The 72089-nt window shown below is 39.4% G+C and overlaps 1 protein-coding gene across 2 annotated transcripts; it reads right to left on the bottom strand.

Annotated features, from left to right (window-relative positions):
- Positions 1-27633: 27633 nt before the first annotated feature.
- LOC126597197 (uncharacterized) lies at positions 27634-33835 on the bottom strand. 2 transcript variants are annotated; one of them, XM_050263965.1, is made up of 6 exons: positions 33680-33835; positions 33179-33313; positions 32882-33075; positions 32290-32374; positions 28208-28273; positions 27634-28120 (listed from the first exon to the last, which is right to left on the bottom strand). In XM_050263965.1, the coding sequence occupies exons 2-6, from the start codon at positions 33260-33262 to the stop codon at positions 28028-28030; spliced, it is 522 nt and encodes a 173-aa protein (XP_050119922.1). In that variant the 5' UTR covers positions 33263-33313; positions 33680-33835; the 3' UTR covers positions 27634-28027. The 2 variants fall into 2 exon arrangements, with proteins under 2 accessions (XP_050119922.1, XP_050119923.1); XM_050263966.1 differs by lacking the exon at positions 33680-33835 and adding an exon at positions 33492-33510.
- Between the last annotated feature and the right edge of the window lie 38254 nt (positions 33836-72089).

The following is a 72089-nucleotide window of genomic DNA, read 5'->3' as shown; positions in this document are numbered from 1 at the left end:
CCCTTTCTCTTTTCGTTGTTGCTTTTTATCCATGTTATGCTTCCTTGCTTTTATCCATGTGATGCTTCCTTCCATCCTTTTTATTTCTTGGACAAAAGACATAGAGGTAGTAATTCAGAGGTTTTTGTCTTGTTTCTTTGTAGGGCTAATAGCCTCATTATTTTAAGTATGCTTTTGCTGGGACTTTTCTAATTGTAGGAAGACATCATTTTCTTTTTTGATTTCACCACCGATGCCAGCTGCAACACCCACGTGATGAACAATACGTTTTCTTATTTTCCCTCTCTATTTTCCATTTTATACTGTAGCTTTTTTTGTTCTTTTGTTATCCCAATTTTAATGGGATCTTTACAAAAGTCATACAACAACCCTTCAGATATGGTCCTTGAAATCACAGTGGAGATTGCTTTGTTCATCTTCATTACTTTTCACTTCCCATATTTGCAAGAGAAGAAAATGAAAGACGATGGGTAAGGGGTCACCATCCTCTCATTTGCTGCAGCCATCAGAGTCGGTAGTTTCTTTCCCCTCTTTGATGACTTAAATTTTCCAAGTCTTGAATAGTACTGCACGACCGTCGGGTATGGCTACAGGAACTTCATAGAGAGCTTTTGAGCTTTTGCAATCTGTTTTACAGTGCAACTTTAGAGCCACTTCTGCTGCATCCTTGGACCTGGGGACTTTTTCTTTCCTCAAATTCTTAGCTTTCTTGCCTTCAGATGTGTTCCACATTTTCTGAAGGCTTTGGGTTATTGACACACCTCGACCTGGGTAGGTCGAAGCATGCTGGCCCTCACCGTGAGGTGACGTAACCATAAGGGTAAGTGATGTAAAAAGTGAATAAATTTAAAAACTAATTAGAACTAATTATACTAAATAGTGAAAGAGTGCGCAATCGTGGGAAGAACCCACTACAATTATTCAGAGCGTAATAGACAGTGAGACTACAGAAGAGTAGTCAAAGCAACTAAGTACACTTATTACATAATAGTGATAAGTTCGTACGTCTAACAGAAGAGAATGTCAAAACTATCCTGATTCCTCAAGTGCCACAAAGAGTACAACTATCTAGGTCCTGGAGGGGCAAAAAAAAAAGTTGAGTGGGTCAGCAAAACAATGCTTATATAAAATCCTTTATTTTTGAATATACTAACCCCTTGCCGTAAAACAAGTATAGTTTTCTTAAAACATACTACGTGATAGGAGCATATTTAAGCGACTTAGTTAGCTTGTTCCTGTGCATTTATGTTGTTATTTCTTAGTTAAATTAGTATTTCAAGTCATTTTTGTGTGTTTGTAGGACCAAAAGGCTAAAGTATCAAGAAAGTGCATTGTGGAGCTGTTTGGAGCAATTTTGGGCATGGAATGAATATCATATGCTTGGAGCAAGGGAGTTGGACGAAATTGAAGACCTAAAGATGCTAGGATTCCTAATTGAAGAAGGATTCCTAATTAAAGAAGGATTCCTACAAGAAGAAGGAATGTTAAGCCAAGGTTTCCTACTTTGGTTTTAACCTTTCCTAATCCTAAAAATTCCCAAAGTTCCAACAACAAAGAAGGCTCCAAGTTACATTAGGATGCTCAACAAAGACTCCTAGACACCCTTGAGTCCTTGCCGCACAAAGCATCACCTTTCTTTCATATTTTCTACTCCAAAACAACATTCCTCTTTTGTTACAACTTTTGCCGCATAATGGGACTATCCCCTTTCCTATTTTATGTCTTAAAAGCACATTTCCTTTCTTTCCTAAACCCAGCCGCACCTCCCTTACCTTTTCCTTAGGATTTTGACTTTAATTCCTATTTCCTTTTTTGTTTTGATTTAAATTTCTATTACCTAAATTATTTTCCTAGCCTTAAATCCCCAAAAGTCTTTAAATAAACATCCCTAGCCGCACACAAAAGAAGGTCATTCACCATTCATCATCAACCATCTCCATACACCCTAGTCACACCCATACACCATCAAAACCCATACATAACATCCTTGCCGCAGCCTTCCATACATCCACTCACCACCATACATATTTTCAGCCATTCTTCCATACAAACCACCACTCAAACCATCAGCCACACCTTGTGCCGCAGCAAAGAAGGAGAAGAAGAGCCCTTGGACGTGCTTGTCATTCAAGTTGGATTGCTGGAACGTTTTTAGGTGTTTTCATTCTTTGTTTTCAATGTCTAAATTTATGTATCTTTGTTTTGTGAACATGAGGAGTTAAACCCCTTTTAGCCAGGGGGAATTTTGAAACCATGACTATATTTGCAATATGAATTGATTACTTCCAGTTGTGATTTTATGAATCGTGAATGCAATTTACTTAACTGTTTGATTGATAACTTATTCTTGTTTGTTGATTAAGGGTGCACACTTAGTTTGCATGCAAGGATTTGATGCTAGAATATAAGGGAGTTTCACATAATCGTTATGAACTTATATTCATAAGTAGTGAAGGTTGCTAGTCACAATCACGTTAAGTAGATTCCTAGCAGAAGTATCATGTTCATCATAGTTACGAATGCTTTGTCAATACTTATGATTTTCACAGAACTTAATGATCTTTGATTGTATCTCTATTATGCAGGGAACTTTTAAAGAATGCTTTGGGTTGTCGAATGATGTCATCCAATCCAATAACTAAAGGAAAATCTAAGGGTTAATTTAAGCATACCTAATTAATCTGGGGTGTTGAGATTTATGGTTTGTTGAAAAGAAACTGGAAATCGTTTTATATGCAAGGGTGTCATGTGTGAAGAATGACCCTCTAGCTAGCCCATCATTCATAGTTTTTTTCCCAAATTCATGCAAATCTGTCTAGTTCTAGTTTCTGTTTTGCTTTTACTTATTTTCCTCCAAAACCCAATCCCCCTTTACTTTAGAGTGTCTAATTAGTTAGAATCTGTCCTAGTTGTGTTTTTAAGTGTTTGGAGTTAAGTTAAAACCAATTTTCGTCCAAAATTGTGTTGAGTGTCAGAAACTGCCTAGTTTGTGTCTTTAGGCAGTTTTGAGTGTTTTTAGCTTATTTTGAGTCTTGTGAACTTGTTTTGAGTCTTTTGAGTCTATCCAAATGTTTTTAGTTTGTTTTTGTGTCTTTGAGTCAGTTTAGAGTGTTTTAGCAATCCCTCATAATCCCTGGTTTAAGAATGATCCATACTTACATATATACTCCAATTGTCAAAAGAGGGTTTAATTTGTGTGTTAAGTTAATTTTTGCATCACAACGTAAGTATGTAAACAATAAATCAATAGCATTATAGTAGTATAAAAATCAGAAATATGCCAAGTCTTGATGTATCAAATGCCACAATAATATAATCAAGTGATAATCAAGTATAGTTAAGTACTCATCTATCTAAGCTGACACACGAGTTCGAAGAGATAATTTCTGACACGCACGACTGGGTGTAATCAATATGCTCCAGTGCAACGATCATGTGAAGGCAGGTGCAGCAGCACGTCACATATAAGTCGGATTGCCTAATGCAATCTACCCGATAAGACCCAACTTGGATCCAAGACGAGCGAACGGTGCGATGTGAACATACATGTGAAGGACTGGCCCTTGCCCATGGGGTTAGTACTAACACTGATGCAGCAAGATGAGCATGTACAGATATGTATGAATGTCATGACAGTAATATCTCAACCATATAGCAGCATTTATCACAATTATATCGCAGTTATCAATTATTTGGCAATATATAAGTAAAGTGATGTATTTAAGCAATTCTAGAAACTATAAATACATATAGATATAAAAATAAACTGCTCACTCACAAGTATGTCGCTAGGTCGTAGCCCCCAAGCCTAGCTTGGCCTCGAACATCCTCGGGATACGTTTCCCCTATCAAATGCCACAATAATATAATCAAGTGATAATCAAGTATAGTTAAGTGCTCATCTATCTAAGCTGACACACGAGTTCGAACAGATAATTTCTGACACGCACGACTGGGTGTAATCAATATGCTCCAGTACAACGATCATGTGAAGGCAGGTGCAGCAGCACGTCACATATAAGTCGGATTGCCTAATGCAATCTACCCGATAAGACCCAACTTGGATCCAAGACGAGCGAACGGTGCGATGTGAACATACATGTGAAGGACTGGCCCTTGCCCATGGGGTTAGTACTAACACCGATGCAGCAAGATGAGCATGTACAGATATGTATGAATGTCATGACAGTAATATCTCAACCATATAGCAGCATTTATCACAATTATATCGCAGTTATCAATTATTTGGCAATATATAAGTAAAGTGATGTATTTAAGCAATTCTAGAAACTATAAATACATATAGATATAAAAATAAACTGCTCACTCACAAGTATGTCGCTAGGTAGTAGCCCCCATGCCTAGCTTGGCCTCGAACATCCTCGGGATACGTTTCCCCTATATGTGAAATAACTAAAATAGAATTAATTAAAGCACATATACGGAAACCTAAATAAAACCCCCATAGTTTGCTCAAACATGGGGTTTAAATATACCATCGTGACCTACTCGACGTCACGAACATCCCCAAATTTTTAAAATAATTTTTGGACGTCTCACATGCCCCTACGCGCCGGCAATGGCACAGCCAGACGTTCCCCCATGTGTAGGCCAGTGCCGTTAGTTAAAAGCTAACAGAAGCTAACGGAAGCTAACAAAAGCTAACAGAAGCTAACGGCGTTACCTGACGCTAAAAGCTAACAGAAGCTAACGGCGTTACCTGACGCAGTCAAGAATATTCCGTCAACTCTGACGAAATATTTTGTCTCCTTCTTCGATTCTCCTATCACCGCTGTCGCCATCTGCAACTCGATTTTTCGTCGGATTTCTGGAAAATATTCAAACTCACTATTCTCATTCATTTCTTAACCATTTTTTACTTACTTTATATGGATTTGAAGCTCGTGAAGAGTAGAATCGCGTTATACCTGTTTGGAGTCCAAAAAGTGGATAGAGGCTGCCAGAAAATGCCTCGAAAGTTCCTGCCAAAAATGAACTCTTCGAAACTCAATCGTTTAACTTCCAAATTTCTCCCAAATTGTTATAGGAGCCTCGAGGAGTTGCGTAGAAGCTTCCCCAAGCTTCAAAACTTTCTAACTCGCTCGAAAACACGTCGAACTCAGTTTGTCCGAGTTCGGACCTCACGAGTTCGACATTGAAAACTCATCCATTCCAGGTTTCAAGAACATGGTTATGTTTGTGAAGATGAGATGTACATGAAAATGAGATTCTTGGGTTCGATCCGTGAGCTTTGAAGCTCATTTGAGGGTTTGCAAAGAAGAAGACGGTATACAGGAGAGAGAGAAGGAAGAGAGAGAGAGAGAGAGAGAGTTCCCTTTCTCTTTTTCTTATTGGGGGATAGAAATGAGGGAATGGATGGGATTGGTGAGAAAGTGAAACAATGGAGGAGGGTGCACGAGATGGGCTAAATAAAAGCTAGGGATAGGGTTTTGGATTTTGTACAAAAAAGAGTATCGAAAATCTATCCAGAATAGTGTTTTCACACTGATAAAGTTTACGTACACTCACAACAACGTGTACAATTTAAATGCGATAGCGAGAAATAAAATAAAAGCGATATGAATACGTCCACGTCACTTGCCAATAAGGGCATAACCGTCAATACGCATACTAGAGGAGAATTTACATAGAAAAATTAGGGATGGGTCATCACAATCTACCCTACTTATAAAAAATTTCATCCCCGAAATTTCAATATTGACTACAAATCAAAGCCATAAAACATACGTGGGTACATATCTCGCATACGCTATTCGGTCTCCCAAGTAGCTTCCTTGATCGAGTGGTTCCTCCACAAAACTTTCACCATCCGCACGGTCTTGTTCCTAAGAACTTTATCCTTCCAATCAAGGATAGTCACTGGAACCTCATCATAGGTCAAATCTAGATTGATCTCTAATGGCTGAGGAGGGACTACGTGTGACGGATCAGAAACGTACCTCTGTAGCATTGATACATGAAACACATTGTGCACTCTCACCAACTCTGGTGGCAAAGCAAGTCAATAAGCAACTTGACCAACTCATTCAACTATTTGGTACGGTCTGATGTACCTAGGGCTGAGCTTCCCTTTCTTTCTGAATAGCACAACACCTTTCTACGGCGATAACTTCAAGAATACCCAATCACCAACCTTATAAACTCTATTGGTATAATGTTTGTCTGCAATACTCTTCTGCCGATCCTGGGCCACTTTCAGGTTAGCCTTTATCACCTGAATGTTCTATGTCATCTCATCCACGATCTTCGGGCCCACCAAAACTTATTCACCGACCTCGGACCAACAAAGTGGAGTACGACACGGTTTCCCGTATAACGCTTCAAATAGTGCCATGCCAATACTAAAATGGAAGCTGTTGTTGTACGCGAACTCTATCAATGGTAAGCGCTTGTGCCAAGCGTTGCCAAACTGTAGAACTGACGATCTCAACATATCTTCCAATGTTTGGATAGTTCTCTCTGACTGTCCATCACTTTGAGGATGATAGGTGGTGCTGAAGAGTAATCTCGATCCCAAAGCTTCCTGAAACGCTACCCAAAACTTCGAAGTAAATCAGGGATCCTTGTCAGAAATAATACTAACTGGAACACCATGGTACCTAACCACTTCAGAGATGAACCGTTCGGCTAATTGACTTAACGAGTAATTTTCACGAACAGGGATGAAATGCGCTGACTTGGTAAGCCGATCGACTATCACCCAGATACCATTGTAACCATTCCATGTACGAGGTAATTTGTACACGAAATCCATTGTAATATCTTCCTATTTCCACTGAGGTATCGGGAGTGGTTGTAGCAATCTAAATGCCTTTTTCCTTTCTGCCTTAACCTGCTAGCAAATTGCACAATGACTAACATACTTTGTAATTTCTCTTTTCATACCTGGCCAATAATAGAAGTGCCAGATGGTATGATACATCTTGGTACTCTCTGGATGCATCGCATAAGCAGAAATATGCGCTTCATCCAATGTTTCTCTTCAATTCCGCAACATTAGGTACATACATCTGATCACCTTGCATAAGAATGCCGTCAGGATCCCTAATCCAGAGGTCTTTCTTTTTCCTGTCTGACACTGCTTGTATTAATTCTTGAGATTCTACATCATTCCTCTGGGCTTCGAGAACATGATCAAACAGAATTGATCTGACTTGAAAACTGGCAATTAGGGCCCCCCGTCGATCCTCTTTCAATGCTACTTCAATGGATCTTAGATCTATCAAAAGAGGAATGTGACTAGCATAGAGAGCATTAAGTTGGCCATGAGACTTCCTACTAAGAGCATCAGCTACCGAATTAGCATGACCTGGGTGATACTCAATGGTGTAGTCATAATCACTGAGCAACTTTACCCATCTTCGTTGCCGAAGATTGAGATCTGGCTGAGTGAAGATATACTTGAGGCTCTTAAGATTAGTGAAGATCTTACACTTTTCCCCATAAAGATAGTGCCTCCAAATTTTCAAAGCAAAGATGTTCGTTGGCAACTTGAGATCATGAGTAGGATAGTTCCTCTCATGGGGCTTTAACTGCCACGATGCATAAGCAATCACCTTATCATGTTGCATTAACACACATCCAAGACCATTCAGAGATGCATCACTATAGATCTTGAAGTTTCCACCATCATCGAGAAGTGCTAAGACAGGTGCATGAGTGAGAAGGTACTTCAACTGCTGGAAACTCTGCTCACACTCATTACTCCACACAAAAGGAACATCTTTTCTAGTCAATTTTGTCAAAGGTAGTGCTATGGTTGAAAAGTCTTTCACGAAGCGTATATAATAACCAGCAAGACCAAGAAAGCTTCGAACTTCCGTAATAGTCTGAGGTTGTTCCCAATTCTCCACGGCTGCTACTTTATGAGGATCCACAAGCACACCCTGAGCTGATACCACGTGCCCCAGGAATGATACTTGATCCAACCAAAACTAACATTTATTGAACTTAGCATACAACCGATTTGCCCTTAGTTTCATTCTTCGAATACACCAAAATGTTTTCTATGAAAACAATGATGAACCTGTCGAGGTATGGATGAAATACTCGATTCATCAGGTTCATGAAAGCTGCTGGTGCATTAGTCAATCCAAATGCAATCACAAGAAACTCGTAATGACCATATCAAGTTCTAAAAGCTGTCTTCGGAATGTCATCGCTTTTAATCTTTAATTGGTAGTAACCAGACCTTAGGTCAATCTTCGAGAATACACAAGCACCTTTAAGCTGGTCAAAGAGATCATTAATACGAGGTAACGGATAACGGTTTTTAATCGACCCTCGATTCAACTGCCTGTAATTGATGCATAACCTCAAAGTTCCATCTTTCTTCCTTACAAACAGAACTGGAACTCCCCACGAGGAAGTGCTTAGCTAAATGAAACCCTTATCAACCAACTCTTGCAATTGAGTTTTAAGTTCCCTTAACTCTGCAGGAGCCATACGGTAAGATGTAAAGGAAATAGGATTAGTACTTGGAAGTAGATCGATGGTGAACTCCATTTCACGATCTGGGGGTAAGCCAGGTAATTCCTCGAGAAAAACATCAGGAAAGTGCCTAACTATTCCGACGTCTTCCACATATGCAATAGTCTCCTCTGCTAGCACAACATGAGCTAAGTAACCTTGACAACCTTTACCGAACAGTCGTCTCGCCCTCATGGTAGTGATAACTCCATGCTTTAGACCACTACGTTCACCAACAAACGTGATAGTAGGCATGCTCGGTCGGTGAAAAGTAACAACCTTCTCATAACAATCCAACCTGGCATGATTATAGTGTAACCAATCCATGCCTAAGATAACGTCAAAATCAACGATATCCAAAGGGACAAGATTAGCTGACATGACTACATCTTTGACAAGGATGGGACATCCTTGATATTCCTAACTAACATAACAGATTTCACCCCTAGGCGTCGAGCATTCCAACTCATAGCCGAGTGAAGTAGGATGCGGTTGAGTCGTTTGATCAAACTTATGGGAAATAACTGAATGTGTAGCACTAGAATCAATTAAAACTTTAGCAAAATGGCCTAGAACATTCAATGTACCCATGATCAAGTCCGGATTAGCCTTAGCATCCTGTAGGGTAATGTTGTTGACTCTTCCCTAAACTTGTTGCATACCTCCATGACCCCTGTTTGCTTGAGTCTGATTACCTTGACCCTACTGGGGTGGATTTGCCTGTCTGCCTGAACCTCCACTGCTAGACGCTATGTCTAGATTTTGATATTGTCCTCCAGTATACATCTGTGCTCCACCGCCTTGATACGGCGTATAATCTCCCTGAAACTGCAGATAACCTCCCTGAGTCTGCTAATAGCCTCTCTGCATTTGCTGATCACCTCCCTGATAGTAGGGAACCTCAGATGTATTCTGGTATGGTCCTCCCTAATTCGGGGCTACGTCTTCTTGGTAGTGGAAAGCTTCACCGTGGCCTATCTATTGATGATACCAGGTGCTGGAAATTGTTGTAGGGGGACTATAGGTGGTAGATTAGCAAGCTGATTCTTCTGATTCTAAGGACAATTATAGGCTATATGCCCTGTCTGTTTGCAAGTGAAACATCTTCTGCTTCCTCTCCTACACTCGCCATAGTGATAGGTGTTACACATGCGACAAAACTAAACACCTGCACTGCTGGAGTTTACTTAATTCTAAAAATGAGAACCACTAATGGGTCTGCCTCCTCTCTGAGGTGTACCGGAGTTAGAACCCCCGCTTGACGATCCAGAGCTGTTTCCACTCCTTTTAAAATTTTGAGCCCTTCTTGGGCCAAGTGATGATTGCCCCCTGTTACTGTACCTCTGGGCATTCCTGCCAACATCCTCATCCTCATCGTTAGGAGCATTCTCCAAATCTTCAATCCGAAGCAAGACCTCGAAGAATTCTTGGTAAGTAGCACAGGGGTAGAGGTTGCTATAGTATGCCATTTCTTGCAAGTTCCTGTCTTAAACAAACAAAGCATCTCCCAGGGATTAGCAGCAGTCTTGGGGCAATAACGAGATAAATCTATGAACCTTCGATGATACTCAGTGGCTGACATCTTACCCTGCCTCAGATCTATGAACTCATTCTTCTTACTATCCAAATACTTCAGAGGAACAAATCTAGTTTGAAATATCCGCTTGAAAACATCCCAATTCGTAGCATCCTCATCAGAAAATGATTTCTTCTCATGATCCCACCAAGATTCTGCTCCCAATCAAAAGAACCAAGTTGCTGTCTCGACCCATCTCTCTAGGGGAAGATTACCCTGCCTATGCATAACCCGAAAGGTCTTCTCAACATGATCGAACCATATCTCTGACTTCTCTGATCCCACATTACCAAAGAAATAATTAATCTTCAAGAGAGATACAATATCCAAAGTATTCCTTGGGGTAGGACGCAATGAAGACTGAATATCATTGGCAATAGCCTCACCAAACTGTCCAAAGTCCAGAAAATCATTCTCAGCTGAAGTGCAGGGCTCTCTACGAGGTGGCATGGTTCTGACATAAGAAAACAAGAGTTAAAACACACTAGGAAGTGCAGGACTGTCTAAACTTATGCTCTGACACCAAGCTGACACAGCCTGACCTAGGTAGGTTGAAGCATGCTGGCCATCACCGTGAGGTAACGTAACCATAAGGGTAAGTGATGTAAAAAGTGAGTAAATTTAAAAACTAATTAGAACTAATTCTACGAAATAGTGAAAGAGTGCGCAATCGTGGGAAGAACCCACTACAATTATTCAAAGTGTAATAGACAGTGAGACTACGGAAGAGTAGTCAAAGCCAATAAGTACACTTATTACATAACAGCGATAAGTTCATACGTCTAACAGAAGAGAATGTCAGAACTGTCGAGATTCCTTGAGTGCCACAAAGAGTACAACTATCTAGGTCCTGGAGGGGCAAAAAACAAAGTTGAGTGGGTTAGTAAAACAATGCTTATACGAAATCCTTTATTTTCAAATATACTAACCCCTCGCTCTAAAATAAGTATAGTTTTCATAAAACATACTACATAAGTATGTAAACAATAAATCAACAGCATTATAGTAGTATAAAAATCAGAAATATGCCAAGTCATGATGTATCAAATTCCACAATAATATAATCAAGTGATAATCAAGTATAGCTAAGTGCTCATCCATTTAAGCTGACACACGAGTTCGAACAGATAATTTCTGACACGAACAGGACTGGGTGTAATCAATATGCTCTAGTACTACGATCACATGAAGGCTGGTGCAGAAGCACGCCACATAAAAGTCGGATTGCCTAATGCAATCTACCCGACAGGACTGGCACCTAACTTGGATCCAAGACGAGCGAACGGTGCGATGTGAGCATACACGTGAAGAACTAGCCCTGGCCCTGGGGCGAGTACTAACACTGATGCAGCAAGATGAGCATGTACAGATATGTATGAATGTCATGACAATAATTTGGCAATATATAAGTAAAGTGATGTATTTAAGCAATTCTGGAAACTATAAATACGTATAGATATAAAAATAAACTGCCCATTCACAAGTACGTCATTGGGTCGTAGCCCCCAACCCTAGCTTGGCCTCGAACGTCGTCAGGATACGTTTCCCCTATATGTGAAATAACTAAAATACAATTAATTAAAGCACATATACGGAAACCTAAATATGACCCCCATAGTTTGCTCAAACCTAGGGTTTAAATATACCATCGTGACCTACTCAACATCACGAACATCCCCAAATTTTTAAAATAATTTTTGGACATCTCATGCGCCCCCACGCACCGGCAATGGCACTGCCAGAAGTGCCCCACACACAGGCCAGTATCCTCAGTTAGCCTGACGCCGTCAGGAATATTCCGTTAAAAGCTAACAGACGTTAACAACGTTACCTGACGCTCTTGGGAATATTCCGTCGACTCGGATGAAATATTATGTCTCCTTCTTCGGTTCTCCTCGCCGTCGTCGCCGTCTGTAACTCGATTTTTTGCCGGATTTCTGGAAAATATTCAAACTCACTGTTCTCATTCATTTCTCAACCATTTTTGACATACTTTATATGGATTTGAAGCTCGTGAAGAGTAGAATTGTGTTATACCTGTTTGGAGTCCAAAAAGTGGACGGAGGTCACTGGAAAAAGCCTCGAAATTTCCAGCCAAAAGTGAACTCTTCGAAACTGGGTCATTTCACTTCCAAATTTCTCCCTACTTGTTGTAGGAGCCTTGACAAGTTGCGTAGAAGCTTCCCCAAGCTTCAAAACTTTCTAACTTGCTCGAAAACACGTTGAACTCAGTTTTTCTGAGTTCGGACCTCACGAGTTTGACGTTGAAAACTTATCCATTCTAGGTTTCAAGAACATGGTTATGTTCGTAAGGATGAGATGAACACGAAAGTGAGATTCTTGAGTTCGATCCGCGAGCTTTGAAGCTCGTTTGAGGGTTTGCAAAGAAGAAGAGAGTATACGGGGGAGAGAGAAGAAAGAGAGAGAGAGAGAGAGAGAGAGAGAGAGAGAGAGAGAGAGAAAGAAAGAGTTCCTTTTTCTGTTTTTATGACTAGGGGTTCAGAAATGAGGGAATGGATGGGATTGGTGAGAAAGTAAAATAATGGAGGAGGGTGCATGGGATGGGCTAAATAAAAGCTAGGGATAGGGTTTTGGATTTTGTACATAAAAGAGTATCGAAATTCTATCCGGAATAGTGTTTTCACACTGATAAAGTTTATGTACACTCGCAACAACGTGTACAATTTAAATGCGATAACGAGAAATAAAATAAAAGCGATATGAATACGTCCACATCAATTGCCAATAAGGGCATAACCATCAATACACATACTAGGGGAGAATTTACATAGGAAAATTAGGGACAGGTCGTCACAGTTATTCTCGCCACTGTCAGTGGGATGGGAATGGCTCGCAGCGATTGTTGTTGCATTTTTTTTTTTTGCCTTCTTTAACTTCTACACACTGACCACCGCTGCCATCTTCTTATTCGAACCTCCATCAAATTTGTTGATGGTCTGGAACCGCGTGCCCAACAACATTGCTTAGCTCACCACCCTCAAATTGTGAATTCCATTGCCTTTGGGCTTCTTCTGGAGGACTATCGGATACGACAGTTGAAGAACGGTGGTGTTGCGGTTTGGTTGCTGTAGTGCAGTGATCACTTAGACTTGGTTGGAACTTCACAGGGTGGTTTAGACCACCCCAAATAAATTCATGGAACTAACGGCAGCAACAATGAGCTAAGTTGTGGTGGAGGTGGAAGACCGCGGACGTCTTCTTTCTCGGGATGGATCATAGATGATGGAGAACATCGATCACTTAGATTTGATTGGAACTTCACGGGGTGGTTTAGACCACCTCGAAGAAATTCATGGGGAGGTTAACACTAGCAGTAGTGATTGCTGCAATAGTCATGCTCTCAAATCGGGAAATGGCTCTGGGAACAGTGTAGGAGGATGTGGGCGAAGAAGGGGAGAGCTCCCTAGTGGAGGATTTGAGAGAGAAGTGGTGCAGCCTTGGAAATTCAGGGTGGAAGGAGGAGGTTTATCCTTCTGATGGCTGCGATGGTGGAACTTTCACCTTTTTCTTTGCTTTGGTGAAAATGAGAAGAGCCAAGTCTTCTTTCTTTTCCTCTGCAACAAAGCTGAACCAACACCAAGATAAAGAACACCTTGTACTTTTGCTCACTTTGATGTGTCTTCCTTGCTTTCCCTTTTTTCCTTTGCCGTGAATTTATTCTTTTCTGGTTCTCTACTTTTTCTTTGTCCCCCCTGAAAGACTCAATTCGAAATCACCAGTAATGGAGTTACTTCGTCTTCTCTCCCGACAGTATTTTGTTGCTTTTTTTCTCTCTCAATTTCTGCAGAGTACCTCCTCCTGTTTTTTCTTTCCCCTTGCTTTGGATCACATCCATTTATAGAGAGAAGACATGGAGCAATTGCCTGCCATTTTCATGAAGTGGAGCGGTTTGGAGGAGCCACTACGTTGATCTAGTTGAAGACGTGGAACTATGGGATTGTTCTGGAAGCAAACCACTTCTTGAAGTTTCATAACGTGATTTTATCCCACCATCTTTTATTCTTATTTATTTAATTTGATTGCAAATAAGTAAGGAGCCAGCCCAATCTTACTTTTCGGAATGAACTTGGGCTGCTTTTCTTTTGTTTTTATTTTGGCCGTCTTTAAGGCTCTTTACTCTTTTTTTTTTTTTAAAGGGCTGTTATTTATTTTCTTTGTGAAAATATATGGCTCAACACCCTTCCGTTCTTAGACTTTCTCATGATTGTTTACTATTTTATAGGTTACTTGAATTTGTTTATCTCCTCCATCTGCGGTGGTGTGCAAATTTGGTTCCAGCAACTTTTATCTCGAATAGCTCAGCTAAACGGAATTGCTCCATATCGGCTTTATCTCCAATAACCATATCAATCGACATGATTTTCGCATCTGATTCTATGTTTCTGACACACCCCAACCCCAAAAACACAAGTTACGTGGCCGTGATGTGCTAGCCGACACTAAATTGACCATATGACCCCATCCGGAGATGAAGTCACGAGCCAACTCAATGACGAAGCTATGGTAAGATATTTATGATGTGTAACAATTTGAACTAAAGATGTTCGTTTGAATAATACATTCAAAGCTACTACAAAAGTGCTTATCATCCTCCCCACTTGGGGACATAAATTATCTCGGGTTTAACCTCATTGTTAATAACATCAGAGCAGTTATAAGTTTCACACAACAGTAAACACAACATAATGTAGTGCTTGCATAATCAAAAATACGATCATGCAATAATTATTACAACTAAGATAAAATTGCAGTAAAGGAGCCATCACCCAAAGTGCAAAGGATGAAAGCCTCACTACCAAGCCCACTCGTCCCCATCGATGTTCTCCTTAGTCTCGTTAAGTCCTGAAGGGGTGGATAAAACAAAACGTGAGTGGATCAGTTTTATCATAGTTATAAAATCATCATTTAAACATAATAACCCCTATTTTGAAAACATATATTGTAAAAAACTATATAATATAATACTACTATAATAGTAAAATTTCTTTCCTTGATATCAACAAAAAACCATCAAGTCAAGTCCAGAAATCATACCTTCCATCAATCAATCATGCTAGCATCCACTAACATAAGTATAGCAAGCAGGAGCTAAACTAGCGTCAACTAGTTAATCTCAATACCAGTAATAATCATCAACCCTAGCGTCCACCAGGACAATATAACCTGCAAATAAATCTACGATTGAAGATAGCTATATAATATATCACATGATGACCATGTGGTGAAAATAGATCACGTATGATCTAAAGATATTATCAATATCATCTCAAGTCTCATCTGAGACTAATATATTAATATGCATATATATATATAACATAAAACGTTTGAGTTTTTCGAAGGGGTCCACTCACATCTCACAGTTAAGCGGAGCGTCCCTTGCAAATAGGCTCCTTGCCTAAATCCTTCCGATTCTCAATTAATCATGTGAATATCAAAATAAGCTACGATAAGCTTAAAACATCAATTAAATGGAACATTGTCCAATTCACCCATTTAGGCTTCAAATTTGCATAAATAGAGGGCACCATGTGATTTACAACACAGAAAAACATAGGGTTAGGTCTTGGGTCTGTCACGTGCCGCCGTGCTCCGGCCACTTGCCCCTACGTGCCACCACGGTGGTTTTACACGCCGTCAAGCACCGAGAAACACACACCGTTATGGGCTGCCATCGCCGGCCACCAAAGTGTCACCAGAATCTGCAAATTTAAGCCAGGCTCCCCGAGCTCGATTTCATCGATTTCAAAGCTAAAACTTAGTCAAATCAGTCCTAAAAATTACCAGGAACTCACCTACTCTTTTTAGGACAAAAAGGGGCTGAATCCATCTCAAACTCAACAGCTTGAGCTCGATGCAACTCATCGAATTCTGGAAATGAGAAGAACATCATGCATGCAGGTTAATCTCGACAATCCTCAACCAAAAACCCAAATGCAACAAGGTAAAATTATACCGGGGTTTGATTCGTAAAGGGTCTGTACACCCACTGTCATGACCTCGCTGGAATTCATCTATTCACACTCGTCAGAAACTTGAAAAAGAAGCATACACATGCATGCAGGGGCAAAATAGTCATTTCACACATCTTAATAAAATACAATATTTTAAGGTACGGGCTGTAACGGTTTCAACCTTGTTCATCATTAGAGCACTCCTTTGACAAATCATCTTCTGAATCAATTTATGTATTTGTCTAAGAAACTTGAATATTTCCTTCTAGGCCATCCAAATTTTCCACTTTAAACAAAAGAACAGATGGCCTAATTTCTTTCTTGGCCAAATCAACAATCTTCTTAGGTTGAGGCTTGACAAAGGCTGGACTGAAAATGATCTATATGCAGGAACGTAAGGAAAGTGTTCATCAACTAGACATGTACTGAAGTGGGGTTGTCAAATGTACTGCTGACTTATGTACTCAAAAGATTAAGGTCTTGGAAGGAACACGTCTCGGCATTGGGTTCTAGAACCTAAAGACAAGATTACTAGATCACTGTGATATTCAATAACTGGTTCGGCTTTCACTGTGTCAAACAAGGGGTAACTTGGTAACTTCCCACTTCGCTGAGAGGCTAACGAGATGACTTTTTAAGTGAAAGAAATGGAAACAATTCGCCAGCCAAGATTTGGATAAATAACCAACCAATCAACTTGAAGCAATGTTGTTAGTCCAAATGGAAGACGCTTCTTGATTGGTTGATTTTACGACTCCAATGTTGTTAGTCCAAACTGAAGATGTCACTAGTTGTCAATACTAAAATTGGGTCCTAGGCGGAATCTCGTGCAAATAAAAATTTAACTTTGCACATTAGACTAGTCAAATTAGCTAGTTAACTAGTTACATGTTAGTCAGTGATAAAAAGTGCAGTTGCAGGAGCAAAACCTAATTAACCAATATGTTCAACTAATCAGAGACTGCCCAGATTAGTTTCACAACAATAATCCCTAAGCTTGAACACTTTTACATATCAGTTCATTATGCAAACAGCAATGACAAAGCAATTAAGAATTAAAGCATGCTGGATTGATTAGTCAAGCTCACCAGTAAACTAAGTACAAATTACTATCAGTTAAACAAACGCAAATATACGAATCAAACTTAGTTCACTGTAAGTTATCCTAGTCAACAACAATTCGGTTCTTGCTCATAATATGCAGTGTAAACTTTGAATTCAATTGTACTGACTAGTTAAACATACTAGTCAACATAGTACAGATTGTTAAGTGCCCACAAGCACATAAACCAAGCAAACTTATAAAGCTAAAACAAGACAGTGTGATCTTCAGTTATGTTTTAGCCTTGATTCTTGAGTTATGTTTACTTGGTTAACAACGTGTCAATACTATCAAACCCTACAACATTTATCTCTAGCAATGGTTATTTGGTCATAAAGAATGTTATATATAGTATTGAATACAAGGAAGTTTTTGGTCGGAAAAACCCACCTCTGGGTTAAAAAACCGAGGACTCTCCACTGAGTCCAATCCACTAGTATAATCAAGGTTCATACAAAGACCACGCAAGATCAATTCCTAGATCCCTATCTACGAAGTAGCTTTACCTTTGTGCAACATTGCCTTACATGAGATGGATTCCTTCGGTCTTCATGAAGTGACAACTCCTTCTAAGCTCTTCACCTTGTGGCACCAAAATAGTGTTGTTTCCAATCTTCACAAGATGGCAGCTCCTCCTGAACTCTTCACCTTGTGGCACCGAGACCAACACACAAACTATGCATATGATGATATGGCAATGATATGCAATTTGGATTTGATGTCCAGTTAGATTTACCAGTCAAACACTTGAAAGATGAAACAGACGAGAATCCAAAAAATAGGTCAATTCACTGATTTGAAACTTGGAAAAACTTGACCTAAAACAAAAATCAAAAGCACAAAAAAAATGCTATCCTAATATGCAATGATGTGGGTATTTAGTGCATGAGTGTGATTTTGTGGCTAGGGTTTTCAAGTAAGAACACAAGAGGTAGCTCAAAGCTAAAATAAACTCTTTGTTTTTTTAAATGTAAAACTCCTAGCCAAAACATGAGCATATAAAACGAATTTAAGAAAGCAATTTCAAAGATAGATTTAGAAATATTCAATGAAGAAGATTACCCATAAAATCTACTTGATGCTCCTAGGAGATCTGAAATGAAAATGAAAATAAAACTCTCAAAAACTTTTCCAATCTCAAACCCCAACAACAAATGAACCCTAGAATGGCTTTATAAAGAGGGCTAACTTTTAGACAAAGAGAGGGGATGTAAAATCAATCTGGAAAGATCGAAGGCTGAAAATCCATCTTCGAAAAAAAGTGTTAGATAGCCCATATGGGCTGTCTTAATTTGCGTGCCTAGATGGAATCTACTCTCCACCTTTTAAGGGACTGTCCCTTTGCCAAATGCGCATGGATGTCTTCTCACTAGGGGATCTTATTATGTGGTTTCTCCTCCGCAACATTTCTTGAGTGGGCTATGGAGATCACCGACTCCAATCTTCTCATTTCAAATCAGTCATAATGATTTGCTGGGCAATTTAGGGAGCTCAGAATGGGACGCTTTGGAATGGTGATGGGGAACTTCCTAGTGTGGTGGTGGCTCAAGCCCTTCATTGGTGGTAGAGCTTTGTTACTGCCAATGCTAACACACACCACACCAACCTCTCTCGACATACCACACTGAAATGGGAAGCTTCGCCCTTGGGACGCCTCAAACTAAATATTGATGGGGCTTGGAATGGTGAGAGGAAATTGGGGGGTTTTGGCCTGCTTATTAGAGATGATAATGGCATTTTTGTGGCAGCTTCGTGTGGAAATGTCTCAGATATTTTCACTCCATTACAAACAGAAGTAGTGGCCGTCTGGTCAGGCTTGATTTGGGCAATGAACAGGGGTTTTACAAACTTACTTTATGAAAGCGATTCACTTCAGATTGTGGAAGCATTATGTGATTCTTCTACTAACATATCCTACATTGGTCAAGTGGTGGAAGACACCAAGGTTTTAGCCCTCTCAGTCACTGAAGTGCCTTTTATGCACATTTGTCGTCAAGCCAACATGGTGGCCCTATAGACTTGCTAGCTTTGGATTATCGGTGGAACACCTTTATGAATAAATGACATCCCTTCCTATTATTATAATTGATGTACTTTTGGAGGAATGTGCCTCATCCTTTTGAACTTTCTAGTTATGCTTCACTGTAATTTTGATATTATTAATGAGAATTACTATCGTTTCCTTAAAAAAAATAAAAAAAAATAAAAAAATTTGCGTGCCTAGACAACTAGATAACATACGAAATTTCTAACTAGACAACTACACTAAACAAAAAGAATCTGGAAAAATAAGCTTGATATGCAAATGCAAATGTATGATTCAAACCTTTTGTAGTGTATAAGGCTGGTGCTTTGACAAGTTCAATCCCGGTAGAAATCCTAGATCAGCATTGTATCCAAACTCTAAATTATGAGCATGTGTGGTAACATTTACAATTTTTTACAAGGGAAGCCAAACATTAAACCTAGCACTTAACAATCTTCCCCTTTGGCTTTCCTTGACAAAATAACCCGAAACCTAGAACTAAAATCATACTTCACCCACAATTAAGAAATCAGCAATGACAAGAGAAGAGTAAGTAACAACTCCTGTAGCAACACACATTTCTCGGCAAGAGACAAGTGAGATTCATCATGGGTTATGACAACATAAGCTCATCTTAAAAATGACACCACGAATTGCATGATCAACATGGGTTATTCCAGTACCATAGTTAAAACACATGTAAATTTTTTCTCCCCCATTTTGTCATGGCAAAGACAAATGATTTAAAATGAATAGAATGCCAGTTTCATTAAATAAAAGAAAGTGATGTCAATTGAGCTCATGACAATAATGTCCAACCACAAACAAAGGATATAAGAACCAACCACAAAGACATAATCAGAGAAGTTTAAGCACAAGGTACAATTCTTGGTACCAAAATATTAAAAGCATAATAGCATTTCAATGTAATCTATTCAAGACATCCATTTGTTTTGGAAAACCAACAATGGCTAAGCTGAGAGTAGCACTATAAGATACAACAAAAAGTGAGTTTCAATTACAAAGAAAACACCATTGTTCGAATAATCAGGAACATAAATTGAACTCCCTTAAAAGCTAAAACTCCTCATAATAGAACTCGTTGTTAGAGATATATAGTCACCCAACCCAACTTGACCCGAGACAAGCACAAACAAGGTTCAATAGAAAAGAGGTTCAAATAAACAAAGTCAAAATAGGTCAAGTTTGCCTATAAAAAGATATTTGAACAGCTCCATAGTTAACACTCTTCTAGACACAAACTCCCTCATAAACCTAGAAGTCTACAGACTAAGTGGCTGCACCAGATCAAAAGTATCAAAAATTGCAGCAAATACACAATGCAAGGATAGCAAAAACACAACGGATAAAGAATTAGCAATAGATCATATAAGCATGTCCAAGCAAGGTGAAGCAACGATTAAGCAATAAGTGAGCGCATCTAAATGAACCAACTCCCCCACAAAGGATGAGGGCTTAATTTCTAAGAGCACAAATGACAAACAAGATGACAAGATAATGCCAACGGTATTGAATGAAAATGGTGCAACGAGAGAATAAAAGCAAACCAAGAACACAAATATATCCAAAATAAGGTACAATTCTCCGTACAAACCAATAAAAGTACATGGCATGATCAAGGAATATATTCAGGGCAACCATCAACAACCAACACAAGAGTAGCATAACCAAGTACAACAGAATGAGAGTTTTCAATATACAAATAAACCACTGTGACAAGAAAATGAACTCTCCCATAAAAAAGTGCTGTCCTAGAATGTGACTAAGATGATTCCCTATCAAAAACAAATAAGAGCATTCCTTGAAAATTGACAATCCCAAATGACCTATGTAACTCTAAATTTTTTTTTTCACTTTTATAACAAGAACCAGTGACTCCACAGACAAGGAAACATGTCCATTTAAAAAAAAATTGCAAGAGCACACAACAATGTACCTGAACAATTTGCACAACTCACAACAAAAAATAGAGATCAAGGACAATATGCATAATCTCAACACCAATAAGCTACAACTAACGAGATAATCCACAAGGGAATTGAAACAAGAATTAGTTTGAATATCTATGCTTCCAAGGTAAGATTAGCAATTCAAGAACTTGAGAAATAGACATGCAATGCAATTCTCAAATGACAAATCTTCAATGACATACATGGATAGTAAAGCATAGATTAACGTAAGCTCATAATGCAATAATGATGTGTCTAGGTTTAAGAAGAGGGACATGTGATAACCTTCCACTAGCCTAAGGTTAATTCAAAGGCTAACCAAACTTTAAATAATCTATTAAGCTTAAGAAACAGCACATTCTTCATAATATGAACAAGGGACAAGACTCGCAAAAAGCAAGACACAAGCCTTGAAAGAAAGTGAACTTTGGTGAGGAACTTTGTGAAGCACCAATTTGAGATATGCCAAGGTCATTTAAATGAAAGGTGAATATTTATGAGACACTATTTGATTTTTAGAATTTGAATTTAAGACTTGTAGAGGGGATCTTGAAGCACAACCTCATGACATTGCATGAAAGGCCAACATGATGGGATTTTCCCATTTTTTATGATACATGATTCCTTTTTGAAGACATCCCTCTCATACAACACTCTTCCATTTTAATTTTTGTTTTGATTTAAGGAGAGGACAAAAAAAATAAGAGAATTGACACATGGTCCAGATTATAGAGTAAGCAAAGTCATTACAACTTAATCAAGACCAAAGTGAACTTAACCCTCAAATCAACCCAAGCTTTTATAAGGTAAGAAAAATGATTTTCCAGAGGCTATTTGAAGTAATAGGGAGAACCTTTGACATCACAGTGGAAAAATTATCCAAGGTTAATCCAAAAAATACTAACAATGTATGACAGTTAAGAGATGCATACAGAGAGAAAATAACAATTAACTGATGAGTCAACTGAAAAGGCAAAAACATGCACAGAAACTGGACATACCAGAAAAACTTGGAACCATAGCTATTCAACCTATTTAATTTAGCATAAAGACAGCTAGCTGTTTTTCAGTTGGCACAAAGATTAAAGTAAGAAATTTACCCTTCATGAGATCTCTAATGAAGTGATGTCGCAAGTCAATATGTTTGGTTTTTGAGTGTTGGACATGGTTCTTTGAAATGTCAATTTCTCATACATAAACACTATAAAGCTGAATAACAAATTGTTTCACTCCAGGGTCATTGAACAGAAACAATATCCACATCATAAAAACACAAGTACACATGACAACAATACAATTTGCATTCACATAAAAGAGAGAAACATACCTTTTCTTTTCAATGCATCCAGCAATCAAGATTGTCATCACATTACCATGAAACACCATTAGAGTTTGGCCACCGAGGATCATTTCAACTAAATGAGGAGTATTGGAAATTCCAATGAAGAAGACTTCCATGTGAAACATTACAGAATGTTTTCCCGGGTTGCAAGATTCACACATATGGCATTCAGAGAAGAAAAATGTGACTACCCTTTTAAAACCATTGATTTATCAATTTCTTTGTTCTAATCTGAACACATGCCACCTTTAGGAATAACAAGAGAGCATCAATTTTCTTTTGATCTTGAAACAACCAGCAAGTTTGTTCCATTTTTATCATTAACTATGCAACATGTCTTCAAGAAACACACTTCATCGGCAACAATAACGCATAGTTGGTCGATGCTAAGAAAGCAGGATCTCAAACCAGCCACGTAATATACATTTTCAAGCTGAGGAAGACCAAGAATCTTGACTACCCATTTTCCAACAATCTGACCCATGTATCATTCACCAAACTCAAACTCATCACTATTAACATGTGCAAACTGCAGGAAGACATCTTTTTCACCAGTCAGAAGACAGGAACACTCACTATCAAAGTTCCAAACATCTGGTTTTAAGACGTAAAAAAAACACGGTGAGCAACCAGACATTTATCAGAAACTCTTCAAAAAATGACTTGGACGAGACTTGATATTGCCAGAGCTAGAAGAATTAACAAATTGAGCCATTATGTTGACTTCCACGGCTAGTCAATCAACTTGATTCTTCAAGTCATTCTTCCTTTTTGAGGAATGTTTTCAGCACCTAGGTTGAATATGACCAAGTTCACCACAGTGATAACATGTGGGAATAGGTCTTGTCTTTAAAGAAGTACAAACCATAGGAGACATAGGCAAAGATTCATCCAGAATCTATGTGCTTGTGCCCACAAAACATGAACCGCATTCCACAAAACCGAGATTATTCTTGGCACCACATAGACTTCCAACACCTAGCATTTTGTCGGATCGTTCAGCACCAAGAATCAAACAATCTACTTTGTACATACCCTTAATCAATTCAAAAGATAGCTTCAAGTTGACCTTATGATACATTTTATTGTTGGCCCTCAACACATGAACTTGTTGTAATAGTCTTTCTTAAGATATTATTAATTCTTGAACCTGAGCTTCAAGAAAAGCAGTAAGATCATCTATTTCATCTTCATCATCACAGATAAAAGCCATTTCGTTTAGTCCATAGAGCTGAGCATCAAGAAAAGTAACTTTCTCCCTCAGTTCTGTTCTGACTAGTTAGAGATACTCTACTTCTTTTTGTAGCTCATAAACCTTCTTGGTTAGCTCAGCATTGTCCAATTTTACAACACGTCACATCAAACAGAGAGTCACACATGATAGAGAGATCATGATGCGATATTTCTTTAGTAACATTCAACATAATTTCATCATCATCAGGAGACACTTTTTCAACTAAGGTAACAAAGGCAATGGCTTTCTCCTTACCATCTAATGACCTGTTAGAGCAAACAGATTCTTCAATCTTGCTTTCACGTTAGGTAGCCATCATTGGTTTGTCACGTTTCAAATTTGGTTTCTTGTTGTTTGCACACTCAGCAACCCGATGCCTAATACCACCACAAGAGAGACAAGGTCCATGGTCACTAATAGAAGGCATGTCCGAATGACTGATAATTCTTCCTCGCTTCCTACTAGCCATGACCGATGTGACTTCACCTGGGGACCAATTACACTTTGCTTTTTCAATAGATTCACCATCCATAATCCTTGGGGAGCCTTCCATTCAAAGATGAGGTTATCAACTGCAATTGAATCTTGTGCCTTCAAAAAGATTTGAAACTTTTCACACCATGCAGCATAGTCCATTCTATTAGGTTCCACCAAATACTAATAACTCCCAGAGATCACTCGATGTATATCTTGAGCAAGGCTCTGATACCAATTGAAATTGGGTCTATGCGAAATCTCTTACAAATAAAAATTTAACTTTGTACAGTAGACTAGTCAAATGAGCTAGTCAACTAGTTACAAGTTAGTCAATAATAAAAAGTGTAGTTGCAGAAGCAAAACCTAACTGACCAATATGTTCAACTAATCAGAAACTGCCTAGATTAGTTTCATGATAATAATCCCTAAGCTTGAACACTTTTACATATCAGATCATTATGCAAACAACAAAGACAAAGCAATTAAGAATTAAAGCATGCTGAATTGACTAGTCAAGCTCACCAGTAAACTAAGTACAGATTCGTATCAGTTATACAAATGCAAATCTACAAATCAAACTTAGTTCACTACAAGTTATCCTAGTCAACAACAATTCAGTTCTTGCTCATAATATGTAGTGTAAACTTTGAATTCAATTGTACTGACTAATCAAACATATTAGTCAACAGAGTACAAATTGTTAGGTGCCCACAAGCATATAAACCAAGCAAACTTATAAAGCTAAAACAAGACAATGTGATCTTCAGTTATGTTTTAGCTTTGATTATTGAGTTATGTTTACTTGGATAACGTGTCAATACTAGCAAATCCTACAACATTTATCTCTAGCAATGGTTATTTGGTCATAAAGAATGCTATGTATAGTATTGACCACAAGGGAGTTTTTGGCCAGAAAAAACCCAACTTTGGGTTAAAAAACCGAGGACTCTCCACTGAGTCCAATCCATTAGTATAATCAAGGTTCATACAAAGACCACACAAGCTCAATTCCTAGATTTCTATCTACAAAGCAGCTTTACCTTTGTGCACAACCTTGCCTTACACAAGATGGATTTTATCGGTCTTCACGAAGTGGCAGCTCCTTCTGAGCTCTTCACCTTGTGGCACCAAAATAGTGTTGTCTCCAGTATTCACAAGATGGCAGCTCCTCCTGAACTCTTCACCTTGTGGCATTGAGACCAACACACAAACTATGCATATGATGATATGGCAATGGCAATGATGTGCAAATCTGGATTTGATGTCTAGTCGGATTCATCAGTCAAACACTTGAAAGATGAAACTAATGAGAATCCAAAAAACAGGTCAATTCACTGATTTGTAACTTGGAAAAACTTGACCTAAAACAGAAATCAAAATCACAAAAACAATGCTACCCTAATATGCAATGATGTGGGGTTTTAGTGCATGAGTGTGATTTTGTGGCTAGGTTTTCAAGTAAGAACACAAGAGTAGCTCAAAGCTAAAATCAACTCTTTTCTAAAAATGTAAAACTCCTAGCCAAAACAACTAAGCATATAAAAAGAATTTAAGCAAGCAATTTTAAAGATAGATTTAGAAATATTCGATGAAGAACATTACGCATAAAATTTGCTTGATTCTCTTAGGAGATTTGAGATAGAGATGAAAATTAAACTCTCAAAAACTTTTCCAATCTCAAACCCCAACAACAAATGAACCCTCAAATGGCTTTATAAAGAGGGTTGAGTTTTAGACAAAGAGCGGGGATGAAAAGCCAGGTTTCATGTGTAAAATCAATCTAAAGAGATCTGGGGCTGAAAATCCATTTTCGGGAAAAAGTGTCAGATGGCCCATGTGGGCTATCTTAATTTGCATGCCTAGACAGTTGGATAACAAACAAAATTTCTGATTAGACAACTACACTAAACAAAAGGAATCTGGAAAAATAAGCTTGATATGCAAATGCAAATGTATGATTCAAATCTTTTGTAGTGTATAAGGTAGTATGTGTGGTAACATTTACAATTTTTGACAAAGGAAGCCAAACATTAAACGTAGTACTTAACAAACACAGTGTTGTTAGTCCACACTGAATATGTGTTTATAGGAGGATTAGGGTAGTGTGTCTTCTCATAAAAGAGAGAGGGATTTCTCGTAGAGCGAGAGTTTTTGCGTAGAGAGTTTAGGGTTATTTGTTGAGTAGAAGGGCCCCTTACGTTGCAAAATGCCTTGTATTTATAGGAACAAACTGCTTGATATTCAAATCGTAACTATCGTGTTTGATCCTTGGAATATTTGGTGCTATACCTTAATGATAGCCATGTCATGCACCTGATATTTTTCCTTTGAAATATATAAGTATAGGATCAAATTTGCGAACACTTGATCCTTATCCTTTGGGCTTATCTTCAAATTTACTTGGAAACTACGTTCTAATCCAACGGTTCTAACCAATATTGTTATCTCAATATCCATGCAAAATCATAGTTCATTGATCCAACTCATGGCTCTTGGCTTTTCTTTTTATCTACATATCTTGCATAGGAAAATGTCAAGATAATTCTAATAAAACTGTTAGATAAATATCACGATTAACATCAATTAGAAGTTATCTTAACTCCTCCATTCAACGGTCTCGATTGCATGGGTCGATGGCGTAAAATCAGGTACAAACATATCTTGATGGTTGATCACTATAATGATGTTTATACAAGTAATTTGATACAATTTCTGTTGGAATACCGCCCTGAAATTGAATAGAGCTTCTTGTGATTTGATAATTGTAAGTTCACTTACGGTGAATATCACGCTCTTAAGGCTTGCATGGTTTTAAAAAGGTTTTCACAAAACTTAATGAGTCTTAAATATTCTTATTTGATACGAGTATCATAGGCAGATTGCATGTTATATATGTTCTAGCTTGAATATCACGAGTAGAATATGTATTAGGAAATCTAATCTTCAAAGTTTGTGTGTTAACTCATAAGTAAGTTTTAGAGCTACGTATGATTGTTAATGGTGACAGTTAAACCTTAGTGTCTTTTTACTTTGATTTTCCAAGACTATTAGTTTAGATATTTTATTACTTGTCCTTATTGTTTAAATTCACAATTCCAAACTTTTCTAAATCTTATGTTGAATAGTTAATTAAGAATTGGTTTTAAACAGAAGTTGCCATATCAAACCTTATGGAGGACGACCTTACTTGAGCTATCTACGCTACAATTACGCTACAATTACCTTGTTCAGTTGTAAGTGTTTCCACAAGTAGTAAAAACCAATTCTTAATTAACTATTCAACTATTCAACACAAGATGCAATCTTGTCGTATGGTTTACCGTGTATTTATCGGAAATAATATGGTAATATGTTCGATTGGAATACCAAAATTTCCCCTTTTTTTTTTTTTTTTTGCTTAAACTTACAAAATAGGGCAAGAACTATTCCGAGGACATGCGAGCGTACAGCAAAAATTCAAGATTTATATCAATCTTGAGACTAATCTCTAAAAAGTATTCAAAAGCGACAATATCAGCAGCCACACTGAATATTCGTTGAGCGATTCAGTTAAAGCATGTTGCCCAAACGGGAAGCAGTATCCGTTCGCTAAATATATCCGAGTCGGAATGTACACATTACAGTTCAAATATTAGAGGCATCCAAAACAGAATTACACAGTTCATATACTCAAACAAGACACCATCTCATACTAGCAGTACTCAAATGTGAGTGTAGCCTTCGGTCATACTTTTCCTGGGTTTGAACAGCCTGAGTCAATATCTTAGAGTGGTTGGTTTTAATTCATTTATGAGGAAACTCGATGGTACAAGCGCAAGAGTAGTCCCTTCAAAGTACATTATCTGTTTCTTGTCTTGACAAACTGGGGTCTTGAAGCCTTCTTCTCCAACTTTTCCCTCTTCTTCCGAGTCTTTTCATCCTCAACACCCCCCTAATATTTATACAAGCGATATCAAATCATTCCAAGAATATCAAAACTATATTACCATAAGGCAATTACAGAAGCAAGAGAGGGTACCTCTGAACCTTGAGACATAAATCCTCTAATGAAACCAAATGATTTGTATGCTCCAAAACCTGGTATCTGGAAACCAACAAAACAAAATGTAGAACAGCTATTTCTTTCTCACACAAAGAAATTAGGGTAAATAGCCAAAATGGTCCCTGAGATTTGCATAACTCATCACTTTGGTCCCTGAGATTCCAAATAGATAAAAGTGGTCCCTGAGTCCTTTCGTTAAAAACTCTGTTAAGTGTCCCGGATCTCTTGGCTGGAAGTTTTGGCAAATTTCAAAGTTTTGTAACTCAATCGTTTCTTAATCAAATTCGACCCATAATATATCAAAATGAAGATAGAAAAGTGTAGAATAAGATTATACCTATTTTGAAGCTCAATGGTTGTCGAAGATTGCTGGAAAATAGCCTCAAAGTTGACTGGTCCGAATGAAAACTTGAAAACTTGCCGGAAACTGGGTAAACTTTAAACGTTCATAACTTCTTCAATACTCAACGAAATCAAGTCATTCAAAAACGAAAATCATACTTCTCGACGAGACGAAGAGAATAGTATCTTTTTCGACAGCTAACTCGCCGTAGTTTGGTCGGAAAACAGCTCGAAACTGGCTGTCTTGGTCTCGAGTTAGCCACTTTCGAACCGTTTTCCGGCCAAACCACTACGAGTTAGCCGTCGAAAAAGGTATTATTCTCTTCGTCTCGTTGAGAAGTATGATTTTCGTTTTTGAATCACTTGATTTCGTTAAGTATTGAAGAAGTTATGAACGTTTAAAGTTTACCCAGTTTCCGAAGAGTTTTATAGTTTTCCCGCGGACCAGTAACTTTGATGTCATATTCCGGCTATCTCCGGCAACCATTGGGCTTTCAAATAGGTATAATCTGGTTCTACACTTTCCTATCTTCATTTTGATATATTATGGATCGAATTTGGTTAAGAAACGATTGAGTTACGAAGCTTTGAAAATTGCCTTAGTTCAGGCCAAGAGCTCCGGGACACTTAACAGAGTTTTTAACGGAATGACCAAAATGATGGATGGTGGACAATCTCAGGGACCAAAGTGATGAGTTATGCAAATCTCAGGGATCATTTTGGCGATTTACGCAAGAAATTATTCTGAAAATTTTCTAGAACAAAAAGATCCTTATGTTTCTAGTACCTAAGTTGTCAAAATCTTCTAGTGACGCCATCTAAACTCATCCAATTAAGGTCCTACAACAATAAAGTTACCAAAGGAAAACATGGCCATGGTTATGTGTTAATCATCCAAAACCTGACATCGGAACGCACGAGCTAAAATTAAAGTGAAAAGGGACCAGATTTCATGAGCCATTACTCAAAGACTGAGTAACAGTGAAACATGGGAGATAGAGCCAATTAAACGAGATTAGTTTTCCTTCTAAGTCAAACACTAAATTTCTCATGGCCCTTTTCCCAAGAAGATTCTAGATTACCAAGGTTAACCACACTTTGGGCATGTTCACTTACATTAGATATGGGAAAGGAATGATACCCACATCGTCCTCGTAGGGATAAACAAGCCCTCTTGGGGAAGCCATCTTGGATTTTGTAATGGCATATGATCTCTTCTTAGCCAACACCTTCTTTAAGAAGAGAGAACATGTGATCACCTACAAGAGTGGATCGGCAAAACCACAAATAGATTTTCTTCTAATGAGGAAAGCAAAGTTATACCGGGAGAGAAAAGAACAAAACCTAGAAGTGCCCAAGGACTAGATAGTGGAATCTAAAAGGAGAAAAACAAGTCATTTTCAAAGAGAAAGTAATCACCCAATGCGTGTGGGATAGAGAGGGGGAAGTTAGCCAAAGGTGGGATTCCATGGCTAGTTGTATCCGAAAAGTAGCAAAAGAGGTACTAGGAGAGTCCAAGGGCTTTGCTCCACACTAAAAGGAATCTTGGTGGTGGAATGAGGAGTTACAAACAAAGGTGAAGGCTAAGAAGGAATGTTGTAAAGCCCTATACAAGGATATGACCGATGAAAATGGTGAAAGGTATAGAATAGTGAAGCAGGAGGCGAATAAAGCTGTGAGAGAAGCTAAGCTAGCGGCTTATAACGATATGTATAAGCGATTAGATACCAAAGAAGGAGAGTTGGATATCTATAAACTAGCTAGAGTAAGGGAAAAGAAGATAAAGAGACCTAAACCAAGTGAAGTGCATCAAGGATGAGAATGGAAAAGTTCTTGCTATAGAGAACGCGGTCAAAGACAGATGGAGAAGTTATTTTCATAATCTTTTCAATGAAGGACATGAAAGGAATACTTCCTTGGGGGAGTTGAGTAACTCAGAAGAGTGTAGAAACTACTCATTTTATCGCCGAATCAGGAAGGAAGAAGTGGTTGTAGCTTTGAAAAAGATGAAGTATAGAAAAGCAGTGGGCCCAGATGATATACCAATCAAAGTGTGGAAAGTCTTGGGAGAGAGGTATAGCATGGCTCACAGACCTTTTTAATAGGATTTTGAAAACGAAGAAGAGGCCAAATGAGTGGCGAAATAGCACTTTGTTGCCTATCTACAAGAATAAGGGCGATGTACAAAATTGCATGAACTATAGGGGTATTAAGCTAATGAGTCATACAATGAAGCTCTGGGAGAGAGTCATTGAGCATAGATTGAGGCAAGAGACACGGGTTTCAGACACCCAATTCGGGTTCGTGCCAGGGTGCTCAACCATAAAGGCAATCTATCTCTTACGAAGATTGATGGAAAGATATAGAGATACGAAAAAGGATTTACATATGATCTTTATAAATTTGGAAAAAACGTATAATATGGTCCCAAGAATGTCTCTTGGGAGGATTTTAGAGAAGAAAAAAGTACGAGTAACATATATCCAAGCTATAGAGGATGTGTATGATGGAGCAAAGACTGCCATAAGAACTCATGAAGGACAAACCGAAAGCTTCCCCATAACTGTTGGGTTACATCAAGATTCATCCTTAAGTCCTTACCTTTTTGCATTGGTAATGGATGAGTTAATGGAACATATTCAAGATGATATTCCTTGGTGTATGCTTTTTGCAGATGATATAATGTTGATAGATGAAACTCAGGAATGGGTAAATGCGAAGCTTAACCTTTGGAGAGAAGTGTTGGAATCTAAAGGTCTTCATATAAGCCGATGAAAGACAGAATATATGGAGTGCAAGTTCAGTGCAAATGGAGGCCAAAATGAGTTAGGGGTGAGGATCGGAGATCAGGAAGTACCAAAGAGCGACCGTTTTCTCTACCTAGGATCTATCTTGCAAAAGAACAGATAATTAGATGGAGACCTCAACCATATAATACAAGCTGGATGGATGAAGTGGAAGAGTGCATCCGGCATGTTGTGTGACCGCCGTATGCCACTGAAGCTCAAGGAAAAATTTTATAGGACGACAATATGGCCGGCGATGCTGTTTGGCACAGAATGTTGAGCGGTGAAGCATCAACACGTACATAAAATGGGTGTAGCGAAGATGAGGATGCTTCGTTGGATGTGTGGGCACACAAGAAAGGATCAAATTAGGAATGAGGATATCCGAGGCAAAGTAGGAGTAGCCATAATTGAAGGAAAGATGAGAAAAAATCGGTCATGGTGGTTTGGCCATGTGCAAAGAAGACCTACTGACGCTCCGGTTAGAAGATGCAAATATGGGACAGAGGTCCAAGGGGAAAACTTGGGAAGAGACTCTAAGAAAAAACTTAAGAGTACTTAGATCTAACGGAGAACATGACACAGAACCGAGCGCAATAGCGTTATAGGATTCATATAGCCGACCCCACTTAGTGGGAAAAGGTTTTGTTGTTGTTGCTGTAGGGATAAACAAGCCCCCGTTGGTAACAATACCTAGTTGAAATTGGGAATGAAATACATATTTTCAACGTACGACCCACTTACTTTTTTGTTCCTTGTGTGTTAGTAAATACAAGATATGATAGGAATGAAAATGATACCTAAACCTTGGATTCTCATTCCTAGTAAGTAAACACAGGATTGGTGATGAGTGCCCACCTCTTTGGAGAGCATCCAAGCAAGGTTCTAAGCAGGTATATATATGCATGGCAGCAAGAAATGAGATCTCACCAGCAGATACGTGTACCAAAATTTTCCAGAGATTATGGACATGACTTGCACGAAGCCTGTGATATAGATTACATCATGCAAATAGCTGCAAAGCATGACCAACCAAAAGTCAAGATTTTACCATGAACAAAACCTGTGTGTGTTAATGCCCCAAATATACATGTCACATTTCTTCGCATGTATACTTGTATGGGATGTTAGATGTCATTAGCGTAGATGAGAGACAATTGATGAAACATGGAATTATCCGGTTTTGCTTGTTCAATGTTGTATTCCCAAATAAGAGAAAAACACCATGTATTCTAATCATTGCCATACTACAAATTCTAAAAGCCTACCAGCTTTAATGTTGTATATAAAGAACTTTTCAATTTGAGAACATAAATCACACAATTTAGTACCATACTTGATTAAGTACCCAATGAGAGAAGCACATAACACAAAGTTGAAATAGTTACAATTTGGAATTATCTGTGTTGTATTCCTATAATTTAGCACTATCCTATTTCTTTTAAAATTATCAGCAAAGAAATGAACAAAATAAGAAAGGAGTTGTAAATGATAAGAAATGTCACTAAAAACGAAAACATACCCACATACTCCACCAGTAGTCATATCAAAGCCACCATCCAGAAGTTCCCCATCATCGCCATAAGAAGGATTTGCCATTTGAGCGAGTTGTTGATAGGGATAGTAATAAGCAAGAGAAGTGAGAAGCAAAGCAACCCAATTTTTCCAGGCGAAACTAGAATGGAAGATGAGCATCCTTAGTAGCACATAAAAAACCTACATTGTCATGTCCCCAACACAACATCAGCATCACTAAGCTTAGCATGGGATTTGTGCATGAAATTATGTATAACCACTACTACAGTCAGCTAAGGCTTACATTACAGGCTATGATCAGGCGACGGAGATTTGCCATGTGTCGGGCGTTCTCTTCTCTGCGCTTCTTTGCACCTTGATTTGCCATCTCTGCCTAATCCACTCTCCGAGGGACTGTCACCGTAACAAAATCGAAAGCCTGTTAAAGAAAACATTGTTATGTAATGGATGAATTTGACCTTCAACAGATTGAATGAGCAGGTCTACATATACTCCATTTTTTGAAACTAGGGCGCAGGTTCACCCCAGAAACCGAATAAAAATGGAAATTATAAAGGAAATAAGACCTTAGTGTCAAAATTCAAAACACAACTAACCTAATTACCACAATAAATCATCATCACCAAGAACAAAACAATGCAGTAATTAACAGAAAAGCTAACAATTAGCAAGAGAAATATAGGTCCACAAGAAATCAGAAAATACAGATTCAATTTGCAAGAATCAAGCCCAATTAGGTTTAAACTCGAAATTGGGGTTTCTTCAATTTGCAAGAATAACATACCGTCGACTGTAGAGTTTGTCTCGCTGAGTTAGTGGGCATAAGCCGCATAAAATTTGGACTTATAGAGTGAATTCTAAGAGGAAAATAGATTTCGAGGAAGCGAGGAAAAGGAAAATCCACCTTTTGCGGCTGCTGTGCTTCTGATTTTGTTTTTTATTTTTTTTTTAACTTTAACGAAAAACTCTGGTACTGTTTACTTTAACGAAAAACTATATTTTTACAAAAAAAATCAATCTTAGTACTATTCACTTGACCTTTTATTTTTTCCTTATCGTTAAAACTCAAAGTTTTCAAACTTTTTTCATTAATTTTCCGTTTTTTTTTTGACCTGGATTGTCTGCCCTTCTCATCCCATACCTTTTCCATTGTTTTATGTCTTATTATTTCTATAAAAAAAAATCAATACAAAACGTACGTAGAACCACATAAATAAGAGAGGATGATAAGGGTATGGGATGGGGAGGGCAGACAACTCAGGTCTTTTTTTTTTTTTTTTTTTTTGTGCAAAAGAAAAGAGAGATGTTTTGTCTCACTCTCTGTCACGTGATCGATAAATGATCCTCTTATTCAGCCAATCAACATACGACATGTGTCCAATGAGCACCTTAATTATTATTACTATTTTTTTCTTTGCCTAATTGACTAAATAGTCATCGTGGTGATAAGGTAGTTAAAGACAGTCCTGTGATAAAAAAGTTCGAATTTAAACCCTTGTTATCCAAAATAAAAAAGATTGTTATTTCTCTATTAACGTATTAGCCATGGCTGCGGACTCAACCAAGCTTCCTCTGCTACAACCTCCAGTTACTTAGAATCAACTTGACTATTGCCCACATTTTCTACCCTACCACTTCTTAGTTTTCATTTCTAATCTTTCCTATTTTAAAAAAAAACAAAACAAAAAAAAAAAAAAAACAAAACAAAACAAAAATGACACATACAAAATAAATATCCCAGCAAGCAAGGAGCAACCATCTTCCTCCTGTACTTCTACTTCGCACAGTATGCTATGGCCGTTGTGAGACCATAATTCCCACCTCTCTTGGCAAAGTGATTTGTACAAAAGTGGAGTCCCCTTCTCAACTAGGGTCATGTTCATTCTGACAGTCCATTCCAGAATGAACAAGTCACTCCAGGTCGTACCACAACGAAGTATCGACACAGGGTGGTTACCTAAGGAGTCTTAAACGAACATAGCAACCAGAGTCTTAATGAGATCATGTGGTCCACCACCTTATAGGCTCCTACCGGAGTGCATACGCGTAGGTCTCCAGCATCACATCCAACAACTCTCCACTCAAACCCTATCAGTCCCCAGTTAGATCCTAACTACCTAATCCCAATTGCCGATCTGATTGGTATGACTGATGGTACTCTAACCCATGTTGCACAGGGTACAAACCTTTGACCCATGCTGCTGATGTAGCAGAGCGCACTGAGTCGCACCTTTAACTCCAACTGCTTTGCCGAGTAAGATAGTTGGCAAAGCACTCAAGAACGGAGCTCAAGATGCCTATAAATAAGCCACTCGACTCCTCACAAAAGACTAGACACTCTGATCTCATTAAAATAGTTTGCTTATCCTTTCTTTAAATATTGACTTGATCGTTTGAGCACTTACATTGAGACCAATCCCTCCCCTTCCCCCCTCTGACGTCTGGTATCACGATCTTTGCCTTATCTTTGTTCTTGCAGATTCACTCTAGAAACCTGCACAAAATTAGGTCAAGCAGTTTGGTGCTTTCATTGAGATTTTAAAATTCATATTCCCATGGAAACCCACATCATGGCTGATCATTGTGACCAGCCCGACCTGATTTAGGCTAATCTTGCTACTGTCGAGATCGCCCCTACCACTGTCGAAGTCAGCGCCACCGCTGCTGGAGCCTCTTCTCTAACTCCTATTCCAGAGGAAAGCTCCCCTACCCATAACATGTTTACGCTCTTTCTTTGATCCTATTAGAGAGATGCTCAGGGGGATTGATTGACACCATGAGGGACTTGTAGAGGAACAATTCTGATATAGGTTAGCGAATCGAGCTGCCTTTGACGACATCAAGAGGCACCTATTAAGCCTCGAGTCTTCTAGACCTCGAGACAACATCGAAGTATCGGTCACCAGAATGGGTTTCTTGAATACTTTGGAAAATCCCATTATAGTCATCATTGAGACGCCCTAGTGGGCCGGTGTGACCGATGCAGAGATGTCGTCAATGGTGCAGTCTCGTGGTGTGAGGACTAAAATGAAAGCACCCCTGAGCAGCCCTAAATGGCTCAACTTTGATCCTTCAACGTCGAGCCACGTCTACTCCGATGACATACTCTGATCGCAAATCGAAGACAACCCATTATCCACAAACTTGGTGTGGGAGGCTCTGCATGGAAAATTCACTCAACTTCTGATGAAGTATTTCAAAGGGAACCCTGACCCTTCTAGCCACATCATGTCATACAAGAACGCCGTGGCCTTGTATAGCAACAACGACCCCCTGATGTGCAAAAATTTCCCCTCCACTCTAAAGCGAAGTTCCATGAAGTGGTATGTCGAACTACCGCCTGGATCCATTCTGAAATTTTGAACTCTGTTTAAGAAGTTCATCAAGGCCTCCACTTATTGAGAAGTGAAGCAAATAATGAATACTCTATTTCTAACCCAGTAGAAGGATAAGTTTGTCAATGTTGTTTGCTGCGTGATGGCGCTTGTTAAATTTACAACCTGTGAGTACAGGTGTTGATTGCCATTCAGAGTGGAACAACTTGCATGGTAGGGGTCTTTATGAGTAGTAGTGTTTGGGTTAAAACTTAAACTTTGGGCTCAAAAGGGAGATGGCCCAAAAAGAGGAGAGAAACCCGAAGCCCAGCTGAAGCCCAGAAGGCAGAAAAAGCCTTTCTCGACTAGGTGCAGATCATTTGAACCACTTGCTCACCTACCCAAAGACCAAGTGGTATAGACCAGCCATCTAATCAGCCCAAAAGTACTTTACAATGGCAGTACAAGTAAATAGCTGATGAGTCACTATCATTCAAACCGCATTCGGGCAAGATTACTGCTACAAGAGGCCAAGCCAAAGTGTCTATAAAAGAAGAAAGAGAAATCAGAGTTGAGGACACTCAAACAAACAAACAAATACAAGCACAAACTCTGCTCAAAGCCAGATTTGCCTTAAAAATGAAGCTGTAGTCAGCCCAAGCCTTCATCCCTCTTAGGATAAACCCTTTGTAATAGCTCTGCTACCTTGTCAAGGACCTGCTGTAGTATCGATTTCTTTCTGTAAACTCATCTCCTTACCCATTTTCTAAAGCTCTCAACCCCCTTGATAAACCACAAAGATAGGAAGTTGCAAGACGATTAGCCTTGCCCGACAAGGTTAAACCTTGCCCGACCCTTTTTGTTTCTGTCTTTTCATTCATTAACCTAGCAATATGTTGTATACTTCAAGTTATATTCAAGTTATTTCTAGTAAGATGACTATTAAAAGGCTTTCTCAGTGCTTGAATCCGATTTGAATATGTCTTCACAGTTCAAACCAGATCTAAGTTCGAAGCCCTCGGGCATGTAAGATTTGATCACTTAAAAGTCCTTGGCCTCAAGGCATAAAAAAGAACCTTATGTGGACTTAACCCATCCACGACAAGCTTTGATAACAAGAAGTCCGAAGTTACTTGGGGCGCAAGTAATCGACCTATCCCTTAGCTTTATTTCTATTATATTATGATTACCATAGAACGTTTGAGTATGGAATGAATTCTGATAGGAAGCCTCAAGGCCTATATCTAAGGCCCTACAAAGGCACCTATTTGGATTCATTCTAATCTTTGAACTCAGGTAATCAGAAGTATAATGGTTATAAGATTCATACAATCAATGAAACGAACATTATATGTTCGAGTACTGAGTTAGTTATTGATTGGAAGCCTCAAGGCCTACACCTAAGGCCCTATAAAGGCACCTGTCATAACGAACATAGTCTCTTGGGTATATATACAATTAAAACTCAACATCCGTTTTACATCTGCCATGCTGAAGATGGCAGTGGCACGCCTGAGCATTTAAAAGTTAATCTTGATTGTGAGCCTCAAGGCCTACACCTAAGGCCCTACGAAGGCACCTTTCAAAGTTAACTTTGTCCTTCTCTTTCAGCTTTGCCCTACAAGCCTTGCCCAATAAGCCCGCCAGTGAAGCAGAAGCCCGACAGAAAGCATCAACCAGCGCCAACCTCTCGGGGAGCTGTGTGCTTGTCGGCCAGGGAACATCCCCGACGAAAATTCCTGCCACGAACATAGTTTTGGCACGCCCAGTGGGACACATTTGATCAAAAGAAATATGTCACAACGAGCAGAAGATTTACAAACTGCTTTGTTGCAAAAGCTACAAAGACTGGAAAACGCCTTCGTAGGCTCTAGAAAGGAAGCTGACCCGGTTATAAGACCAACTATTCCTATATCTTTACCTTAACTTGGGGAAAAAGATGATAGAGAGAAGAGGGGATTTAAAACCAACCAGCCAGAGAAAGCAGTGATGGATAAACCTATGGATCCCTTCTCAGGGGCCCCAATAAATATGATCAGTATGGCCTGGGCTAAGAAGGGGAAAGAAAAGGTCACAAGGGAAGAAGAAAGAAGATTGGTTGAAAAACCCACAAAATGGGTGGTCAACTTGCCCGAATATCCAAGAGCAGCTATAATAAAAGGGATGGTGTTGTGCAGTAAGTGCCAATGCGAGTGTGAGCTCGAAATACCACCCACAGGAGCCCTCATAGATCATGAATTGATCAGGAGGAATGAAGAAGAAAAGAGAAAAGAGGCACATGAGAAAGCTCGGCGGACTGCAGGAAGGGATACTTCCCGAAGTGTTTTTCAGCGGTTAGGAGGCGATTCCCAACCTAGGGCTTTATCAAAGGTATTTCACAATCATGAAGTTTCTGAGGAGGCAGAAGATAAAGATGCCAAGAAGCCGAAAGAGAGGGGTGTAGAGCACTCTCAGTACGACCATATGGAAAGAGAAGTCAGGAGAATTGACAGGGTAACAAATCCTGTCAAAAAAGATAACCCTGCCCGTCTCGGACGAAAATGGTATGTGGTTGGGAAAAATGGACAGCCCGTTAAACAAATGGGGGCTTCCATGGTCAGAAGGGTTCAAAGGTAACACAAAGCCTACATAAACTCCTTAAAAACCCCTGCGATGTCAGAAGCATCCAAGAATCAAAAGTTGGAGAAAACGTCATCTGAGAGGAGTAGTCAGCTCCGCTGGATGAGTAAAAAAGAGGTGGAAAAGGCTAATAGCAAGGCTGAAGGCGAGGGAAACCATGTGCCACAAAGCCTACACCCTGGGAAATATAGGATCTTGAGGAGAGCTCAAGAAGATATGATCATGGTGCCAACTCCTGGATGGAAGACAGAGCAGCCTATTTGTTTTGAAACTGTTTCACCTGAAAGAAAACCACCTTCTCCATCATTAGTGGAACCTTTCGGGAAGGTTCCAAAACAAACACCGTATTCAGGCGTGAATCAGCAGGAGGGGGCACCAGAACCATTGCTTTCAGCAAATGCGATGGCTTGGTTAGATGAGTTCATGGACCAGATTGGGAGCAAGAAAGAAGAACTGTCAGAGCCTAGTAACTTTCATATCAACATAGCGTACGTGCTATCCGCCATGTTTAGTGCCAGACCTAATCAGCCTGCCACGATGGAAGGAGACTATGTGACAACTGAGCCAATGATGGCCCATGTCAGTGTGGAGGTAGCTGAAGAGGGAGAATCGGGAAAAGCTGAATCATCTGAAGCATCCAAAGATGGTCCTTTAAGGATCTATACAGACAAGATGGTGTTCAGCCGCCCGAACACTTCACTTGCCAATAATCTGAAGCCCATATATGTTACAGCTCATTTGGAGGGGGTGCCCTTCAAAAGGATTTTAATTGATGAAGGAGCAGCTGTTAATGTATTACCGGCCAAGCAAATGAAAAAGTTAGGGTGATACACCTCCAACCCTCGATCATATCGATTGCCCCGAACTCCCCAGGCCATGTCTCTCGGTTGAATGCAACTAATAAAATTTTCCCTGCAAATGGAGGTGGCATCTTCCCTAGGAGCATCTTGAAAGGCTTGGTCAGAAAACCAAGGATATCTCCTCAAGACTGACGCACCCCATTCTAGGTCTGATCGAGTCCTACAAACCTTGAAGAAGTAAAAACAGGCGAAGGTGGAATGATTGGTAGGAGTAGCTTCAGCTAGGATTCGGGCAGGGGCCACACCTTCTGGGAACTCTAAGTTAGCAGCCCGAAATTCTGGAAAGTACCATTTGAGCCATGTTTGTATCATCCATATAGGTCCATTCAGGTTAGTCTCAAATGGCTCACCTTGAGTCATTTCGAAAAGAAGATGGTAAAGATGAGAAAGAAGGAATGGACCTGTTGCTACATCATCAAAGTTATGAAGGGCTTCCACCAAGGGGATCCATTCAACCTTCACTCCTTTAGACTTATTAGGAAAGACATGTTTGTTGAGCCAATATAGGAGGAAATACATGTGTTCTTGATCTTTATCAACATGCGAAGACCCTGCTCCAAAATTTTCTTTTACAAAAGGGATGAAGCCCTTGAAGAAAGTCCCGTAACTCTTGAAGGTTGTAGAATTATATTCCAAGGAAAGGAAAAAGGCAGATGACCCTGAGCTTTCAGCAATTAAGGAAAGAGCCCAGTCTTGAGTAACGTCTACTATCCTGCCTGATGGCCTTAGCCCGAAGACCTGGGCCATATCAAGAATAGTCGGAGACATGAGACCCATATGGAAGTCAAAAATGTTTGTGCCCGAATTCTAGAAAAGAAGAGAAAAAGCAAGTAGTTCGGGCTTGGGAATAATGGTAGTTTTTGAGAGCATTATCAATTCATAAATACCATTATTCATCCATTTTTTCTTAAAAGTTGGCTCTAGTTCATCCATCCACTGAGCCCAAGCCGGATCGTTCATCAAATGAAAGCCTCGATGATATGACGACCACTTTGATGAAGAAATGCTCGACTTAGCCAAAAAGGGATTTGGGGAAAGCCAGTTATCCTTAGGCATATTGTCCTCTATTATTGTAGGGACCCGAGAAATCCATGCGGGACCTAGCGATTGTACCCCATGCACTTTAAAGAAAAGCTCGGAATACAAACCTGCCCGAGGACGATGCAGTCCGTTGAGTAAACGACGCAGAGTGGTGATGCCTTCGCCAGATTCATAGGATAGTTGGATTTGGTTGGATCCTGAAGCCATTTGATGAAGTTTAGAAGAGGAACGGTAAGGAAGACGACAAGGGTAGAAGATGTCGGGCAAGAAGCAGCGAAGAGTTTAAAAGATTTAGAAAAGAATTTTGTGCTAAGAATATAGAGGGTTCGTGAGTGGGTGAATGACCGGAGGAAAGTGATGATCACCTTTGACAAATATGCAAATCCCGAGAGAGAAAGGCGTGGGTATGACGTAGGTATTAATGGGGAGCTATTCAATCAATATTGGCGCCTGGAATTCCAGTCTGAATATTGATTGAAGGGGGCACTGTTTGGGTTAAAACTTAAACTTTGGGCTTAAAAGGGAGGTGGCCCAAAAAGAGGAGAGAAACCCGAAGCTCAGCCGAAGCCCAGAAGGCAGAAAAGGCCTTTCTCGACTAGGTGAGCTCATTTGCACCACTTGCTCACCTACCCAAAGACCAAGTGGTATAGACCAGCCAACTAATCAGCCCAAAAGTACTTTACAATGGCAGTACAAGTAAATAGCTGATGAGTCACTATCCTTCAAACCGCATTCGGGCAAGATTACTGCTACAGGAGGCCAAGCCAAAGTGTCTATAAAAGAAGAAAGAGAAATCAGAGTTGAGCCAAAGTGTCTATAAAAGAAGAAAGAGAAATCAGAGTTGAGGACACTCAAACAAACAAACAAATACAAGCACAAACTCTGCTCAAAGCTAGATTTCCTTAAAAACGAAGCTGTAGTCATCCCAAGCCTTCATCCTTCTCGGGATAAACCCTTTGTAATAGCTCTGCTGCCTTGTCAAGGACCTGCTGGAGTATCGATTTCTTTTTGTAAACTCATCTCCTTACCCCTTTTCTAAAGCTCTCAACCCCTTGATAAACTACAAAGATAGGAAGTTGCAAGACGATCAGCCTTGCCCGACAAGGTTAAACCTTGCCCGACCCTCTTTGTTTTTGTCTTTTCATTCATTAACCTAGCAATATGTTGTATACTTCAAGTTGTATTCAAGTTATTTCTAGTAAGATGACTATTAAAAGGCTTTTTCAGTGCTTGAATTCGATTTGAATATGTCTTCACAGTTCAAACCAGATCTAAGTTCGAAGCCCTCGAGCATGTAAGATGTGATCACTTAAAAGTCCTTGGCCTCAAGGCATAAAAAAGAACCTTATGTGGACTTAACCCATCCACGACAAGCTTTGATAACAAGAAGTCCGAAGTTACTTGGGGCGCAAATAATCGACCTATCCCTTAGCTTTATTTCTATTATATTATGATTACCATAGAACGCTTGAGTATTGAATGAATTCTGATAGGAAGCCTCAAGGCCTATATCTAAGGCCCTACAAAGGCACCTATTTGGATTTATTCTGTTCCTCGGGCTAGAACGTTGAGTATAGAAGGAGTTCTGATGGGAAGCCTCAAGGCCTATATCTAAGGCCCTACAAAGGCATCTATTTGGATTCATTCTGATCTTCGAACTCAGGTAATTAGAAGTATAATGGTTATAAGACTCATACAATCAATGAAACGAACATTATATGTTCGAGTACTGAGTTAGTTATTGACTGGAAGCCTCAAGGTCTACACCTAAGGCCCTACAAAGGCACCTGTCATAACGAACATAGTCTCTCGGGTATATATACAATTAAAACTCAACATCCGTTTTACATCTGCCATGCTGAAGATGGTAGTGGCACGCCTGAGCACTTAAAAGTTAATCTTGATTGTGAGCCTCAAGGCCTACACCTAAGGCCTCATGAAGGCACCTTTCAAAGTTAACTTTGTCCTTCTCTTTCAGCTTTGCCCGACAAGCCTTGCCCTATAAGCCCGACAGAAAGCATCAACCAGCGCCAACCTCTCGGGGAGCTGTGTGCTCGTTGGCCAGGGAACATCCTCGACGAAAATTCCTGCCACGAACAAGTAGAAATGTAGTGGACCCTGAGTGCAAAATCTAAGCTGGGATGGGTCAAATCTATGAAAATACCCTTGTTTCAATCGTCGATTCTACAGTTTGTTCAACTGGTTTGGCCTGGGCTGGAATCAGTTTCGGGGACCTAGAGTTGGGCCGATTGACCGGTCTAGGTTTTAGAACGGGCTGTTAGAGAGGGTCGAAACGCTGGCTGGGTGCGCAGGTGCTGGGCCGGGTCGGTTAGGCCCGCTTGCGCATAGGCTGCGCTGGGTGCACGCTAGGCTTGGGCACTAGTACTTTTGGCGTGACTTGGGCCGGCTCCTTGGGGCCTAGTCTGTTGCTCTACAACTCCTTCACCTTGGGCTTGCTAGCCATGATTTGTTTCTTATGTACTATAATGCCCGTCAAAGCCACACTATCTGGTGGCTGCCATTACTGCCATGCCCATGGAAGCGTTCCCCGGTTGCAAGGTCGTTATGTTGAGCTTCGAGGAGCAGCGGTGAAGGGCCACATCATGAATTCCATTGCTTGGTCTGTATTCTTGAACGTAGAATGTTCCATTCATTGTGGTTTTGGAATTTTTCACCATTGTATCTTTTTCCCAAGGTTATTGGAAGAATTTATGACTCGTTTACTAATCCGTAATTAAATTGAGATGAATTGAATTGAGGAATTAGATTGAGCAGGAAACAAAATTATATTCCTGTTTAAATTGTTTATTAAACTATTTGGAATCGGAGTAGGAATGATGTTAGTTCCATATAAGTTGTTTACAATTCACATGAATTGAAATTAAAACTAGTTTGGTTACTAAATTGTCCTTATTTAAATAAATTATTTTCATTTTATATTATTAATTTTTTTATTAAATTGTATTATTGAATTTTATATTATTAAATTTTATTAAAGAGTTTTTTGTTTACATTTCCCCGTCTCTATATATTGAATCTTCCCTACACCTCCCTTTCATCTTCACACTTTTTTTTCCAACCGTATAGCCCTCCCACCATCCCGCCTTTCCTTGCCCTGTCCATATCTTCCCTGTTCCATTTACCTCCATAGCCACCGCCAAGGCGTTCAGGGGGTTCTTGGTGAGGAAAAGTGTAAGAAAGATCGCCACCGTCAGAGTTGAGGTCGGTGAGATAAAGGAGCGGATTTCAAAGCGAGAGAGGGTGGAATTGATGAGGAAGAACGCCAAGGAGCGGCTGAAAGGCATAGATGTTGGTAGTTTTGTATCTCTAGTTGTTGGTAATGTTTCTGAATTGAATTTGGTGCTTAATAGTGGAGAAAGATTGACATGTTGGATTGATTACGATGCTAGTTCACAACGATTGGAGATTAGGCGATTCAAAATTGATGAACGGATGTAGCCTTATCCTTAGAATCCAAATACCACCTCTATCTGGGTAATCCAATTATAGGTACTTCTGGAATTCAATTCCGGATATTAGGTGGACCCCACCCATTTTTTAATTTCCCAAATGTTAGTAAACTTTGGAATACTTTAGAACGTGGCAATTTTGTTTCTCTCCAATCCTACCTTTTTTGCTAAACACACCTTTATAAAAATCCTAGGAATAAGAACGTGTGGGTAAATCTACGCAACAAGAATTTCGAAAAGTGAATGCGAGAGCCTTGTTCGAGCATTAAATCAGGCTCTCAATAAAAGAATAAATTTGTGATAGCAAAATTCAGCTGTCTTAAGTCTTGACGAAATTGTGCCTACAAAATAAAATAACACATTTTATCAAGGCCAAAGCCTCATGTGCCCACGATGTAGGGGGGTTTGGCTAGTGGATCTTCGATGCCTAAGTCAGTTTCTTTGTAAAGGGTGAGTGTTTTGGGCTTAATGGCGTAGCAAGATTTTACAAAATTTTGGTGGAGATGAGGTATATATAGGGAGGTGGCCGACTTAGGTGTAGGGTTTTTCCCAACACGTGGTGGCTTCTCATTGACCAAGGTTCATCCATAAGATAGATGAGGAAAGAATATTCCTAAAATATTAATATATGGATGATGATGAAGGTATCATTGATTGATTATGATGAGAATTCCTTAGTTGTTTGAGTTGATTTTCGATTAGGAGAGCATTAAAGATAGGATTTGACAATTATACCTTATCTTTGATGTTTTGACTTTTCTTCCTTGCCACGAGCAAGGAAGTTTTGGTGGTATTTGATAGGAATTTTACCACCTGCAAAAGTAGAGATAAAAACATTTTAAAATACTTGCAAGAGTACAAGGTAATTGTAGTATATATGACCCTAGCAAGGTCGTTCTCCACATGGATTGAATGAATAATTTATGTCAAAACCAAATCTTAATTAATTATTTGAAAACAAAGTTTGGACAAGGTTGATTTTATGACCTAAAATATTAAAAATGAATTTAAATAAAAACAATTAAAGAAAGCGACAAAGTAAAGAAAACAAAAGAATACAATTTTTGGAAATTAAATGGTCAAAGCATTAGGGTTCCGCCGTCATCTTAATATACATGCATATTTTGAAGGTTAAGTTGTCCTAAAGTATTAAATGGTCAAAGCATTAGGGTTCCGCCGTCATCTAGACCCCCAATCTAGAACGTATATTAAACATGCAATCTCTCTGTGGTATTGAGATCAAATCTAAGCATGCAAGACTCATTAAGCTTAATGAAAACCCTTTGAAAAACCATGCAACTCTTAAGATGTGGTATTCATCTTTAGTAAAATTACAACTATTAACCATAAGAAGCCTTCATCAATTTTAAGGACCGACCTCCAACCAAAATTGCTTCAGATTATTTTTCAAAATATCCTAGTGGTAGCTAAGCATTAAGACAATTCGATAGTTTAAACATAGTGATTAATAATTCAAAACTTGCATGCATAATATCATAAGTAAATTGAAAAGAAACTACATATTCTTACTAAGGCTCATGGCCTTGCCCTAGTAAAAGAGAATTAGTTATGAATAATCATAAAACAAAAGTTATTTTATCGAAATAGAAAAATGATAGAAAATACCTTCAAAGAGGGATACAAATCGTCAAACCCTAGCCAAGTTCTTCAAATTGATACGTTCAAAACCCTACTATCTAAACAACCTTATTTATACTACTACAAAATAAAATCCTTCATAGAAAATGTCTTTTAAATACTAGGAAACAAAATAAAATAAGATAACTAGGAAATACATTCCTATTCCAATTTTGGGAAATCTGCCCAGCCACAAAGAATCCCACGATTCTGGATCTTCAGGGCTCCAAAATAGACCCAAAACGAATTGAATTAAAGCTTGAGAGGACGTTTCGAAGGTGTGGATGAAGCGTGCGAACCGTTCGCGCGGACAAGGATCTAACGGCTAAGAATGGACGAGCTCACGAGTAGGATTGGGTTGTTGTGACCCTGTGCATTTAGAAAATTTTAATTTTTTTTATTTATTTACTTGGTATGTTTTCTCCGAGGGAGGGAAACAGAGAGTAAGTAGGAAATAAGATTTGGTCGTTGCGCATGTTGAAGAGGGAAAGAGAGGCAGAGAGGCAGAGCTAGAGTTTGGAATAGATTTGAGGTGGATCGAAGTTGGCTTGCAGCTGTTGTGGATGCAAATTTCTGTTGTCTCTTCTTTAATGAAAATGCACTTGCAAAATAATAACACCTAAGATTAAGGCCAAAAGCCTTACACGGCCACGATGAATTGGGCACCAAGGGGGGCTTTGGCCGAATAATCTTCGATTCCAAAGTTAGAATTCTAAAAAGAATGTGTTTAGGTGTTTTTGGATAGTAAAAAGCCTCCTGAATTTTGAAGATAAAGTCTTTATTTATAGGAGAGGATGAGGAAATGCGCCGGCCCTAGGTCAGTGACGAAGCTACAAAGGGTTAGGGAGGGGCGACCGCCCCTCCCCTGGCCAAAAATCAAGCCCAGAAGTGGTCCGCCCTTTTGGTTTCGTCGGAAAACTTGCAAACTGAATCCATTTCTGCTGCAGCATGCAGAGCGACTATGTTCTGTTTTAAAAACCCAGAAAGAAGACTTTTTAAATGGTGTTGTTTGGCTTTATCTTTTTAACTTATTTGACCTTTACCAAACTACCCACGTGGGAGAATTACAGTAGATAACCAAAAGCGAAAGCTTTTGCCGTTATGGGATAAGGAGTATCTCCCTGGCAAGTTGTTGAAACAACAAAAATTACAGTGCTCTATTGAGCTAAGCATCCCTAAGTAAAACAGTAAAAAAAAAGGCAGCAAAAATAACAATTTATTATTATTTAGGCATTTTTGTGCTAAATTTTTCTTTTTATTCCTCTCTTTTTTGTTTCTTTTAATCTGGACTTTTTTATTAATCAGTTCTTATCATGAAATTCATGAATTTATGATCTTAAGCCATATAAGGTTTGGGAGCACTTTGTTATTTAAAAGAACTATATATAGGACTAATACATATAGAATTTGGTTTGTACAACAAACTGTACAATGAATTCAAATCAGTAAATGACCAAGTATAACAAGTGCTTCTCCCGGTAAACGGGAACTAAAAAACAATAGGCGTAGCAAATTTCTCCTGATCATTCTTGCAATGTGTAGTAGAGAGTCAATGGTTATCAAATATGACAACTTTCTATAATTTTGCTCTTCCCAAAAATCACAACTCAACCTATATTTATTCAAGACACCATCACCAGGGGCATGTTTGTCATTTGATAGGTATGGGTTATAACATATATTAATATTGTCCATTATTTGGTTGTCTAAATTTTTTAGGACCTTTTACCCTTTGAAGTCCCGCCCCTCCCCCTGAACATTTCTGGCTTCGCCACTGCCCTAGGTGGTATCTTTGGTGGGAATATTCCAAGATATTTGTGTAAATAAATATCTTGGAGTAATTAGGTAAATATCCTATATAAATGGAATTAGGATTACTTACTTGAAATAGGTACTATCTGATTAGGAATGTATTTATGATAAGAATAAAAAATTATTATAACATAAATACCTTTGACTTTCCTATGGGTAGGGGTGCCTTGATAGTTGTTGATCTCTGCCTGGTCTACCTCAGCTGGGCATGGTGAATGAGAATGCTCCCTGTTCAATTAATAGGGGCAGTCTTGTCTTTGTTAGGGAATAATCCACGTGTTAGCTCCATGATTTTTGGGATTATTTTTTGCTCCACAAATGCCCCCACACCTGCTGGGCTGCTTGTAGGAAAGGGCAGGAGGTGCAGGAATCCAAAGCTGCATAGGTAAACATGGAGTCTGTTTCCCAAATTGAAGTAGATTCCTACCTTAACTTTGAATTTGTATTCTTCTAGGAAAGGGAATGTAATTGCCACCAAAATCTATTTAAGTTTACGTCAAGCAGGGGGTTAAATAAATTTGGAGTGCAACTAAAACCTGCAAGAAAGAGAGAAAGCCAGAGGATATTTGTTCCCCCTCCCCTACCAATCTTCTTTGCTTGCCTATGCAAAGAATTGTGTTATATTGTTTTTCTTTTTCTCCAAGGTAAGAAGAAATTCAATTTCTTTTTCTTCTTGATTTTTTGGAGCCTCGAGTTCGAATTTTGGCTGCACGGGGGTCGAGGAGTAGCAAAAAGTAGCAATCCTGGGGTTGTTGTGCTGCTTTCGTGGAAGTTAGGCTACTATGGGTGGCTCGACTCAGCAAGGAGCTGAAGGGCTGGTGTGATATGGCTCAGTTGGCCTGCATTGGGCTCGGGCCCTTGCACTGCTCGGCTTAAGCGAGTGGACCTGGGTGCTGGGGTATCAGTCCTGGGCTGCTGGGCTTGGGCCCATGCAGCGATGGAGATAGCAAGGGAGAGAGAGAGGCGCGATGACACACCCCGACCTGGAATGTCCACTAAGACTCCGAATCGAGCTGTGATAGCCGACACCTGGAAGGTGACGAAGCCATAAAGTATAGTAATGTGGAAAATGTGAATAAATTTAAACCAAAAAGTGCCTAAAGACAATAGTGCGCTGTGAGCGGGAATGAACCCATTTCACACGCGACGTCAGAGCATAAGTAAAGTATAGTAGTGTGGTTAAGGATCATACCCTCAGAAGTAGCCATCTATATTGATATTCGCCAAGAATCCTCGTCGATACGAACTTTCAGCAGCTAAAACCTGGAGAGGCAAAAACCAGAAAACGTGAGTGGGCAAAAGCAAAGCTTTTTAAAACCATTTCACTTTCCAAAAATAATAACCCCTCATCGTAAAACCCGTATAATTTCCTAGAAAATAATAATACATACGTATATAGAAATCATACTTGAGAGTAGTGACCAAGTATATGCCATGTCGAGGATCTCATCAATGAAATAAGTAAGCCAGGTGAAATAAATCAATGTAAAAAAATGATATGTCAGCCGTAGTAACCTAACGTGACTTGTACGGCTGAGCTTATAGCTTATCTACTAATTCTTGCACATGAGTCGGAACCACCTAATGTGGTCTGTACGACAAGATGGGTGTAAATATATACACTCAAGTGTTACGATCATATGAAGGATGTGCGAAGTATCATAAGTCACCTACGAGTCAAAACCACCTAATGTGGTCTGTACGACAGGCTGACACTTGCCTTAGATCCAAGGTGAGCTTACGGTGCAGGAGGTGAACGATCACATGAAGGCTAGGCCCTAACCTCGGGCAAAGCACTAACACAAGGGTGCAGGATAATGAGCTTCAAATGTATCTATATATATCCATACATAATGCAACCACTACCATCATATGGTACTTACCTGAAACTTACCTGGGCCTCTGCAGCGTCATAAATATTATGCATATCCATGCTAATGCATATACTAAAATGAAATGCAAGTATGACATGGCACTTAAAAAAACATAATTCCATTTAGATTAGTTTCTGGGCAAATGTAATATATATATATATGTGTGTGTGTGTGTGTGTGTATATATAGAAAACCAAAACCCCACTCACAAAACATGACATCGGGCCGAACCCGCTGGCTTCGAAGATCCTTGCCATGCGTTTCACCTAGAAATAAAACCATGATATAGTTATGTATAACATGTCAACATATAAACGAATTTTCCAGATTTTATTTCGTTTTTTTCCCCATAACTTTAGGAGCTCATTTCAAGCTCAATTTTCAACCAACTCCAATGATTCAAAAGCCAACTAGAAGCTAGAAATGTGGGGAACATGTTTGAACCAGTTTGAATTTGAGTAGTGGCCGGAGTCAACCGGGGAAATGGTCAAAAAGTGGCCAAATGGCCACTGGTCCAAGTTTTCCAGAATTTGGGAAATTTTATCCCAACTTTCAGAGCTAATTTCTAGCTCGATTCTCAATCAAATTCAACGATTCAAGAGCCATATTAAAGCTAGAAATGTGGGGAACAATTCCATACTAAATTGGAGCCGAGTTTATGTTTGTGTTGGCCAGAAAAATGACTGGTCAAATGGTCACGGCCAAAATTTCCAGAAATCTGGAAATTTCTTCCCAACTTTCATAACAAATTTCTAGTTCGATACTTAAGCAAACTTGATGATTCAAAAACCATTCTGAAGTTAGAAATGTAGAGAAGATATTCATACCCTTAGGAGGCCTAATGGAAATCGGAGTTGGCCGGAAAAATGGCTGGAAAGTGGCCAAATGACCACGAATTGGAAATTTTCAGAATGAACAGTGACCTTCCTTTGTGTTTTCCGAGCTCCTACACCACCAAAACCACCACCCACAAATTTACCAATCATGAACCTAGACATGACCTACAATGATAGGGCCCAATTTCGAGGCTTACCTTGGCCAGAAATGGTCAGAATTCACCAGAGAAGAGTGATGCACAGTCATGGTACTGTGCAGCGCAGGAAGGTAGTTTTCAAGGTACTTTTCTCCTATTTCTAGGTCCAATGGCTCACAAGGATCACAAGGGTTGACGATGGGGATGTTGTCTTGCTGTGGTTGCAAGTGTAGAGGCATGGGTGTGTGTGTGTCTCGGCAAAAGAGGAGGAGAAGGAGTAAAGGTGAGTGAGAGTGGAAGAAGAAGAAGAAAATAGAGAGAGAGGAAGTCACGGGTCAACCAAAGAAACCTCCAGAAAATGGGGGAGAAATCTGCCACATGGTAGCCTGTGAGTGGTCTAAGGGTGGGATAAAAATCTCCACTTGTGAAATTACCACAATGCCCTTATGTTCAAAAATTCGTAAAAGGTTTGTAATAACTTTGAATTTGACTAATTCAAGAATACGCTAAAAAAATATTTCATATGCCTTACTATACGTTGGTCAACGAAAATCAATACCCTTGCCTCTAGGGCATTTTTGTAAATTCACATTTTAAAAATTTATAAAATTGTAGAACTAGGGACGGGTTATCACAATCTACCTACCTTAAAAACTTTTGTCCCCGGAATTTAAAATGTCTTGTTAAATGTACAATCCTCAAACATAAGGAGAAAATATGTATATAAATACATATATAAGGAGAAATCGAGTTAGAGCAGCTAAATAAAAGAGAATGACATTCCGTCACGATTGGATTGCAATTATTCCTCTTTCATGCCTCCAAGCTCATACCTTCCTTCTTCATTAGTACAATACTAAAATCAAATACTTTTATAAAAGCATAAGGTCAAAATAGACATATAAAAGCATAATGTCCAAATATGTATACGTAATACCATAGAAATAGTTGTATTGAAATAAAAAATGAGCATAGAAATATTTTACCTCCGCACTTGTAGCGTATCGTATTCTGAAGGTATGTATGTAGTATCTTTGGATTGAGCCCAAATAATAAATAAGTAACTAAACGTATAAATAACTAAAATACTAACGTAAACAGATCTAAATGTCCACTTACTTAACTAGTTCAACAAATAAGTTATCAATATTACGGTCTGCAGCCCGCAATACCAACAACTCACTATTGTCCCGATAAGTAAGTAACAAAATCTTGAGGGTGCAATATTACCATCATGCCCCCCATTGAGAAATACACATAAATTGTTTGGTCAAAGCCTCAATCGTGATCGCGAACTACCCTCTCGGGCAATATCGTCGATAATATAAAATTTTCTATATTGCAATCTCAAACATTCAGATACCTATTCGCAATACTCACCTACCAATTATGCATTGTGCATAAAGTCTCCATACAATGTCTTAAACTGTGTCATACCTAACAATCAAAAGTGTAACCACATTTACACACAACCTTAATAAAATAAATGTTTGCTACAAACTTACCAAGTATGCAGAATGAATAAAACGCAACATGGACATGAAGGTCTGTGTAGTTTGTTGTGACTAACCATCAATCTAAGAATAAAGTGCAGTACCAGGTAACAACTCCGTACTCATAACCTTCAAGAAGACTTCTCAATGCTGTTGGAAATGTGCCCTAAAACCAATCATATGATGATACTTTACGGACATTTCACATGTTAAACTAATATAGTTTAATTTAAAAGGGCAAAGATTATTATTTGAAGCCGTCTCATATAAATGTTATACGCTTAAACGATAAGTCCAAGGAATATGTAATCAAGAGAATGCGATCTAAAGAAGTTAGATTCATGAGACCATTATCTTTCGTATACATATCCTAAATGTTCCTGATCATAGGATTGTCAATTGGGCATTGACAGTCCGTTAAGATCAGTACGTGCTATGTCTTCTCTTAGGGAGAGTGACTGGTCTCAAGTCATTGGTGTGACTGACACCAAGACAAGTATGTAGGTGCTCAATAGGGAATGAGTTCACTGAACACGATCAACAAGGAGTTCTCATACTCATGTCACATGAGAACTCATGGTTGGGATAATGCAAACTAGTCATTTGACCTGAGGCATCATAGTTGTCTTGTGGTTAGGTCCTTGATCTTTGACTATGTCAAAGTCACTCCATCCGAGGGTGTCCACGACATAGTTGGGGTTAAGCCACTTAGCCATGGAAGCAAGTGAATGCGCAACAAGGGATCTCTAACCTTCAAACTGTTTGAGGGAGAATACTCTATGATATGATTAAGAACCTCTGGCCAGAGTATGAATGAGATTTAGGAAGTTGTTCCAAATCACATTCAAGGTAATCATATAAGTAAATGGATCATATTGGATAGTAGACATGAATAAACTATCAAACCAAACAATGTGGTCAAGAGTATTGTATTAGAGAAAGACCGTATTGCATTGTAATCTTAAACTGAATAGGTTCTCCACCTCTTCTGATTAGCTTGGGTAACCATGACATGCTGCTAGGTGTCATTCATGGTTTATGGAAGCCCTAAACGTGTATAATCACTAAAGGGAGAGTTGAAAGTAAGTTTCAATTCACAATCAATTTGAAAGAGTTCTAATCGCCCACTATTTTGCTAAAAGGAACCTAATGGATTGCACACTGTGTAAGGTAATGCTTGAAGGATTTGATGGAGATGAGTAAGGACAATTAAATGGTTTAATTGTTTATGGCAAGAATTAATTAATATGTTAATTAATCAAATGAATAAGTTCGTTTTAAACCTTGAGTTAGTTTTGGGCCTTAAAGTCCTAATTGGGCTTCAAATCATCAAGCCCATTAGCTTAAGTTGTATGACAACTTAACAAACAAAATTCAAGAAGCCCAAAATAGCCCAAAGGCTTGGGAAAACCGACCATAGAGAGAGGAAGGGTCTTTTGGTCCAAAATGCATACAAAAGTTGAAAGCATAGAAGGGGTATCTTTGCTCCATCCTCATTAGGGTTTTCTAAGGATGAAAAGTGAGAACAACTCTCTCTCTTTTCTCTCTAGAATAGCCGGCCACCATGGGAGAGTTTACTAGCATCTAACTCTTCCATGGCCACTCATCTTCTTCCTCAACCATCCTTGGTGTCGGGACTTAGAGGTCTCCAACTTTGGGGACTTTTGGAGAAACCAATTCTTCCATCCATATCCAAGAAGGCATGGAGCCAAGAAGCAAAGTTCCTCCATCCACATCCATGGAGCCAAGGAGTAAGGTGACAAAGGAAATAAGGCCCTCACATGGGTGATTAACCTTTGCTAAGCAAAGAGGTGCTTCAAAGGTATAAAATTTCTCAACTCACTTTGTTCTTGAGTTGAGTCTTGGTTCACATAACTACTAGGCTTTGAATTTCATGGGTAATGTTTTGTTTTTTAGTGCATACAAGTATGATTCTGCCTTTAATTGTTAATTGCATGCCATAGATGTTGCTCAAACGAACATGTTTTTCACAAATTTTCCTTCAATTGTTATCAAGAGCCTAGGTCTAGTAATTGATGAATCCTTTTGGGTTTTGTATTTTCATAGTTTATGATTTGAATGTTGTAATTGTTACAAGCTTTATTCTTGCTTCTTTGAATGTAAATTTTGTTAGAAAATTTGCCATCTCAAATGTTGTAGATGTAGTTCATATGAGCATGAATTTGGAGCTAAAATTTGGTGCCATGTTTTTGGGGAAATTCGGCCAAATCGAAAGGGTGGATTTTTGGGTTCATGTTTGTCTTGTTAAAAGTGTTTTAAAGTGACATTAAGAACCCCTAAGTACCCTAGTATGGTAATATGTTTTTTCCCTTAAGTTTGAGAGTTTTTGGGGTGTCTTTGGGTGAAAAATGTTCATGGAGCTCTTATGGGTTTTCATGGATGTTTTTCATTGTTCTTGCTATGTTTTTGGCAAGAACAAAAAGGTTGGGTATTTTGATTCAAAGTTTTTGGTTGTTTACATAAAGTTTTTGTTAGTGATGGATGATTTGAATTTTCAATCAATACCCATACCTTTTCTACTATTCATACCATACAAATCACTTACACTTTTTCCTTGTTTCAAGGAACCATGTTTTATGGAAATCACTTTTTCAAACCTATCCATCACCTTTCACTTTTGTTGAAAAATTCAAAAGTTTTATGACACCTTCTCTCATCCAAAACCGGCCACCCTATTAAATAGGGTACTTTTGGGACTTTTATGCAATTACATAAAGTTTTGATACTTTTGTGTATTTGTACTTTGACCCAAAAGTTTACGTATTTACATAAAGGCCCAAAATCACTAAAGGACAAAATGTTTTGCTCCTTTAATGAAGTTTTTGTATTTTGATGAAATTTTTGGGTTCTAGTTGTAATTACATGAAGTCGTGGACTTTTGTGTTTTTACAATGTGACCTCAAAAGTTTGTGTTTTGCAATATAGCCCAATAGTTGAGGTTATTGTTTTTCGGCCCAAATTAGTTGAGAACAAAATAGTTTTGTATCTTTAAATGAGAATTGGATTTTCATTTCATTTAGCTCCATTTAAATCAATTCTATGGATACAAAAACCAAATGAAAATGTTGCATTCAAGTTTAATTAGTTAAAGCGTTAATTAATTAAAGAAAGGGTGATTATGAACCTAAGCCTACGATAATTGAGCTATGTGAAAGACCGTCTCAAATTTGTTTGAACCATGGGAATGTGTAGATTAGATTTTGGTTGTAATTTGATATGATCAAATATTGTAAAAGAGCATAAGCTCTTCTTTACTTTAAAGTAATTTGTTTTAATCAAATGTTGTAAAAGAGCATAAGTTCTTGTTTACTTTGAAGTACTTCTTTCTTGCTTTATTTGATATGCATGAAAATGAAGTATAAGGTCCAACGCCGAATAAGAAAACACGCCTTAATGTGATTAAACACGTAACTAAAATCAATCACCATCCCTAGACGTGTATAATCACTAAAGAGAGAATTGAAAGTAAGTTTCAATTCACAATCAATTTGAAAGAGTTCTAATCGCCCACTGCCTCGCTAAAAGGAACCTAATGGATTGCACACTGTGTAAGGTAATGCTTGAAGGATTTGACGGAGATGAGTAAGGAAAATTAAATGGTTTAATTGTTTATGGCAAGAATTAATTAATATGTTAATTAATCAAATGAATAAGTTCGTTTTAAACCTCGAGTTAGTTTTGGGCCTTAAAGCCCAAATTAGGCTTCGAATCGTCAAGCCCATTACCTTAAGTTGTATGACAACTTAACAAACAAAATTTAAGAAGCCCAAAACAGCCCAAAGGCTTGGGAAAACCGGCCATAGAGAGAGGAAGGGCCTTTTGGTCCAAAATGCATACAAAAGTTAGAAGCATAGAAGGGGTATCTTTGCTCCATCCTCATTAGGGTTTTCTAAGGATGAAAAGTGAGAAAAACTCTCTCTCTTTTCTCTCTAGAATAGCTGGCCACCATGGGAGAGTTTACTAGCATCTAACTCTTCCATGGCCACTCATCTTCTTCCTCAACCATCCTTGGTGTCGGGACTTAGAGGTCTCCAACTTTGGGGACATTTGGAGGAACCAATTCTTCCATCCATATCCAAGAAGGCATGCAGCCAAGAAGCAAAGTTCCTCCATCCATATCCATGGAGCCAAGAAGTAAGGTGACAAAGGAAAGAAGGCCCTCACATGGGTGATTAACCTTTGCTAAGCAAAGAGGTGCTTCAAAGGTATAAAATTTCTCAACTTACTTTGTTCTTGAGTTGAGTCTTGGTTCACAGAACTACTAGGCTTTGAATTTCATGGGTAATGTTTTGTTTTTTAGTGCATACAAGGATGGTTCTGCCTTTAATTGTTAATTGCATGCCATAGATGTTGCTCAAATGAACATGTGTTTCACAAAATTTCCTTCAAATGCATGAAAGTGAACCATTCTTCATAAGATACCAAAGTGACAAATGTGTCATGTAGTCATACAATGTAGTCCATAACACCTTAGCGAGTATCTTCATATTAAATTCCTCTCAAATTTAGCGAAAAATATGTCGAGAGGATAACAGAACACTCAAGAGTTTGAGAATCAAAACGAGTCCAACAAGTCTCAAATACAAGGTAACTGAAATTAATGTATGATATCTCACTACAATGATAGCTTCAGAAATATTCAATCACCAATGGTAAAGATTCGTTTAGTAGATTATTTGTTAGGTGATTGAAGAATTAATGATCACAGCCAAATTTCAATGTACGTGCAAATTTTCTGAACAGTCTACCTATCTCCGAAATAATAAATTGTCACATCCCGGCCCAGGCCCCCACCACATCCTGAGCCGTGATGTGATAATTTTGTATCAGAGCCAATCCCTGGCCGGAAGTGTGTCGACGAGAACGTCAAGCCCCTAAGGGGTTTTGGGGGCTCAGATGAGTAGTTCAGAGACTTTCTTAAGATGCTCAAGCACACAATTCTATCTAGGGTTCGTGTGAAACGGGTCAAGTAAGGTAACAGTCGTGAATTGTGTGGGTCTAGAAAAGCTATCAAGTTTCACCCTTACTATTTGTGTTGCGGTTCATTTTCTACGCCTCAATTCTTTCAGGAGGTGATCTGCTCCATGAAGTGTGCTTCTGCTTAGTGCTCTGAACACGGTCTGTGTGATGGTGGGTTCCACAACTTGAGTAGGTTCTTTGACTTGGACTTGACTACCAACGAGTTTTGGTATTTCTTTGAGATAGGCCACATCAATGGTGTTGGGCAGCTGAGGACCCGCTATAGGGTTTTCAATCATTTGAGCAAAAGAGATTATGAGTGGGTCAAGGAGACCTTAGAAGTCAGCAGAAAGTGGGAATCTGACTCCTCACCTGGGCTACTGCGTTCCGACTACTTTCATTGATGGTAAGTGAGCTGATTAGTCTCTAAGTTGCTTTATACTTTTGTTGAGTTGCATTCTGATTTATCCTCCTTTGTTTATGTAGATTTGGAATTTGGCTCAACTCCCAAGACTTCTCCAGACATGAAAAAGGTGCACATCATTTTAGGGATCCTTGCTGAATATCGCGAATGGTGCTGGCTGCTCAATCTTTTTTGTCAGGAAAAAGGTGGGCTGGCCTCGAATGAGGATATCAAGAGAATCAAGGATGAGGCGTTTGCTCCTCTGATTGGTACCGTGGAGCCTGTTGCTAATGGAGGTAGGAGAAAGAGATATTCGTCGCCTGCTCAATAACCGTCGCTGGAGAAGAAGCCGAAGACTTCCTTTATTGCTCACAAGGGTTCTTTCACTATTGGGAGGCTTATGATTAACTTAAGGCTACTGGATCTGAGCCTATGAAGCCTGTTGTTCCTAGGGTTGCTAAAACAGTTGCTGATAAGATTGCACATCATAAGAGTTCCGTCGTGCCCCATATGCCTAGATTTATTCCAAGACAGCCTTCTGTGTCCAAGTTCGATTCAATTCTGGAAGAGCATGCAGGGACGAATAGCGAGGATGGTGATTCCATTACCAAGGCGATGCCAGGGCTGGCTCTTCTATTTGAGAAGTTAGCGTCTACCCACATGAACGGCTGTGAATAGCTTGCCAAGCTAGCCTTAAGGAAGTTTTTTTAGATCCATCCATTGTTGAAGGCCAATCTGCTTGGACACGAAAGCATGTGCCAAGTTCATTGATGATGTAAGCATTGTCGACTCCAATTTTTCGTGATGGATGAAGCTCATTCACGGAAGGGTTCCCTGCTCGCTATGATGCAAAAATCTATGACCTTGTTAGCTGAGTATACGTATATGAAGCAGGATGATGCCAAGGCTGCTAAGGAGATTACGGTAGCCATGGTAGCAGAAGCTTGCTTGTTTGTTGAGAAAATTAAAGAGTTGAAGCCTGAAATTACCTTTTTGAAGATATCTGATACCCCCACTGCTTTGCAGCTTGAGAACGCTCACCAAGAGATTAGTGACTTAAAGCCTCAGCTTGACATAATCCAGGGCAAGTATGGTATTGCAGAGAAAGAGATTGATGTCCAAGCAATGCTAGTGCAAGACCTCGAGCATGCCATTTCAGATTTTTGATCTAATCGTGATGTTAATGACATAGAGTTGCTCGCTATGCATAATGACATAGTTCGACTCAAGAAGGCTGCTAGTAGACTTGAGTCCAAGGAAATAGAGCTACAAGGAGCATTATCTGCCAACGAGAACCTGAAGAAGGAACTAGATGAGTTACAGAGTGCTCGTACTAACCTAATTAAGGAGAATAAGCAGTTAAAGAGTGAGAAGTCCAGTCTTAAGGTTGTTCTTGCCCAAGGTCAAGCTGACTTCTACAAGCTTGGCTACATAGATCGTTTCCTTGGCATGCCGTTTAACTACGCCTTTTCTGACAAGGACCTCAAGCATTTTGCTATTTCTTTTAAGGATCTGCTTAAGTTTTCCTTCAAAAGTGTCGTTGGTGGAGCAATTGAAGATCAGCCTGCCCAGATAGGTGCTGCCGAAGGTGGTACCACCCAGGCAGGGGCGGCTGGTGACAGTTCTGCTTAGGATAAGGCATCTGTAGATGAAGCGGGGGAGGTTGATGCTACTGGGAGCGATGCGGTTGCTGAAGAAGTCCAAGTTGCTGAGGTGTAGTCTTTTTAGATAGATTTTAGGATTTACTTCGAGCCAATTTATCAATTTGCTAGAAATTAATAAACTATTTTTCTTCGTTTTACTTCATCATTGTCTCTTTGCCTTGCTTCAAGCTTTAGCCATATAATGAACAATTGAGCAGACTGCTTTGAACAAAACAGTCAAGCCCATCTATTTCTTTAGATGCCAACTTCGGGTTGTCTGGTGCAAATCTTCGCTTGCTTGAAGCATTTTTTGAAACTTCTAACTTGCAGGGCCGAATTACCATCGTAGCTGCATGTTTCATATCGGTGGTCCACTAGATATTTAATCACAAGGTTGTTAGCGAAGCACGTTACTTTTTAATAAGCTGACGGGCTTGCATGACCTATGTGACTGTTGATCTAGGCTTAGGACCTCTGCAAAACTGTTAACCAGAGAGTCAGCAGCCAAGCGCCTTACTTCCAAAAGCAGGTCAGTCTGCATAACTGCTATATTGTTAACTTTGATCTTCTAGGGCATTGAATTGTTGAGCTTTATCTTGCGTTGATGCCTCATGACAACAGGCTGCTTAGTTGGTCATCATTTCCCAAATCCTTTGAGTTGTGTGGCTTGCATCACAACATACTAAAGATTAATGGGACAAGAATTTCTCTACCCTTTCGCATTAAAAGTGCATAGTTCTGTGGAATTTTGTGGGCAATGTTTCAAAAGAACGATTTACACTTTATATAACTAATTATATAGGCTACGTAGCACGTAGGACATCACTAATCAGTGTGAACCAAAAAGGTTATTTTAGGCTAGGCAGTGCATATGCACGCTTACCTATTAACCTTTCACAAGATTGTACGATTGTATAGGTTTAAGTGGCTAACTGCTTGAAGGGTGTACCATAAGCAATATTTTAGAAATCATAGGATGCTTGTTGATTTGGCAGCGACTTTAAGGTTTCAGGGATACGCAGAGATCGCAAGTTGGTCACAAACAATATGCTCAGCTACTTACACTAGCTGGTCACATCAAGGATGCTCAACCGCGTGAACCCCGTGCTTGCAGCTAGAGCTAGTATTCCATATCATCACAGAGATTGCCTATGTATTGCACCATGAATGCTTAACTACGAATACTAGCTGGTCACATCGCAGATGCTCAAAGTGATATCCTTTTAAAGAGGTAGCTGGAATACTATTCTGTAACACGAAGATCGCTAGTTGGCCACATAGAGGATGCTCAGCTAAGGTTGCTAACAGCTATTCATATCAAGGATGCTTAACTGCGATCCATCTTCATGGGCAGCCATCCAAAAGGGGAGCTATGCAGTATGCCTCCTCCCTCTTTGAGGCCCGGGTCCCCATAAATTAGGCCAAATACCTAAAATCCTTCAATTTAGCTAAGCCTTGAAAAAGACCATTGTGGCTAATTCTAGGGATGGTGGCGTAGGCCATTGAGCTCTAGTTACACAAGGTAGCCGTCCCATCCATGTTTAGATATTCGGAGTATGTAGTTTATGCTATCATAGAGGGAGAGCCTAGTTTGTCCCCAGAAGGGGCTTAATTTTTGCGGTAAATCCTTGATTGGGTGCAATCTTTAATGAAAGTAGGAATCGACAATTGTCGCAGATATACAATCAAGCCAAATGATGAATAACTTTGGAAATCTTCATTGAAAAATGAAAGAAAGGATATCAAACTTCGCTGAAAGGTAGAAACTGCATAACAACTGGATAGCCCTCGAGCAGGGCTCCAAATAAAGTGGGAGGTCCTGCATAGTATTTTTGGAGGTTATAGGCATTCCATTGCTTGTCGATTTCCTTGTCATTCATGGTGGTGAGGGTATAACTACCATTGCCGCCTACTCTGCTTATCTTGTACGAACCTTCCTAGATCGGATCTATTTTTTTGGAACCTTCTATGCGGGTAATGATGAAGGCTTTTCTCAAGACTAGATCTCCAGGCTAAAACTGCCAGATCTTCGTTGTTTTGTTGTAGTTGGAGAATAGCTGCTGCTGGTAGGCTGCAATGTGGGTGATAACCTTCTCGAGCTCCTCCTCTGCTAGATCTAAGTTTGTGGCCATCTCCTTTCTATTATGCTTTATGCTTGGTAGTAGGGTGCTAATGCTCAGCACGATAACATTGGGAGGGATAATTACTTCTAAACCGAATGCCAAGGAGAAAAGAGTTTCGTCGGTTGCTTGTCGTTTGGTTGTGCGATACGCTCATATAACACCGGGAAGTTCGTTTGGCCACTTTCCCTTCTTGTTTTGTGATGGATTTCTTGAGGCAGTCCAAAATAGTCTTATTGGATACCTCAGCATACTCATTGCCTTGGGGATATCTAGGCGTAGACATTGTGTTGGTTGATGCCATATTTTTTGGAAGAACTTCGCCAAGTCTTTGCCCACGAATTGCAGGCCGTTGTTGGTGACGATAGAACTTCGCCAAGTCTTTGCCCATGAATTGCAGGTCGTTGTCAATGACGATAGATTGTGGGATACCAAATTGGATGTTCCTCCATATGAAGCGCTCTATGTCTGATTGAGTAATGGTGGTCAGGCTCAGCTTTTACCCATTTGGTGAAGTAGTCAATAGCCACGATCATTATGCCCCTACCCCCAGTAGTAGGCGACATAGGCCCTACCAGGTCGATTGCCCACTGCATGAATGGCCATGGGCTTGTTTATAGGTAAAGCTCGATGGCAGACAGTGCGGGTACAAGCTTGAAGCGTTGGTAGCTGTCATACTTTTGAACAAATTCCTTAGCATCTTGATCCATAGTGGGCTAGTAATAACTGGCATTGATGACCTTCTATGCTAAGAATCAGCCTCTTGAGTGGTTTCCACAAACTGCTTTGTGGTTTAAGCTTAGAACTTCAAGTCGTCGGGAGACGTTAGGCAGCGAAGATGAGGTACTGAAAAAGATCTTCGGACAAGAATGCCATTCCACATATAGTAGCGTACCACCTTTATTTGAAGCTTCCTAGCTTCTACTCTTTATGTAATGAGTGTCCTATTGACTAGGTAGTCTATGATGGGATCTTTCCAGCTTAGGGTTGTATTGTCTTGTAACACCTCGACTGCCGGCTTTTCTTCTATGCTTAGCTTTCCTGAATACTTGATCATGATGGAGCGTCTAAACTAGTTGTCCAAAGTAGAGCCTAAGGCTGCTAGGGCATCTATAAGAGCGTTATCTGCCCATGGCACCTGTGTAAGGGTGTAAGTCTAAAGTGCGTTAAGCTGCTTTCATACCTTCTTGAGGTATAATGCCATCCTTTGATGCTTTGTTGCATACTCCTTGGTAGTCTGGCTAGTGATGAGCTGAGAATCGGAATGGATTACGAACTTCTTGACTGCCACATCTTGTGCCATTTAGAGGCCTACCAATAAGGCCTCATACTCTGCTTCATCTTTTTACGCCTTGGAGCCTAGAATGATTGCTTACTTAAGCATCGAGCTACCTAGGGTGATAAGAACGAAGCTTGCTCTAGAACCTTATAGTTTGACAAACCGTCAATGTGTAAAAGCCAAAAGTTCTTATCAGGAAGGGTTAGTGCGGCCAGGGTGTGCTCGGCTACTTTGGGGGCACCTTTAGTTGTGTTTTTGCATCTTCTAGGCCGGAAGTGAACTCTGCTATGAAGATTGCCAAGGCTTGAGTTTTTATTGCTGTGTTGGGTCGGTAAACTAAGTCGTATTGTTTCAACCCCCATTTTATCACTCCTTGGGAAGCGTCTGGACCATGTAAGATAGATCGTAGAGGATACTGAGTCATGATAAGGACTGTGTGTGCCTGAAAATATTGTCTAAGCTTCTGAGCTGCAACAATTAGCGCCAAAATTAGATTTTCAATCCTCGAGTATCTTGTTTTGGCATCGAAGAGAGCTTTAGAAGTGTAGAACACTAGCAGTTGGTCCCCTAGCTCTTCCAGTATGAGAGCAAAGCTAACTGCTATGTTTGAAACTGCCAAGTAGATGTATAATTCCACGGAAACTTTTGGCTTGGATAATAGCAGAAAGGATGTCAAATATCTCTTCAAGTCTTGAAATGCTTTCTTACACTCGTCGTCCCACTTGTCTCTCTACGCCTTCTTGATGGCCTTGAAAAATGGCTTGCATCGATTGGTTGAACGCGAGAAGAAATGGTTGAGTGCGGCTGGGCTCAGTCATGAGATGATTCTAGCCATATTCTTCAGTTGCTCGGGATCAAGAATGACGTATTCGGTATCCATTCTTTTTTTTCTGTCGGTGTGTCCTTCATGAAGAGCATCATCTTGATCCGCCAATTGTGGTTGCTATTTGGTAGCAGCCTTGTCTTTCTGAACCTCAGTAGTTTGTACGGGGGTAAATGACTTCTTCTTTGACTCCTTCAGCATTTACACTGTGCATCGTCGGGATGCGGCCTGGTCAAACTTAATCTCTCCTCCTCCTCCTCCCAATATGTGAAATCAGATTTTCTGGTTCTCGACGAAACTTACGGCGCGCAGTTTCACTAGTCAGGGCCTTCTGTTTGCCCTAAGACCATAGGTGGTATTCTCACATCGAGTGTTATGTTACCAATAATAGTTGAGGTGTATCCGTTGAATTTGATGAGTACCTTTACTTGCCTTATTATCATGCTTTCCAGGCCCATCTTCTGAATGACAGATAGCTAACGTAGATTTACTGAACTATCGTTGTCCACCATCACTCTGTCGCCTATAGCATGTGCTAGTTGAACAGACACTACCTATTCGGTATCCACAATAGCTTTTGAAATACTTATTGTGTTAAACTATTATATGTTTAATGAAGGGCAAAGCTTATTGTTAATCATTATTTATTGTATTATGTGTTTAAGCAATAAGGGAATCCAAGGAATGTATTTAATCTAAGAGAGAAGTGATCTAAGTAAGTTAGATTAGTTAGATTAACGAGACCTTTTTGTTATGTTCATTCCTAAAAAGTTCCTAGCCATAGGATTGCCAATTGGGCATAGACAATCCACTAAGGTTAGTATGTGTTATGTTAACTCAAGCATGAGTATGACTAGTCTCAAGTCATTTAGTGTTGGACAATCAACAATGATTAAAAGAGAAGTATCATATAGAAACGTATCATAGATGTCTAATGGTTAGGTCCTTGATCTTTGATCATGTCAAAGGCATTCCATCGAGAATGTCCACGACATTGTTGGGGTCAAGTAATCTAGTCATGTAGGCATATGAATGCACAACAAGGGATCTCTAACCTTCCATGGTGGAAGGAGATTACTCTGAGATATGATTCGGGAGCCTTTGGCCAAAGCATACGAATATGACTTAGGAAGTTTGTCCCAAATCATATTCAATTGAATCATATAGAGAAGTATCACATTGGATAGTAAACATGAAACAAACTATCACTCAAACAATGTCATTAAGAGTATTGTATTAGAGAAGGACCATATTGCATTGTAATTGTAATTGTAATTGGATAGGTTCTCCAACCACTTCTACTTAGCTTGGGTAGCCATGACATACTACTAGGTGTCACTCATAGTTTGTGAAAGCCCTAAAGATTAGCAAACACTAATCTTCATCAATTGGAGAATTGAAATGTAGTTTCAATTGACAATCGATCGTTAAGAGTAACAATTGCCCACTACCTTGCTAATTGGAACCTAATAGATTGTACACCGAGTAAGGATGAAAGTGAAGAAATATAAATGAGATGGATAAGCAATTAAATGGTTTAATTGAGAATGGTCAAGATTAATTAATTATACGAAAGGTTTGTATTGGGCTTTTAAGTTAGTATCGGGTTTCGAAGCCCAAAAGGGTTTTTGGTCCATAAGGCCCATTGAGTTTATGTTGTGTGATAACTAAAACTAAATGGAAAAATAGCCCAAAAACAAAGCTAAAACCGGCCACTTAGGGAGAGTGATTTGATTGACTTATTACAAGTTTGCCACTCACTTGTGAGGTTGTATAAAGGCAGCTTTATAGCCATTCCCTCATTAAGGCTTTCTTGAGGCAAAGAAGAGAAACCTTTTCTCTCTTTTTATCTATAGAGGCTGGCCACTTAGGGGAAGGATAGCTAGCAATCTTTCTTCCTCTAAGTCATCCATTTTATCTTCACACCTTATCCTTGGTGTGGAAACTTAGAGACACCAAACCTTTGGTGTTCTTGGAGATCATTTCCTCACATCTTCAAGGAGCAAAAGAGTATCAAAAGGAATAAAATCACAAGGAATATCTAAGGAGCTAGGAGGTGACTTGAAGGCCCTCCACTTGGGTGAATCCCTTGTGTAAACAAGGATGAGCTTAAAGGGTAATGAATCTAAAAAACCTTCATTCTCTTTAATGTTGTTAAAGAGTCTTGTGGTTCACCATTCACTAGGCTTTGAAAGTCGTGGGTTTTAGAATTGTTTTTTAATGCATGTCTACTTTAAAGTGTTATTAGTTTTCATATGTGTTCAAATGTTCTCACATGTTCTTAGGTAGGACAAAAAATTTCCTTCATTACCAGGCATCGTTATGTGTGAAGTCAACTCCCAAAACATCATGCTTGGTGAAACCAACAATGGACCCAAGTTTGGCGTCGACTGCTTAAACCTAGGTAGAATGCCTAGTACTTGGTATGATCTAGCTTTGAGGTGTCTCCTTTGGTTTGTCTTGTTAGCTTGAACCAAGGCTTACTCTTAAGGTCGCGAAGGATCTGGTTGATCAGGATCGAGAACTTGGTATAATTCTTGGTAGCCTGACTTCCTTTTGCTAGGGACCAGTTTCTACGCTTGGCCTACTGCCTGTTTCGATCATTGGAATACTTCTTGGCCATCTTCTTCTGAGCTGTCTTAGACTCCTTTTGAGGCTGCTTAAGTGCCTTGTTTGCTCATCGGGCCTTATCCCAAAGCGTATGCTTCTCTGCTAAAGCAAATGAGTCTGCCATAGTCAAGTAGTTTCTCATGATCAATTCTTCAAATAGATGATGATTTGCTGGGAATCCCTTTTAGAAGGTTGCGCTAACGATCGAGTCATTGTTGCTGACTATCTTTGCCTTCTCCACCTTAAACCTCTTCACATAGTCGCAGAATGACTCTTTCAGATTCTTTTTTATGCTGAACAGATGGTCGGACTTTATCTTGATATGTCGGTAGGATGAGTATTCCTTAGTGAAAACTACATAAAGCTCGTCAAAACTCTAGATGGACTGTAAAGGTAAGGTATGAAATCAATCATACACGTCCCCCTGCAAAGTAGTGGAGAATGTCTTGCACATTAAGGCATCGTTGGCCCTATTGAGGATCATCATGCAACTGTAATGCTTCAAGTGCCTTTCCGGGTCTCCATCTCCATTAAATAGGGTGAAATGCAGTTGAACTTACGCGGGGCTCGTCTGTACCATGTCCCTGCGAAGGGCATCGTCTGTGGTCTCGATGCTCTGGAAACCACACAATAGCTCAGTTATGAGCCTCTCTACTTCTTCCTGAATTTACCTCTACGGGGTAGCATGGCTTCTGGCTGCCCCCAGTCATGACCTGCTAGTCTGCGTTGCTCTTCCTTGCGTTTGGCTAGTTTGTCGTGGTAATGTGCACATGGTTCATTCCTGGAAAGTGAATGGGATGCTTGTGGCTGCTTTGAGCATAAATTGCTAGTTGAACTCAAGCTTGACTGCATGGCTACTTCTCTTCATCTGTTGTGCTGCCTGTTCTGAAGTGAAGTGGAGGATATGCCTTGCAATCTTAGTCGAGAATGGACGCTTCACCTAGAAGGTCGCCCATCGTTTCCATCGGAGCGTGGACCTAACCGTGAGTGTACATGTGCTTGTGGGCCTAAACGAGAATGAACGATCCTCTATGTAGTTAGGCGAGACAAAGCATTTTCCTAAGACCCTGAGCGGGAGTGCAAGTTGCCTGGTTGCTCAACGCGTGGTTGGTGAAATGGCTGGTTGCTAGGACACTACTGGAGAAAAGTGTCATTGCATGTCTTTGTCCTACTTCAAGACATCTCATCTGGGGCACGCAACATCTCAGTGCACTGCAGAAGCTAATTCACCAAGGTAATCTGCTACACGAGGGCACTTGTCATTTAGAGTGGAAGAGCTGGGACAGCAGGCATCTACTTAAGTTGTGGAAGTGTAATGGACTTCGGGTATAAAGCTTAAGTTAAGATAGGTTAGATCTGCAGAAAGGCGGGGTGAAAATACCCTTAGTTTAGCCGTCAGCCTCGAAATCTGAATTTGGGCTGGTTCAACTGGTCTAGGACCATGCTGGATCGTCTGAAAGGCTACGAGAGCAGGTTGAGCACATGGGCGTTGGGCCGCCTCAGTTTGTCCTGCTTGACCTCAAGCTATTAGTGCGACTTAAGCTACCTCAGTCTAGGTAGCTCGTGTCCAAATGAAGAAAGTAGGCACCGGGGCCTGCTGCTGAGGGCAAGCGACTGCCTGGGCCTGCGCCTGCTAGCTGCTTGCATTGTTGACCTCTTGCACTAGGTTTCCTCACCATGAATGGAGGTTGCCTCGTAGACCACTACAATGGCGGCGGCTGCTACTGGCATGGCCACGGTACCTCGTTAAGGCAAGGGAGCGATCCATGTTCTTCAATGTAGGGGGTCACATTGGTTGTAGTATCTGAATTCCTTGCCATTGTAGTTTGGGATCTACTAACAAAAGAAGTTAAAAGTGAGAGTCTTCTTCGAGTCTTCGAATCAAAGCTCTTGATGAAAGCATCAATTTGTGGATGCAAATTTCCATCGTCTCTTCATTTGATGAAAATGCACCTGGAACATAATAACACCTAACATTAAGGCCAAAAGCCTTACGCACCCACAATGAATGGGGGGGGCTTTGGCCGAAGAATCTATGATGCCAAAGTTAGAATTCTGAAAAGAATTTGTTTAGGTGTTTTTTGGTAGCAAAAGGCCTTCTGAATTTTGGAGATTAAGTGTGTATTTATAAGAGAGGAGGAGGAAATGGGCCAACCCTTTAAGGTAATAGGGGTGGTCGGCCCTAGGTGGTATTTTTGGTGGGAATATTCCAAGAGATTTGTGTAAATAAATATCTTGGAGTAATTAGGTAAATATCCTAAATAAATGGAATTAGGATTACTTAATTGAAAGAGGTTTTCTCTGATTAGGAATGTATTTATGATAAGAATAAAGAATTATTCTATCATAAATACCTTTGAATTTCCTACAAGCAGGGGCGCCTTAAGCAGTTGTTGATCTTTGCATGCTCTACCTCAGCCGTGCGTGGTGAATGAGAATGTTTCATGCTTATTTAATAGGGGTAATCTTGTCTTTCTTGGAGAATAATCCACGTGTCAGCTGCGACCCGGTAATCCCATAACTTTAATTATTTTGTTCAGTGGGTGTGCTTTTTATGGTGATAAAGGAGTAGAATAGGAATGTCTCTGCCAGAAAAGAGGGAAGGGTTGAAGGGTGTGTGTGCTCACTTGATTTATTGCGGATTGAAGTTGTGCTTAAATTGGAGTCGACACAGTTGGTTCATCCACAACCTCAAAAGAAACTCAGATTGTGGAGGTGAGTCTTTGAATAATTTCAAAACCGATGTTATAATCTATTTCCATTCCAGTGTGGTTTTTTTTTAAATCTGGGATTTGAAACCATAATGGTGGGTGGTTATCAGTGAATTTGGTTGAAATCGTGAAAGTAGATTTTAGATATGTAGTTGTAAAAGTTTTACTGGCTTGTGATAGGTTATGTTGTACTTATGTAACTTTGTTGCAAGTAGACATTGAAGTATAAGAAATTGTTGTCGAAAGAAAAGACGTAGATGTAGGGGATGAATTAGGTGCAAGAAGGGTTGAATTTGTGGTACCAAGAGTAGACGAAAAGTTGAAACCCAAATTGCGAATAGAGTTTAATTCGTTAGATGAAAGGTATACCTTTTACAATAATTATGCATTTGCAGCGGGGTTTGGGATTCGGGAGCATAGTAGTAGAGAGTCCATTATGGTGGATGTTGATTAAGGAAAGAATTTGTTTGTTGCAAACAAGGGAAGAAGAGGGTGGACAGTAATCCTAAACCTAATAAGAAAGGAAAAAAGGGAGATGCTAGAATTGAGTGCAAGGTGAAACTTGCGCTGAACAAAGGCAGTGGTTGTAAAAAGTGTGTTGTAATGGTTTTCAATGAAGTACACAACCAACCTATGTCAAGTGCATCACACTTATTTAGATCACACCATAAAGTTTCGGAGGCAAAGAAGGCGATGATTGAACAATGCACATAGGCCAATATTTCCATAAATAAACAAGTGGCATTGTTGGAAGTGCAAAGTGGAGGAACTGGAAATATTGGTTGCACCCCCAAGGATATGTATAACACAGAACAGCAATTGCAAGCTCATCTAATCGGGCATGACGCCAAAATGTTGAAAGAGCACTTTGAGAATGAAAAAGAGAAAAACGATTCATTTTATTTCAAGATGGAGATTGATGAAGGCAAAAAACTTGGGAATTTCGTTTGGGCATACGCTAAGTCACAATGTGGTTATAGCCTTTTTGATGATGTGATTTTGCTTGACACCACTTTCAACACCAATGTGTACGGGATGATGTTTGCTTCTTTGTTAGGAGTTAATAACCATGGTCAAACCACGATATTAGGTTATGCATTCTTGAAAAAATGAAAAAAAAACTAGAGCTTTGAGTGGTTGTTTGAAGAAATGCTTAAGGCTATGCCGGGTGAGTTACCGAAAGTCAAAATTACGAATCAAGATGGAGACATAGCAAAGGCTGTTAGCAGCAAACTACCAACCACCTTTCATTGATACTGCATATGGCACATTATTAACAAGATCAATGACAACGGTTGGGTTAAGGGTGCTTTGAAGGATTTGCATGATTGCATATGGGATATTGAAAGCAAAGAAGAATTTGAGGCAAGGTGGATGGTGTTGGTAGAAGAACATGAGTTGGTTGATAAAATGTGGCTTTAGGACATTAATGAGTTGCATGCGCAGTGGGTTTCGGCATGCTTTTCTGCCGGAATGGCGACTAGTCAACGTCCCGAGAGTTGTCATTCCTTTTCAAGCAATATGTGCACAAGAAGCAGTCTTTGATTGAATTCATCATTCGGTTTAATTGAGCCTTTGGATAGCAATGTTAGAGAGAGGTGGTTGGTGATCATAATGATTAAAACTGTGCCCCTTCATTACAGCTTCACACCCTAATGGAAGCTCAAATAGCCGAATTGTACACACGGTTTATGTTCGAAAAGTTTCAAGTGGAGGAATTGAAGAGTTTGACTTGTTTCTTGATGGAGCAGTCCAGGGATGGGAATCAAGCAGCGTATGACATATTAAGAGGGTTATGGGGGTGACAAAGATGAAGAGGTTGGTGGTTGATACAACCTTGGGTTATGCTAAATACAGCTGCAAAGAGATGGAGTTTTGGGGACTTCCTTGTTGACACATATTAGCCAATTTGAGAATGAAACATAGAGTTGCTGTCGGAATGTTACATACTAAAAAGGTAGCTTCAAACTGCCAAATGCGACATTTTTTTGTCTGGTTCAGTTTCACTGTCTAACTTATTTGTGCAAGACCCTTTCCTAGTACTCAAACTTGCACCTGTTACACATTATGGTTCACAAATATTCATATCGCATAATGAAGGTTTAATAAACTGTTACACCTTTTCACAACACATTAGGGGTGGTTTAAAAAAATTATCTTTGTAATTCATTCAACTTAACTCATCTATAACAACAAATCATTTAGAATGAAATAATGAAAACATCCCCAAACCCATTAAATTCATCCATAAGTAAAAAGAAGGGACAAATAATGTAACACCATCCATAATGAAACACTTGGACATCAAGTTACATTCATCCCAACTAATGGAACCTGTATGAACAAAATAAAAATATATACACGACCACATATTCACAATATAATACTCTACAAGATTACATCGACAACCATTGAATCATCAAACACCCCTAGACATTGTTCACCCCTACAACATGTCAGCTACCATCCTCAGCCGGAATGCAAGCACATTTTGCGGCTTAAAAAAATAGAGAAGAAGGCCAGCAGACAAGAACTCTATCATTTAATGTGAAAATCTTTCAGTCCCCCTATCCCACCAACAAGTTTCAACAACAATTCACACACAATTCAATCATTTAACTTAACTAACAATTCAATAAATTTTTAACTAACCCGTTGTTTTGCTGTGGAGCCCTTTGACTTGCAAGGATGAGCCAAGGTCCCTCCTTCACCTCCCTTGACATGCTTCGGAGGACATCGGGCAACACATAGGAGATTGGAACCAATTTCGTCGTCACTTCTCAGGAGTGCATTGTTGATCTCAACAAGTCATACATAGTGATTCTCGAAGCTTTCAAGTTCATCTTGACAACAACCTAATGGTTATCAAGGTTGAGGGACAAGTACACCTTCTCAACAATGACCAACCATGATGTAGAAAATGGCTTTTCTTCCCCCCTTTACCCTTTTTAAAGGGACAGGTAAGAATGGAGTGGATGATTCAGGTTTCCGGCTTCTGGTTGCTCTTTGAGCTATCCTCGTAGTGCGGTCACGCTAATAGTACGACTATAAACAATCAACATATAAAGCAAAAGACATGTATAACACTTATATTGCCTAAACTCACACTCAACATCAGAATTGTACAAATTTACATAATTAGCAGAAATTTTCTTGGATAGTTTACCAGAAACCAATCATTTGTGTTGGTGCTCAACACTGTCCATACCCTTCAAGCCTCTTCACCATGCTTCCGAATGAGATATGACTACAAATGAATGTGTTGCAATACATAATTTTTAATTAAACTTTCACACCAACACAATCCTAACAGAATGGAAACACTCCATCATGAATAAGGTTTACAGACTTACATTGGTTAATGGCCACTATTCCTTGTCAAGGAGCCGTCTCCAAAAGTTTGTCTCCAACCGAGTAACGGAATTAACAATGTAACAAAAAAACATTAAATGTCATCATTTTAGTCGTTTACTGAATATAAATTCCAAAGCACCAAAAGCAAAACACAATTATCACTTACTTGTTCTCAGC

This window comes from Malus sylvestris, chromosome 13 (assembly GCF_916048215.2).
Source record: "Malus sylvestris chromosome 13, drMalSylv7.2, whole genome shotgun sequence".
Classification (NCBI taxonomy): Eukaryota; Viridiplantae; Streptophyta; class Magnoliopsida; order Rosales; family Rosaceae; genus Malus; species Malus sylvestris.
The sequence above is the reverse complement of the archived record's forward strand: the minus strand, read 5'-3'. Positions and strand labels throughout refer to the sequence as shown.

Coding starts and splice junctions, on each gene's coding strand:
- LOC126597197 (XM_050263965.1), bottom strand. CDS start 33,262: ATGGCAAATCAAGGTGCAAAGAAGCGCAGAGAAGAGAACGCCCGACAC. Junction 33,076..33,178: donor GCCTGATCATAGCCTGTAAT/GTAAGCCTTAGC, acceptor ATGACAATGTAG/GTTTTTTATGTGCTACTAAG. Junction 32,375..32,881: donor ACTACTGGTGGAGTATGTGG/GTATGTTTTCGT, acceptor CATGCTTTGCAG/CTATTTGCATGATGTAATCT.